The 72,089-nt window shown below is 42.7% G+C and overlaps 2 protein-coding genes and 1 long non-coding RNA gene across 3 annotated transcripts; 1 reads left to right on the forward strand and 2 right to left on the reverse strand.

Moving 5' to 3' along the window:
* Window positions 1–2,590: 2,590 nt before the first annotated feature.
* On the forward strand, window positions 2,591–33,528 carry si:ch211-57n23.4 (immunoglobulin superfamily DCC subclass member 3). The gene is made up of 14 exons (XM_042077008.1): window positions 2,591–2,701; window positions 12,259–12,570; window positions 14,616–14,760; window positions 15,081–15,211; window positions 15,599–15,736; window positions 15,931–16,089; window positions 23,137–23,302; window positions 23,829–24,079; window positions 24,531–24,695; window positions 25,205–25,393; window positions 26,513–26,629; window positions 27,071–27,200; window positions 27,675–27,798; window positions 28,467–33,528. The coding sequence occupies exons 1-14, from the start codon at window positions 2,656–2,658 to the stop codon at window positions 28,578–28,580; spliced, it is 2,187 nt and encodes a 728-aa protein (XP_041932942.1). The 5' UTR covers window positions 2,591–2,655; the 3' UTR covers window positions 28,581–33,528.
* A 1,860-nt stretch (window positions 33,529–35,388) lies between these two features.
* On the reverse strand, window positions 35,389–40,241 carry LOC121695856 (torsin-1B-like). Its single transcript, XM_042077009.1, has 6 exons — window positions 39,976–40,241; window positions 39,302–39,592; window positions 39,001–39,176; window positions 38,610–38,737; window positions 36,847–37,133; window positions 35,389–36,371 (listed from the first exon to the last, which is right to left on the reverse strand). Exons 2-5 carry the CDS (start codon window positions 39,557–39,559, stop codon window positions 36,889–36,891), a joined length of 807 nt encoding a protein of 268 aa, XP_041932943.1. The 5' UTR covers window positions 39,560–39,592; window positions 39,976–40,241; the 3' UTR covers window positions 35,389–36,371; window positions 36,847–36,888.
* A 29,147-nt stretch (window positions 40,242–69,388) lies between these two features.
* LOC121696341 lies at window positions 69,389–71,024 on the reverse strand. The gene is made up of 3 exons (XR_006026294.1): window positions 70,900–71,024; window positions 69,821–69,928; window positions 69,389–69,663 (listed from the first exon to the last, which is right to left on the reverse strand). It is a non-coding gene; the product is annotated as an uncharacterized LOC121696341 (long non-coding RNA).
* Between the last annotated feature and the right edge of the window lie 1,065 nt (window positions 71,025–72,089).

The raw sequence follows: 72,089 nt of genomic DNA on the forward strand, positions 1-72,089 counted from the left end.
GTTGTAACCTTTGGTTACAAGTCCGAAGCGCTAACCAGTAGGCCACGGCTGCCTCTCTAAAGTCGGTGTGTGCCTTGGCGTTTTCAGTATCAATAATAATTTATACACAGCATTTTAAAAATGATAACACAATGTCCTTTTGGCCTCTTCAACACACAGCGAGGTATCACTCTGTGCCAAACTGATGATGGTCAAGATGAGTGGTAGTAAACTTGAACTTGTGGCATTATTATGTCTTCAGCCTAAACTCGTGTGCCTTGTTTTGTAAATCAGGTTTATAGGCAAGGTATACATGTGTATACAAGGAATTTGGTCTCTGCATTTACCCATCCGTGAATTAGTGCAACACAGAGAGCACATAGTGAACACACAGTGAGGTGAAGCACACAATGAGCACACAGTGAGGTGAAGCCCACACTAACCCGCAGTGAGCTGCCTTGCTGCAGTGGCACTCGGAGAGCAGTAAACGCTGTATAGCTTTTATCATTCAGACACATAATTTTCCCTCAAATGTTTTTTGTAAGATAAATCTTGGTCCTTTAATTGTGTGAAGAAGGCAACACAATGTCCCCAATTCCATTTGTCATCTGTTTCTCTTCTTTCATGGCACTTGCACATGCTTTCGAAACACAAATGTGTGACACAAAGCATGAACACACCAGACTAAACTAAAACCAGAATAAAAATATTTGTATTGGTAAAGGCAGTTGGTCTTCCTCTTTCTGTTATTTACTCTCTTATTCCAACAAATTCCAGAGAGCATTTGCTTTATTTTGTGCACCCTGTAGATCTTGTTTACCAGTTCCCTGACAAAACACCCTATGAAACCTTTCTGACCGTTTGCGTGTGACTTTTCTATGCCCATTGAATGAGCAGCTTGTTGTTTTAGTCCTGTGCTTAACATAAACAGCCTTGTTTTTGTACACAGACCAAATTGGATTTCAGCCATATTGGTTCAAATTTGCCATGCCATTGCAGTCAAGTCTTTTTTAAAGAGGCCTCTGAAACCACAAGCATCCCATTAGGCCTTTGTTGTCCCCTGATGTCGCTATGCATATGTTAATGTTTGCTAATTGAGGGAGTTTGATGTGTTAAGAATGGCGTTTGGTTGTGGGAGGTCTATGCATATATTTCTGACCACACAGGATGAAAACACTTGATCTTGAACATCAAAGCCAGAGGGCAACTTATGAAATGGATTTTGTGTGTGTGGGAGAACATGAAATTATAGGTCCATCAAAAACAACATTCTTGGAATTGATTAAATAGTCTTTGTAAACCAGTGTCCAGTATGTGGGCCTATACTTTGTACATTTTGTATATTTGTTCCACTGGTTCAATAATTGAAAGTGACAATAGTAAATAGTAAGAGAAAGTAAATCAATATAACCCAATGACAGGCATGACAGCTTGTCAGAAAATTTTGAAGTATCACAAAATCTATGCTTGTGTGTAGTGCATCTGTCAAGTCAAGATCTGTCTGTCAAGATAGACATGGACAGGTGTCTGGAAGTGTGTTTTTCCTGAGAGACATAGACATTTCATAACTTAAAAGTGTGAGAAACGCCAAGAGCTGTGACAATAGCAAATCAGATATACCTTAAAAAATCTGAAATGAAATTGGCAGTCAGTTGTAAAACAGTGCTAGTCTGGATGCCAGCCAAACTGATGCACAGCCCGTTAGAGTTCATAGCACAGCAGGTCAAAGACCTTTCAAATTTGGGAAGCAGTTCTAGTGTGAAGGCCTAATCTAATGTTATTGGTCTGCATGCAATGCAGAGATCTGCAATTTAACTGCACTGCGTTTTGCATGTTAGTAAGTGGAATTGGAATTGGCCAAAATATATTGTATGTTTGAGCTACAGGTCTGCATGACTGCGATAATCTGAAAATTAATGGTTTGGGGCGTGTTGATTTAGGCCTACAAGTTTGTAGCCTACACTCCATTTCACTGTGGATTTAGAGTTGTTCCTCACCACAGTGAATGAAGGTTTGAGCCAGTTCTCCCGCGTTTTGTCGCGGGACAACTGTATCCTGAAATGACATATGGTTTACTGACCACTCGCTACACTTCGGGGTGGCTGCAGCTGTCCGCTGTGATTTTGTGTCATGCGTGTGAGTGACACCAAACCACTGGGAGCGAAGCGAAGCAATGGTCCCCCGGTCTCCGCTCAAATGAATATCAATCATGCCTGGGAGGCAAGTCGCACCTCCCCTTGGGTGTCCGTGGACTTGTGATTGGTTTGTCAGGGACCAACCTGCGAGTGCCGGCAAAAGCTGTTGTATCAGTGTCCATTCACTGACCAAGGGTGTCAGCAGGGACAACAATACGCGGCTGAATAACTAATGACCGCTATCCTTTCCGTAGGTCCTGAATAACCACAGCCAGTATTCTGAAAGTGGCTTTGAACGTGACAAGTAGCCTACCCTAGTAAAGGCTGGACAAGGAGTCCCTAACAGAAACAGTAGAAATGTTTTCATAAGTTTATATAGATCTATTTTCGAAAAGAAGAGAACGCAGGAGTTTCCTAAATCGTTTGGAATAGTTTACCTCCCTTATTGTTTTTATTTTGTGTCGACGTGCACTAGCGCAAGGAGGACACCTGCAAAGTGAAGACTGTCATTTCTCTGGAAAAGAGGAGCCAGTGCGTTAAAATGAAGCCTCGGATTCTAATAGTCTTTCTACTGTCCATCTGTTCCTGTAAGTGCTGTTGAATTTCTCCGTTATTTTATTTGATAAATTAGATTGTTGTTTGAAATTTGTGAAGTAGCCCAGTGTAGTGTAGGCTAGCAGCCCATATGCAGATGATGTTCAAGAAGCTTGATTTTACCCTGTTGAATTATCATTTTTATCCGCAGCCTATTATACAACACAAACAGTTCAGGGAAATGTTTCCTTAGTGGAACACAGGGACTTGTGTTCGTGATGTTTCTGTTTAGATAGCCTTTAATTGCAGGTCCGTACATGTTATGTTGTTTATTGTTCAGACAGAAGAATGACCTGCTATCATAGATTTACTATTTCATGGCCCCTGGTATGAAATCACAGTGTATCCATCCCATTCTAATATTGGCATGATGGCAAAGATAGTTACTGAAGAGGTACCCTGATGTATTGTTAAAACAATCATGTGGAGACCTTATTATAGTTTAATAACACGCGCCATAAAGTTTTACGCCATGGGAAAACTACGATTTACTGTGACATTGTAGAGGCTTTGTGGACTTACACTGTATGTCATTGCACTATTCTAAGGTTTAGATATTGTTAGGGGGGCTTAACATCGATGCTTTGAGGTAATGTTTTCTTTGTAGCAAGGCCTGACAACTAAGGAAATCGTTCATTTCTTGTTTGGCATGCCATATATTCACCTGGAACAGCTTGGATGTTGTGCTAACACGTTTTATTTCAGAACAAGGAAAACCGAACACATCAGGACCACAGTTAATGGCACAGGCCTATGTTGGATTGCTGAGAGAAGCATCCCTCTTTTACATTCGCAACCCTTTAATTAACACAAAACAAAATCTCATAAGGTTTAACTGGTAGAGGTAGACTTAAATTAATCTAGAGACAGGTGCATCGTCAGCATCCTTTTCTGATCTAAGCTGGCATGTCTTTTGTAATTAGTAATTTAAGGTAAACGAACTAATAGTACGAAAAACAAGGCCATGTTTCCACTTCTTGTCTGCAATTGTCCCGAAATGTTTATTCCTGCTGTGGTGCACAGGAATCTTTAAGCCTGAGACCGAATTAATTAGGCTATTTAGCATGTGTATGCAAATACGACATTGCGCAAGGCCTTTCCTCGTGTGTCTCCTTACAGCAACTTTAGTGTTGCATATTTGCCATAGTATTTACAGGTCCAATTATGGTAAATGCCAAAATATTAAAGACATTAAATATGACTACATTTGAGCCTACCCCACTTACTCACTAATAAAACATACTGGCCTGACAAACACAATAGCTGAATGTAGGCTAATTCAAGTTTCATGCAGTTTCAAACTGTGATTCTGTATGTTAGCCTTCTGATCCAAAGTCATGTGTAGCTCTTGCACTTTTGAAAAACAAGACTGATATTTTAATAGCTTGAAATCTCAAAAGTATTTTAGGGTCATGTAATCCTTTAGGATGAAGGTACACACCACCAGTATAGAACTTTTAAACTATGTGCATGTGCTTCATAAAAAGGCATAGCACTTTGGATTAGTTTTCATCCTTTACCACCTGGTCAAAAATAATCATTGTACTTAGACAAGTCTTAGTTTTAGTCTTAGTTTTTTGCTTTCGTAAACATTATCTTAACATCAGTCTGCAAGCTGGTCCTGGGTCTACATATGGGCCTTGCCTCGCAAATGAAATTCACATTCTCCCTTCCTCCAAAAAAATAAACAGGGTCGTGAAAAAGTATAACAGAAGGGAGTGGCCCTGGCAGTGGCCTTCCCACCACAGCAGACCGGAGATGGCCCCTCAGACCAGGCGCTGGTGACCTTTAGGGGAACAAGGGGGGGCCACATTGACCTTGCAGGGCATTAACCCTTAGAGTCCCCCTCCTGCTCACCACCATAGCAGTCCAAGGAAAGGGAGGGGAGGGAGGGACAGCACAACCAAAAAAAAATGAGTGCGGAGGAAACAATGGCCGGCAACGCACCCCCACCCTCTTTTACTGACCTGACCCTCACACCCTCATCTCCATAACACTGCCCGTGCCTTTCTGCTAGGCTGGCCAGATTGAAACCTTATTAAGGAGGCTGTGTGTGTGCGAGAGGGACACTGTGTGTGTGTGTGTGACCAAGTGTTTGTCAGGGGAACCCACCCCACCCTGCAGCTGGTTGCCCGTGACCGTGTCTACACACACACACACACACACACACACACACACACACACACACACACTTCCCCCCAGTCATGGCTCCAGGTCCCGTCCCACCCTGTCCACGCAGCGATAGGACACACCACTAAGCCTGACAAGACACCCCTCGGACTTAATCTAACCCAGCACAAAAGGGGCCTGAGCCTGGCTGGTGCGTGATCAAGTAGAGATGGGTGGGCGATGTCTCTATTCCAGCCTGGCTTATGGGCCATGGGGAGCAGAGTGCCCCTGCTGAAAGTACAATTATAGGGCCAAAGCGATGGCCTGAGCACAGCATGAATCTGTTGGGCCTAATCCAAATGAAACGGTTTTGGTTGGCTTGGAAGAATCCTGGGGGAAATTTAACTCGCCGCAAGGTGCAAGGTGTCATATAACTTCTACCAGGAATCATTTCCTTGGTTAAGGTTCTGAAAGCAGTAAGCATGAAATCCCCCTATATATCCAAACTGTCATTTTCACATGGTGACTTATACTGATGGACCATACGAGTCATACATAGTGGATCTTACATTTTGGGGGAGGCCTGGTTTCCTCTGATAAGACCACTTAACAGTTCAGTTTTAGTTCCATAACTGCCAAGCAAACAGGTCCACTTCTCGAAGACCAATCTGGTGTGACTGTGGGAGATGTTGTGAAACTGCCAGGCTATGGCTTTCTCTTGAAAGTAGCCATGACAATTTTGTCCTCCCTTGCAAATCCTCCATATCATGGGACTCATTTGACCACGCATAAAGAAGAGCACCTTCCCACTGTCTTGAGGAAGAAGCTGTTCAGATGTCTGTGACTGTGTCACAGAGCTTATCGATTTTACAGTGTTAGTTTATTATTTATTAGCTAATATTCTTTATTAAACCAAGTGTTTTACAGGCCAGAGAGATGCCTGAGGGGATTGTTTATATAGCAAGAACAGTCTCATCTTGAGGCCCACCCAGTTGGACTTAAACGTGATATTGTGGTTGTTCCTAGCAAATATAGAAATTATTGCCTCAGATCCATACTATGCCTAATTCCCTTATGATTCAGCTTGCTGAGAAGTAATAAAGCACACATTCAGGGATTCAGGCTTCGGGAAAAACAGTTGGTCACCAATCAGCAGCCTTAAGTCCTGAATGATACTCAGTGAGTGGCTACTGTGGACAGTGATGCACAGCGACATTCAAAGTCAGTGTGTATGTATCAAGCCCACCTGAAATATCACAGTTTGTGTGGGTTTTTATCAATACTACCCGGGAGAGCGGGTGATTGATCGAGCGGAGCTGTTTACTCAATCCCAACTCGATGGGCTTCCATGTCCGCCTGTGGCCCAAAGCATCCGTTATTTTAATTAAAACAAAAAACATGTTCCCATGGTGATTAAACCTTTAAGGTAACCTTTATGGTATTGGAGTAATTAAAGATAACAGCCATTAACGGCTTTATATCCTCACAGAGTGCAAATATAAAATCCTATAAGTGAGTAAATAATGGAAGCCCCAAAGATGAAAGCCAGCAGAACAAATGTCCACTAGAGCTGGGCTTAGTTATTACAGTACAATCAGATACTGCAGCACACATTAGAAGTAATTTAGCTGATCTGTCCACACATAATGCAACAGCTACATAAGCATGCTATAGCAGTACAGCTAAGACTGAAAACTGGGAGCCCATGTTACACTCTGTGGCACACACTTTTAAATATCCCAAAGGTGCCTGTGGTTGCTATATAAAGCAGAGGCCTGATACTCTTCACTTCAGTTCAGAGTATCATCAATTCAGTCACAGACAAATGAAAAGTTGGGGATTGAGTTCTTCCTAGTTTTCATTACGCTTTTTAAACATCATCATGATCCGTAATGTAATACAGTGTTTCTCAAACTTTTTCAGACCAAGGACCACTTAACCAATAAAAAAAACCTCACAGACCACCTCTAAAAAAAAAAAAAAAAAAAAGTAGACCTACTTCAACAGTATATTACACAACAGGCCTACTCACTGAACCACCTTGCTTATTGTCTTTGCACCTTGCTTATTGTGTCAGAGGATTCACACGATTTAAACTGGCATCACTTACATGGCAGTGTTGCAGAACTGTTTGGATTTACATACAAGTTGGTTCAATATTGCAAACAACTCATCTATATTATATTTTACCACGTCTGCTCACGGACCACTTGGGATAGCTTGCGGACCACAAGTGGTCCCCGGACCACACTTTGAGAAACACTGATGTAATATATATTGAGTACTGCTTGCTGTCCACACTCTCAGTCATAAATGGCTGGTTGGAAGTTTGGTGGCATGACATGACTTATGTGGTCCATATAGGATGTGGTGGCTCATTATGTGATTGCATTAATGGAATTCTGTGTCACCCCACTGGTCCTCATCCTTGTAATTAAAGACAGGAGTGGAAGCCATGTGGTGTCCTTCCCCATGCAATTGGAGATTATTGCATATTGATCCGACCCCAGGTTTGGCATGCCCTATAAAACCTGGCTGTTTGATCATCAGAAACAATCTAATCAAACCAATGCATATGGTCACTTTTGCTAAAGACCAAGAGGCTTTTTATGGCTGATAGCAATCTGTCCATAGTGGTCAATAGTTTAATTCCAAAAAGGCTTACATGGTATGATTAGATTAAATTAATGACCTAATAAACAACATCGTAACGTATCTTGCGATTATCAATTGCGCATTGAATTAGCATAGACCACCAACTTAAATGAACAAAACGCTGAAAAAAGCTTAAAGGAAGTGATAGCTTAATTAAGCCTCGTTAAAACCAATAGGCGGAGTCACAGAGGTAGCACGCGTTTGTTTCTCAGTCGGAAACGGTAGCATGTTTACAGACACAACTTTGAACGTGGCATATGCCCACTAATGACAATCAATTGTTAAACAAAAGACTTTCGGCGCCCCCTGCGGCATCTACCGCAGCGTGTTTGCATAAGCGCTCCTCGGATAAGAGAGAAGGAGGCGGCGGCAGTAGTAGGAGGAGGGTGAGTTTAACTCCCATTACGGAGACAAAAGGCGCAGCCGCAGGGCACTCGGATTCACACCCGCCCGGAGACTCCTCTTTTCCCATTCAGCTCGTTCCAGTCCCCACCCCCAAAGTTCACAGTCGCTCATTGTTAAGCAGGAGCGTTGTAATGGATATAATAATACGGAAGAGAAGAGGAATGAGACGAAATGACTTTTTAGATGTTTATAGATTTGAAACTTATACATTAATATAGAATTACAAATGTATATAATAATAAAATATGTAGGACCAATTGTTGGTTCTGATGGTTCAATGGCAGTATATATCATTGTTAAGCCAGCATTTATAGGTAATATCATCTCCAAAGCAGTGAGGTTACATTAACTATTTTGCACTGCTTGCTTATAGCTTGTAGTGCCTCCTTGTATTCTAACACTATCTTCAATCTGTATTTGTAGATGTTAAGCTTCTCTGGCACATTAGTGGGTGGGAACAGCTGAGTTGAAGATTCACATTCACATTCTCATCTTATCAGTGATCAGCCTTTTGCTTGCCATGAGGCAAATAAAGAAATTCTGGAACACACTCAATGAAGGGATTTGCTTATGTTTGCCTTATCCTGTGTTCTCCAGAAGTCTTTCAGTCTCACTAGGGGCTGGGGTGGATGAGAATGAGTTTTTGAGCATAACAATACCCTGAAGTTCAGGGCCAAGCTCAGTGGGGACAATGGCCCAGAATAAAGTGGTGGGGGGATGGAGAGGTGACAGTTTGGGTGACCAGGGCCAGGCTGCTCTTCCAAAGCCTTCCTCCACCCTTCGCCAATTCTCCCATGACCTCCAGAAGGTGCAGGGTCACAGACTTGAAGATGAGGCTGGGTGAAGGGGGCTCCTGCTGAGCTGGACAAGCCCATTCAAACCTCCCCACCTCTCAAAAAGAAAAAAGCTAATTTATGACCCCCCCTTCCCTTTTTTTTACTGATGCTGAATTCATCCCTGAACTTGAGCACTCAATCACACAACCATGCAGGACACATAGATTTGAATAGGCCATTAGCATCCACCACAGTCTCTAAACTAAGCCAGAGAATACATCTGGATATACTTCAAAAGGGTTCTTTAATCAGGTTGGGTAATCACTTAGACACACACAATAACACACACACACACACACACACACACACACACACACCAGATTAGCCATACTATGGATGCTACTTTTGATATATAAGGCGCTTGTCATCTAAACAACTCAGATTAAGAGGCAGTGAATGCTTGCAAGAAGATACAAATGGAGGCAGCTTATAGCAGAAGCCCTTTGTTGATACATCAAAAAGTAATGGATCATAAAAAGGCTCACTGAAGCACTCACTGTTGTCACAGACACTGAGCCATTGAGCAGCAAGGGACTAGAGAATCTACTCTGAGCAGCCGCAATACATGCAGTCTTAAAGGAAAATTCCGTTTTTCCGGTTCACTTTAAGGCCCTTTTCTGGTTTGTTTTGGATTAACTAACTTTTCTGACTAATTTTGAATGGCCTTTGACTTCTCAAGGTGGCCGGCAATGGGCATACTGTAGTAGGCTACTCAAACATGTCCTAAAACAACCCTTAACGTTTGTTTTCAAAACTGTGCAACTCACCGAGTGGTTAGTTAGTTACCCTGAGAAGTCAAAGGCGATTCAAAACGAGTCAGAAAAGTCGAGACAGGACCAATCGTCAAAATTTCGGTGTCCACCACTCTAGTTCATCCAAAACAAACCAGAAAAGGGCCTTAAAGTGCTAAAAACCGGAATTTCCCTTTGATAAAACCAACTAAAATCAATATTTTCCAAAGGGTAGATAGATTGGGATCTATATATACTGTATAAACATCCGTGGACATTGAGGTGTAAATGGTCAAGGGATCAACTGAAGATATTGGAAATCAGGGCCAAATGTCTATCTCAGTAGGAAGTGAAGCATTCATCATTGCACTTGAAGCCTGGAGTTTCAACAGAGTGGAATGAAGTCAGAATCATCAAACAAGCGCAGATATCTACCTTATAATGTTTGCGTGAATGAAGTCAGTTTTTCTTATTTAATTAGTAAGTAACTTTTCATTGGATTGGGAGGATGAGTGTTTTCCTAATCCTCCCACAAGCATCCTCAACCATATATTCTGTGCTCAAGGTCCCTAATATTAACCTTCCCAGGCCATGTGCCATGTGTTCAATATATGGGAGTCGTGGCTGCAGCTTGTGATGTAACCTTCCCTCTCCCACAAGGGACCACTGAATTACATTAACACCCATACGGTTTGCTGGTGGACCTGAGAAAGGGAACTTGAGGAGGACGGAAAGGGGGCTGGGTAGGCAGTGAAACCTAACTAACACTGCACAGCTGAGCCAGGGCTGCATCTGCTGGATGTGACCTCATTACTGGGGGGGAGCAAACAGAGAATAGCCCATATCCTTAGAGTGGACCAGTGTGAAGAGAGAGGGGGGGAAACACTGGGAGAGATGGAGAGGTGTTGTGACCAGTCAGAGAGGAGAGAAAAAGAGAGAGAACTGTGAAATGTATATAGTCTTTCCCATAATGACATTGTAGAAGGCGCTCATGTTACATAGACGGATCTAGGAGAGGGTGAACTCGGGGCACCTAAATTGGTCTTGTGAGTAACATAGAGGCTACTGATGGAAAGAGACTGAGAGCACCATGTGGGCTCACTGTCAGCTGGGTTTGTGATGATGGTGTCATGTGAGATGCTGTTGAAGTCAAACATGCAGTAGGTGTATGTATGGCACACACAGTGAGTGTAGCAGTCCTCTCATCAGAGACCGTAAGGGATATCATATCATGGAACTCATATGAGATGAAGGGCTGTGATGTGTGCAGTACGAATGAGTCAGCTGCTTGTTCAGTGGTAGACAGAGCAAGATCAGGAGTTCAGGTTCAGGCTTCACCGGGATATTCTCATAAACCTTTGTCCCAAGTGTGGCCAGAGTCAAGGGCAGGAGTCATGTATTGTAGTGGACTGGACAATCATGTGGGGGGGGTGGGGGGGTGCCTAGAGCAGGTGCAGTCCGCTGGCCAGATCCTGCTTTGCATCCATAGTGCAAGTTCAAGAGTACTCCATAAACAAAGGACTCTATCAGCACCTCAGGCAAATCTGTGTCCCCCACACAACCCACGGCAGCTGGGAGAAGGGGAACGGCTATCAGTCTGGGTCAAGATGGGGCAGAGAGGTCGTCCCCAAATCTGGGGGACACCCTCCCTCCACCCCACCCCCACATGCCGCTCATGAAAAGCGGGTAGATGGCCCGTGTCGGCGGGGTCGACATTGACACAGGACCAGGGTGAGGCGGTGGCATGGGAAAGTCACCCCAGCACCAGAGAGAATGGAGAGGAGAGGAGGCGGGGGGATGATTAAACAGGGACGGGAGGGGGGGGGGGGCGGGCAGATGGCCCCAGTTTTTGGGGAAGAGATGGTGAAGGACCCCAGTGGTTGATGGGACATTTTTTTTTTCAGGGGGGAGGTGGGTGTTGGGGAGAGTGGTGAGAAAGACAGCGGGATCTCAGTGTCGTCACAACTCCATTGTTATCGACGGCGGCCTGATTCAATGGAGGGTCCTTTGGCCTGACCCTCATAACCTTCTTCAGGCAGATCTCCAGCATTGTCCCGGCCTCTGTTAGGCTCAGTGGCTGCTCTGCATTCGGCCCCATTGTGGTCAGGTTCGGAGGGGTTAGTCAGGATGGGCTTGGGGGAGGTGGGCTAGTTTTTTTTTTTTTTTTTTTACTATGGATGTGGAACTAACATAGCCATCAATCTGTCCAAGGGGATTGAATGTCAAGTGCAGTTCGGACCTGAAAAAGTTTGCCCTGAGGGGTCGGCCTGAGTGGCGTAACTTTATTGTGGGCCATGTCCCTTCATCAGCATGCTGACAAAATGTTTTGAGAGAGTAAAGCAGTTCTATACAACAACAGATGCCCGGGCAGCAGCACTGAAGTAATACAAGAGCTATGGGTCTACAGACATCATTGAACATACATGTGTACTTTGTGTTTTAGTATGAAATAGTTGTATCATTCACTTACACCATTGTTAGAATCACCATCATCAACATGAGGATGGACCTTCATAATGATTATGGTGAAAAGGAAGATGAAGATGAAAATCATATCAACAATTATGATGATGCAGGTGGTGCTGGAGATAAAGATGATCTAGGGTCAAACTAATGACAAGAAGGATCATATGGATGATGATGATGATGATGAGCACATTTGTGAATATTATCATCATCACCTGTGTGACGTTCCATTATAGTCATGTCTGCAGAATAAGAAGTTCTATTACATCAGGTAAACCTATGTAAAACATACCCATCACTCTTTCCTAACCAATCCTCTTGTTTGTTTTTCTCCCTCTCCCTACACAGATCTGTGCAATGCTTCAGAGTTGGCCTTCCTATTAGAACCCAATGATGTCATCGCCGTGCGTGAAAAACCCCTGATGCTGAACTGCCAAGTCGAGGGCGAGGGCCCCATCACTGTGACGTGGCGCAAGAACGGCGTTCCGGTGCCCACGGGTCCTGGCGCCCGAGCCCTGCTCATGCCCAACGGAACCCTTCTCATCCCAAGCTTCCAGAAGAGGCGAGACGGGGACGCCACTGATGCTGGGGACTACCACTGTGCTGCCCAGAACCACTTCGGCATGCTGGTCAGCCGCAAGGCCCACGTGAAGCTGGCATGTAAGTGTGTGGAGTTTAGGGGAGCATGATAAGGGCTGTGTCATGATTAAGTATAGTACATGAGAAGGGCTAAAGGCCCATTCACACCAAGAACGATAACGATAACGAAAGCTATAAATAAATATCGTTCTCGTTAATATGAATGACGACATTCACACATAAACTATAACGATAACGACATGAAGAACAATATTGTTGGGGATCACTTTCAGAGCGATTTTCAGAACGATAAAAAGCTAATAGCCAATCAGAACCCCTTGAATTTTAACCGTCACATTCATTAACACAAGGAGAGACTTTGTTTATCGTTGTTCAGTGTGAACGCTTTTATCGTTAACGTTATGGTTATAGTTATCGTTATCGTTCTTGGTTGGTGTGAATAGGCCTTTAGTCATGATTAGGGGAGCATAAGAAGGGCTGAGTCATGGTTAAGTATAGTACATGCTCTGAGTCTTTCTCTCTCATTCTCATTGATACTTGCACACTCTTGCTCACACACACACACATACATAAACATATAATATCTAGTTCTCTCTAACTGTCACACTATCTCTCTATCTCTCACACGGTCTCTATAACAAACACACACACACACACACACACACACACACACACACACACACACACACACACTCACTCGCTCACTCACACACACACACACACACACACACACACACACACACACACACACACACACACACACACACACACACACACACACTCACTTACTCACTCACTCACTCACTCACAAATACATATATATATATATATACACACACAACATATCACAGTTTAATCATAGCCATAGAAAACAAATCACTGAAGAACACGTACACATCTCTTATCAGTATATAATGTCCTACCGACTGTAGGCTTTGCCTCCCTCTCACTTGGACACACTATTGTAACACAACTTGCCCTTTCGTACAAACCTGGGAAAACCGCTTTGATCCTCTCCACAGCACTGCACCACAGGGGGTCCAGCTTCCATCAAAACAAGCTTTAGAATCTGGTGTAACTGATGTTGCTCCACAGTGTCCACCCGGTGGAGATACATGGCAACCTTTAGAGGGATACGTTTATCTCTCTATTTCTAGAAATGGGAAAGGAAATAATCTGAATGTTCCTTAGTCACTATGGTAGCAAGCACATAAGACACATAGAAAGATGGACAGAGAGAGAGAGAGAGAAAAAGAGAAAGAGAGAGAGAGAGAGAGAGAGAAATTTCCTCCCCAGTTCCCCTGCTGCCCTTGTCCAGTAAAACCAGAGGGGTTTGTGGGTAATCAGGCAGAATTATGGCCGTCACAAGGTGTTGCTCCCTCAAGGCAAGAGGGGTTGCCATGGCGATGCACTCACATTGGGAGAGCCCAGAGCCCCCCCCCCCCCTCACACACACACACACACACACACACACACACAGAGCTCTGGGAGAGCCCTCTCCACTCACACCCATTTATTGATTAAAGGAATGACCAGCTCTTTGGACACAGTGTTCTCAGCTGGTTCACCCCGCTGCTCATTCGAACGTAAAAAAAAAGCAGTGCCCTCTTCAAACAAATCAAATGGAGACAGATGATTTTGAGTAACATGATGAGACACAATTGATTTAAGACGTTTGAAGATGCTTGACTGTTTACAAACATGAAATCAGTTCTGCAGTCTAGTTTCATAGTGGTGCCTTTGAACTTCCCTCTTGGCCTAATATAGTGCTCGTTGTTTCATCAGGGATTCATTACGGTTCCAAAACAAAGTCAGTACAATTCTAAATAAGAAAATGTGTGAAATGGCCTTTGCTAAAGACGCCTTAAGTAAGTGTCCATTTCTAAACCCCACAAAAGGTAAACTCCACAAAAGGTATACCATCCCTTAAATGTTTATAGTGATTCAGGAGTGAGTCATATGCTTTTCCTATCCTTGTAGGGTAGAGGGCTAGAAGGTTTCTGTATCCTTATAGGCTGTCATAGCCATGGACTCTCTCAGAGAAAGATCTCTCTCTCTCTCTCTGTGTCCAACTGTCTCATCCCCCTTCTGTCTCCTCTCCACAGCCCTGCCGAAGTTCCACACTCACCCGGAGTCCATGTCCGTGAACGAAGGTGGAGTGGCTCGCTTTCAGTGCCAAGTCAACGGGATCCCCGAGGCTAACATCACCTGGGAGAGAGACCGCGTGTCCGTCAACACCAAGGACAGCAGGTAAAGCCTGGTTTTCATGTAAACACACACTCCAATCACAAAATGTACACAAGGACATTCATTCACTCATTCATCCTACAGAAATGCGTGCACACACACACATGCAGAGACACAGTATATGAACACACACACATGAGGTTATTCATGGATGCATGCCTATTTGATTACGTGGTCTGGGAGCAGGGAACTGTCAACTGGCTTTACACATTTTTACATTTTTTTAAACACACACACACACAAACACACACACACACACACACACACACACACACACACACACACACACACACTCACTGTCATGTGTTTTTCTCTGTGTGCAGGTACACTCTGCTGCCCATGGGCATCCTGCAGATTACAGGAGTGCGACGTTCCGATGCCGGCCTCTTCCGCTGTGTGGCCACCAACAGCGCCAACACGCGCTATAGCCACGAGGCCCAGTTCAACGTCACAGGTAAGAGCCCGTCTCCTGCATGCAAGTTTCCAGAATCAGAATCTGAATCGGGTTTATTGCCAAGTAGGTTTTCACATACAAGGAATTTGCTTTGGTCTCAATGTGCATGACATTCAATAATTAAAATACATAAAATACAGACATAAAACACACAATAAATAGACAACATGTTAGGACGAGACAGACAACCACAAACAAACAAAAACAAAACAAAGCGCACAAAGACACCGAGTTTCCTGCATGACCTGGGACACGTGGTATTGCTGACTGAGTCAGTGTCTCATTAGATATGGTGCTGCTGTTAAAATATACTTTATGTATGTTTATGCTTGTCTGTATTTGTTTCAAGACACTAATAAAGTGGACTTTGTCTCTCTTTCTCTTCAGGTGGTCCTCCCCGTGTGTACAAAGAGCCAGTGATTCTGTCAGGTCCTCAGAATCTTACCATCAACGTCCACGAGACAGCCATCTTGGAATGCATTGCCACTGGCAACCCTCGGCCCATCGTGTCCTGGAGCAGGCTGGGTAAGACTAAGGAAAACAGGCCACATCCCATTCCCCTTCCTCTTAAATGATCATAGAACTTTACAGACCAACAGAACTTTCCTAACCATATTAATGTCTGTCTTGTCCTATGTCAATGCATGCATGCATGTGTGTGTGTGTGTGTGTGTGTGTGTGTGTGTGTGTGTGTGTGTGTGTGTGTGTGTGTTCTCTAGATGGTCGCTCTATTGGTGTGGAGGGCATCCAGGTGCTGGGTACGGGGAACCTGATGATCTCCGACGTTACTCTCCAACACTCTGGTGTGTACGTGTGCGCTGCTAACCGCCCCGGTACCAGGATGAGGCGTACGGCGTTGGGCCGACTGGTGGTGCAAGGTAAGGGACAGCCACTTCTACACCCACATCCACTACAAGTAAAGAGTGGAAACGCTCAGGGACGTGTTTCCCAAAACCATAGTTGCTAACTAAGTAAGCAACTTTGTTGGTTGTAATGCAATTTCCCATTGCCAACCAACCAAGTTGCTAACAGGTTAGCAACTATGGTTTTGGGAAACACACCCTGAGGAAGAGAAAACTCAGAAAAACACTCAGACACGCTCTCTGCTCCATCCATGTGTATAACCACATGTTTTGATTCAGTAATTATACTCTCCGATTCAGGAAATGATGATGATGATGATGATGATGATGATGAGCAACTGCATCTAATTTGCCAAAACACAGGGGATGACTTACACTTAAATTTGTAATTTCCACCTTTGTTTTAAAAAATCCTTTTAGAAATTCTCACAACACCTGTCACTTTGTGAAGACACAGCAGCGCATTGAAATGTGTTAACTCACAGCTCACTGAGCCAGACTGAACTTCTTCTGTCATCCATTACAGAAGAGTAATTCCTAGCTGTAATGCAGATTCAGGATGCTGTAAAAAAAAGTCTTCAGTGGCATCAGTGGAATGAGATGATCACAACATGGCCATTTCGTCCCCTTAGAATTATAAAGTTCTATCTACGTTCTGAGTAGTTCTGAGATATTGAGCTTCAAAGTCTTAGAATTTCTTAGAGTTTTACTGATAAACGGAACAAACCACTTTAGATATAATGCCCAAAAATGCAAACAACTACAAGAAACACTTCACTTCACCTTCACAATAAGAATATGAATATGCCAATAACTCAGTTTTGACAAAAATGCCAGATAGCACCTTATAATTCTAAGGGGACGATTTGTCTGACGCTGTTGAAATATTTTAGCAGTTGTGGTCAAACAACAAAACATAGTGACTATGAGTTGACCAATCTATTTTTCTTATTTTCTGATGGTAGTTGGTTCACAGCATCAAAATATAACCTCTCACCTGACCAGTCAGAGTGAGCTTTCTAGCAATGCTCTTTGCTCCCCCCTGTTGACTGAGAGAGGTCCCTGTCCCCTTTCTGTCCCTGTCCCCTTTGTTGACAGCTGGCAGTCCATGACACAGACAAACATGGCAGTAGACATGAGTGTGACTGTGTGTGTGTGTGTGTACTGTTTATGGTGTGAGGGGAGGGGAGAGGTCTGGTCAGCTGAGATGTAGAAGTGGGCCTTAATGAGAATGGGTGGGTGTTGGGCCTTTGGCCAACCAAGGAGAAATAAAATATCGGATTTGGACCTGTGTCCTGGATGGTGATTGGTCAGGGGGGCTTGAAAGAGAAAGTCAATACCCCCCCCCCCCCAATCACCCCCACCCCCAAACACCTTGGTGTGAGACCCCTGACTGCCTGTGTTTTCTAATTACCAGTGAGGGTGGCCTCCATCTGGTCAGGGTTGGGTGGGGTAGGGGGGTGGAGGTGGAGGGGGGGGTAGTTTTGATGATGTGGAGGTGTCCCCTATCCATCTGATGACATTGCACATCCATCATGCAGCAACCGTCCATACATGTATTTCTCTCATTTTTTATGTGTGTCATTAGCTCAGTTTGATTGGATATCTTGTGGGTTGTCTCATTTCTCAAGGGTCATGCCTTGTGTTTGGTGTTCAACATTATTTCTGTTGTAGAGCCAGAATAGCATGATTATTGAATGTTAGCAGAATGAGTTTGCATTTGGGAAAGATGGTTGGCTGTGGCTCTGTTAAAGGTTGGATTGCCATGTCCTGACAAACAGTTCAGACAAAAAGTACAGTGTTTTGTAAATGAGTCAATGATATTACACAATCTTTAAGCGCCTGATTAAAATCCTCTCAACAGTTCAGTTTAGTTCGGTTCCTCATCTGAAACAAGCACACACTCTATCAGTGATAGAGGGTCAAGGTTTTAGAGCCTAGGGCACTTTAATGGTCCTGTGTTTCTGTTTTTCTGTTCGATCATTAAATTTGGCACCCAGCTGGGTTTTCCTCCACCCTCTTCCCCCTGTGTGGGGCTTTTGACCTGATCAATCAATACCTTACCCTATCTGTCTTTCACAAGTGGATTGACTCTGAACACTTTTGGGGAGCCAATCTTTAATGTATTCATTAATTTATTGATTGACTTATTTTGGGGGGTAGTGAGAGAAACAAAGAAAAAAAATACTGGTCGATTGTTGAGGGCACGAAGTCATTTGGTTTAGTTTTGCATCCAATATCTTTCATCACAGACAATATGATAGAATTACCACGCATCAGCTTTGACCCATCCCAAAAATCTCACACACATTTCATCTTCACAGCTCAGTTAGCCCTGCATCAGCAAAGCTGATATCAGCATCTTGCTCCTTTGCTTGAAAACTTCCTTGCACGTGTGCTTTTGCCAGTCAGTGTTAACGAATAGCCCTCCACAGTACACTTTAAGAAATGGCTGCTGTAGTTGCATGACACTGCATGCTGTGACCTCATGTGTCATATGGTTCAAACTGTAGCACTGCACATGCTCCATATTGTTATTACATGGGCCTGTGGGAATCCATCCGATTTCAGAGTATCACTTTGCAGTGTGAAGTATGACAAACCTAAAGCCAAGTTCAAAACTAAGTCCAGTGGACGTTGTTCTGTCATCTGTCTCATGTCCACTGTGAGGTTAGCAGAGGCCAGACTGCGGGCCTTGTTGGGTGCTGATGGCCTTGGTTTGTGTCGGTCATCTTGTGTCGGGCCTGTATTATTGTAGTGTGTGTGCATAATGCATGTGCTACCAGAGGTCTAGAGAGGTCCACTGTTTCTCACAACCTTGCACTTCACCCTTAGACAGGCACACACATACATATGCATCTTCCCTCTGGCCTTGAACTAGGCAGGACATGGTCACTTTTTGTCACCAGCTTTGTTTCGCCGGCCGGTGCAGAGAACAGATGCAGACTTGGTCAGAAGACAATAGAGGCGAGAGGAGAGGGTGACGGAAGAGAATAGAGTTGGTCTGTGTGTGTGTGTGTGTGTGTGTATGTGTGTGTGTGTGTGGGGGGGGGGGGGGGGGGGGTGGTGGTGGCTGAGGGTCACGGTGGGGGAGTGAAGGATGACCCATGACCCCTGGCTCCTCACCTTTGACACCTGCCCCAGTGGGCTGCCGGGGATGCCGGTCGAAGAGGGGCTGGAGAGAGGGCGGAGCCCGATTGACGGACAGGGATATGAGAGAGAGCGAAAGGGGAGGAGTCTGACTTAATTGATGGGTCTCCAGTGAGAGAGATGACAGAGCCCCACCCCTGAACTCCACACACACACACACACACACACACACACACACACACTCTCCCCTCCACCCGCCAACCCTATCCCCGTATTCCTCTCATACCCCCAGGACTCCGTTTGTTGTTTCCACAACGTCAGAAAGGGGGAGGGGGGGGCAGTTGTTCTCATCACAGCTGGTGGTCAGCCAATGTTGTGTTGGGTGGGTCGAGGGCCATTGTGTGTGCTGCCTGCACTTTACTGAAAGGACCCCCCCCCCCCCCCCCCCCCGCCACCTCCTTTCTCTCTGTCTTCACAGACTCCCCTTATTTCAATGTTCTTTTTTTCCGCTGTGAAACATTTTCATATGAAAAATGTGAGGAGGGATATATCATGCTACCAGGCCTTTAAGATGCAGATCACACAGCTGTCACAGCAGCACAGATAGGGGGTTCACACATCACAAGCAGCTGGGGCAAAAAAAAAGCATTTTTGACTAAATGTGTCAGAATTCATCAAATAGCTGTCAGGGACTGCTTCACAGAAATTATTCATGGGTGTCAAAAAATATAGCAGAGATGTCAGTGAGTGAGTCTGACAACCTGAAGTACCACTATTAAACACATGTGTGTGTGTGTCATACCCTAGTCCTTGACATGCAGCTCACATGTTTTGCATATAACATCAAAGCAGTTTTTTAAATGTTGCGAAGACATGCAGATACAGATCTAAGCTTTCACTCACAGAAGGCCATACATACATACATACATACACCATACATCAATACTTTATTTGCCTGTTTAACACAGCGAAGCCCTGCACAAATGTCTAAAATGCAATCGTGGTGACCTGTCCTATCACACTCAAGGTCAGATCTAAGACCCTGTCCAAAGAATAACTGATCAATACACTGGTATGGCCTGGCTGATGTATGGACAGCAGGCCTGACAGTTTGATCCGGGGATGCAGTTAGACAGGCAATCAGTTGAGGGACTGGACAAGACAGCAATCCCCACTGGAGCTTTCTCTCTCCCACACACACACACACACACACACACATACACACATACACACACACACACACACACACACACACACACACACACACACATACACACAAACACTTTCTCTCTCTCTTTCTCTCTCCCTCACACACTCACACAAACACACACATACCCTTTTTGTCTCTCACATACATACACACACACACACACACACACACACACTCACACACACACTCATACAGCACACACACACTCATACAACACACACACACACTCTCTCTCTCTCTCTCCCTCTCTCTCACAAACACACACACACTCTCTCTCTTTCTCTCTGTCTCTGTGGATGCTTCTCTTTTTGTCCTGATTGTGTTTCCTTATTTCTTATAAAAAAGAAAAGGCTTCTTCTAATGGCAGGCATTGGCATGGGCTGTAACAGGAGAGGTATTGCATGCAGCTGAACTCTCTGTGAACCAAACATGGATGTGCTTTATGGCGTGATGCAGTGATTCTATTTTTAGCCTCCCCTCAATCAGAAGAAACCTAATCCAGAGGCGAGAATGCATGTGGCATGTGCATACATCGCACATGAGGGATTATCATGTTTGCCATATCGCTCTGGTCTGTAAACAGACACAAATCCTCTGTGTCCTGTTGTTCCACAATAAGGACAAACATGGTCTATGGCTTACATGGAGTGTGGTGCTATGGTTTGCATGTACATAATTGAAAATATGATCATTTATTTCCATTAGTTCTCATATTCTCTCCTTTGTCCTCTGTTATTAGAAAAGGGACAAAGAGAGCACAGCTTCATTCTGAACAGCTGATAACTTATTATTTCTCTCTATGGCTCTTACACTGGCATCCTGATTAGTGTGATCTTCTGAATGCTAGGTGTGACTGGTGAGATAGTGAATAGCAAATACTAGCGGACTAGCATTTATGTTTTGAGTAGTGGAGATTGATAACACCACACACACACACACACACACACACACACACACACACACACACACACACACACACACACATTCACACACACACACACACACACACACACACACACACACACACACTTTGAGTTTCAGATGTCCATTCAAAGGTTTGGGGAGCTGAGGTGACCCCCAGTTTAATTCAGTCTGACAATGGCCTCCTATGCCTGGCCCCTCCCTACTCCTCCTCCTCCTCATCCTAACCCTAAACCCTAAACCCAGCCAGCTCTGGCTCACAGGAGCAGCTCCCACTCATTTACATGTTCAAGTGCATTCTCACTCTAACAGACCCCTCTATAGGCACACATAAGCCAATAACAACATGTGTGCACTATCTATGTGCTATACCAGCCTTGGCCTGTTGTGGCTAACTATTTTGGGGGAAATCTTTGAGACATAGTCCAACAACATTATTGACATTATCATCGTCAACAACATCAAGATCAACAGCTGCAGTAATGATTTGATTTAGTGTTTTAATGTGTCATTCCTTCATTTCCAATGAGAACACAAATCTCCATGTTGTCTGAATGTGACCACATTTTTAACAGCTCAGCACTTGTAAATGACAAATACACCCTGCAGTGTCTTCTCATTTTGTTGGCCCTATTAAACCCAATCTAGCACACAATCAACCCCAACCACCAAACACAAGACACAGGAACCGTCCCTAAAGCCATCTCTCTAATGACCTTCCTCAATTATGGATCGGGACGATCCATATTTTGTGTCGTGTCCTCAAAGAAATTGGGCCTTGTGGACTGGGGGACCGTGAAGCCGGGCCTAAAGATCTTTGCCTGCATTGATTAATGAACCCCTATTGAAATTGGCCGTTCTTCATACGACCCTTGACCTCTCCCCACATGTCCCACCACCGCCACACCAATCCATCCCTTCCAAAAACCCCCCATCTTCCCAGGGTTCAGGGATATGAGAGGTATGGGGGTGCTTGCGGTTGGTGGTGGTTCGGGATCGTGTCAATAGATCTATGAGATGCGAGGGGATCGGGGAACAAGGGGGGGACAGAGGGGGCTCTACATATATGCACGGCCATTGTGCGGCTGTTGATGGAGTGTCATGCGGAACGTTGAGCCGGCATCTGTCCCCGCTCTGGCTGAGGCGAGGCGAGGAGAGGGGAGGGGAAGGGGATAGAGGAGGTTGGAGGATGGGTCACTGGAGGAGACAGACTGGGCTTATTAAGGGACCAGGGGTGAAGTTCAAGCTGCAAGAGATAAAAGATGATTTTGGGGTGTTTTCTGGCGAGAGATGAAGGGCCTCAGGTTTTGCTTTCAGTGAATGGAAGAGACATTATTTGTAGTTTGGCTCCAAAATGACCCTTTGTAATGCCACTTCTACTCCAAGTGATACTGATTTGAAAAGCTACTAAACAGTACCAGTGAAACCAGTGGACTCCACTACTGTTCTTTTAGTGTTTCATTTCAGTTTCAAAAGGACATTTTAATCCTAGATTGTTTTTGCATGCAACATTCTATGCATATCAAATATATCTATAGAATTGCATTAATTGCATACAGTTGATTAGATCTTTACACATACAAAGGGGCTCATTTTAAAGTCACACATGTTAGAGGGAGCAATGAATAAAGTTGTAACCTTGCATCAGTGGTCACTCTGAAATCCATCTGCCATGGTCCATATTGTCATGTTGATGCTGTCCATGGTCATTACCATTGCAGTAATGCTATCTATGCTCTACAGTGCCACCTATGGTGCAAAATAGATATTGCAACAGCAGCTTGCCTTCAATGGTGTTGGCTAATTCAAATTTCTTTCATTTTCCCCCTTTCTTTCCTCAGCTCCTCCTGAGTTTCTGCAGTGGCCGCAGTCTGTGTCTAAACCACTAGGTGGCAGCGCTGTGTTCTCCTGTGTGGCCCAGGGTGTCCCTGAGCCTCACCTTATTTGGCTGAAGAATGGCAAGATTCTGACTCCTGGTGACAATGTCAAACTCACCAACAACAACAGGTGAAGAGCTGATACTGTTTATGACCTTCATACTCCAAAAGCCAAGCTTATTCACAGAGGAATTTAGTGATATGTATAGTTATATGACCATATGAAAATACTCAACTTGATTAGACGCACATTTACCATCTGTTTTGGGGAACAAGCAGTTGTTAAAATATTCTTGGCGAGATAGCATTTTCTTTGCTTGGATCACTGGAGGTATATACCTACAGTAAGGGATATTGTAGGTAACAGTGACATTCTTCTCTTTAAAACAATACCTACATTTGACCACAGGGTGGCAGTCTATGACAGCTCTATTTCTCTCAGTTTCTCTCAAAGCCGGATGGATATCTGTTGAAGTCATTTGAAACATATGGAGCATTAAATGTATTTATTGCATCATAAAAAGTATATCGTAAATCATAGGACACTTGTACATTATATGTATCCCCATTTCCCGGGTGCAAGAGGAAACACAAAGTTTAAACACATTGTTTTTAGCCCTTTTCCTTTTTAAAACACATTTCTTCTGTTGCTTCAGCACCCTTGCCTTGACTCGCATCACCTCTGAGGATGAGGCGATCTACCAGTGCATTGCCGAGAACAGCGCCGGCACCAACCAGGCGAGCGCACGGCTGGCGATCTCTCTGGCCAAGGAGCTGCCCGACGCCCCGGCCGGCCTCAAGGCCACTGCGCTCTCCAGCGCCTCGCTGCAGGTGTCCTGGACGCAGCCGCCCGCTGAGGTCACAGATGGAATCATCGGATATGTGCTGCACATCCGTAAGATCTGTGGTAAGTGTTGCTATGATCAAAAGCCATTGGTCCACAAAGCAATATGGCAGTATGCAGTAAAATAGCCTCCATGTAAGAATTTGATTCTGTTATTGATGATGATATAATAATAGGTTATTAGATGTTGGAAAAATAGTTTTTTAAGCCCATCTTGCAGATACAGTATATTCCAGAGTAATACTACAATGTCTGGTTTCTAAACTGGGTCTACTGTTGTAGCGTTAGTGTGCACCTCTCAAAAGGTTGTTAGTTCATAATAATAATAATAATAATAATAATAATAATAATAATAATAATAAGCTTTATTAGTATAGCAACTTTCATACACAGAATGCAGCTCAATGTGCTTTACATCTGAAACAACATCATGACATCATGAGTCATTGCCATGCCTACAGCTGTTAATGTACATGCAGCAGTGTGACATGTATGATGTGGGATCCATTTTCAGAGCCAGACAGCAAGGAGCTCCAGGAGGCTATCAGCAAGACCACCTTCCAGCATGACCTGACAGACCTGGACCCTGCCACCACCTACTCCATCTACCTGAAGGCCTACTCTGCTCTGGGGGCCAGCTCAGCGTCCAGCACTGTGGTGGCTACAACACTAGGGGGAGGTAGGGAGCCGTGCACTACCCTTTCTACAGCACCACATTAGATGGAGATGAACTCAATCAAAGACTATGGATAATGCATCCTCAGCACTTAAAGCAATATTCCAAAGTCCAAAGTCCACATTTCACAGACTAATTGTATTTAATTTATTGTTGACTAATTGCATGCAGTGATTAAGAATTATTGTTCTATTATGACCCCTTTAGCATTTAATGTTATAATATGTATGTAATATTTGTGCGCCTATTCTGCTAGCAGTTTTATTGTAATGACAGTCTACTCTCATTTCTTTAGTGAGCTAATATCGTCTTCTCCTTATCTGCATGCTTTGTTAAATACCCATTCTAGCAGTGTGCTTGCGGTTTTTGTCATGATGAAAGAAATTTATTATGAAGATGAGAGAATTAACGATCCATCCCATTTGATCCCTCTCCCATTTGATCCACCCCCCTCGCTCTCTCTCTCTTTCTCTCCCTCTCTTTGTCCCCCTCTCTCTGTGTGTAATTTACAGTGCCCAATACGCCAACCTTCTTCACGAAGGTGCTGAACTCCACTGCGGTGCAGGTGCTGTGGGAGCTGCCCAGTAAGACTGGCAAGGCCGAGGGCTTCCGACTGTCCTACCGCAGGGTCCCCCATGGAGAGTTTCAGGGGCCTCTGCAGATGCCTTGCCACGCCAATGCCCACACCATCACCCATCTAGGTGAGAGCGGGCATGCTGTTAATTTGTGGTGTGGTAATTGAGTCTGTGTATGACTGATTCAATTAAATTGATCTGAATAGGCTATTACATTCTCAATGTTATAATAAAATACTATTAGCTTTTGCCCATTTATTATACACATATAATTTTGAATACCTTACCTTTTGTAGTGCTTCTCATTCACTGACAGAGGAAGGAAAGGAAGGAAACATGCTGTGTCATGTTGCATATGGTTCTTTTATGTGATAATGATGACAAGATGGCAGTTCATTATTGCATTTACAGCCCAGGTTTATGCAGACATCTTGAATATAGCAGGACAAGGGTATTTGAGTGATGGGTGAGGAGCAGAGGATTCTCTGCTTGTGTGGCCTGGAGACTGGGAGCTTTTGTTTGTTTGCACTGTGCTGCTGCTCAATAATCCTGTCTTTCGGCCTCTGTCAGATGCCAGGGTGTGACTGGCATGGAGAGCTGATCATAATGTCTCCCTCATCCTCCTCTCTTAAATCTATTGTGTCTTATTCACTTTTGAATATCCCAACAAATATCAGTCTGTTTTCATTTGCATTCATATGTGTACTGTCTTCCATTTAACTGTTAAAGCTCATTTAAGCTTTAGAATGCCAATACAAATTGCTTGGATTACTGTCCATGGCATTCAGTTAAAAAAGCAGAACATGAGCAGATGCTATGTAGCTGAGCCAGCTAGGAAGGATAAACATCTAAATTAGCATTCAGAGAGATGCTTTGAAGTAAGTTTTGAACAGTGACAGAGTAAGTTTCAAAGAGTCAGAGAAAGAAGGAGAGAGAACGAGAGAAAGAAAGAGAAGGAAAGTACACTGATGGAGATGCTTGTGTGGGAAGAGCCAGATACGAGCACAAAGGGAGAGGGGAAGGTAGATGGACTCTAGAGGTGAGACATGACAGCAACAAAAAAAATATATAATTCAAACTTTGTTCAGTGTCATCCAAACGAATCAATAGTCCCCTGTCCACTGCGCTTTGTCCCACAGGCTCAATATCTCCTCACTTCATACCTGGCCGTACGTGATGTGAATCTATTATGGAGGACCGCAGAGCTCTCATGGAATAACTCCTCTTTTCGTGCGTCTCTTGCAGAGCGAGGTGCTGTGTACGAGGTGAAGCTGGCGGCCTACAACGGCAACGGGGAGAGCGACTGTTCCAAGAGGCTGGTGTCTCTGGCAGAGGATGGGACCAGTGCCAAGACTAGCAGTGGTGAGAGTCTGCCTGGGGTTGGAGACAGCAGAGAGTCGCAACGCATGAAATTGGGTGTGAGGGAGTGATTTAGTGCAGAGGAGGCGCCATCCACAGCTGGAGTCACAAGAGTTGTAAAAATAGATACGTTGCATGGCATTGCATGTGTGTGTATGTGTGTGTGTGTGTGTGTGTGTGTCTGTGTGTGTGTGCATGAGAGCATATGTCTCTGTGGGTGTTCGTGCATGCATATAATCACGCTCACCGTAATTTCTTTCTTATGACAGGGGAGGTCATTTAATTTGTCCTATCCTGTACTTAGTGATTCATTCCTCAGTGTGACTCTGCACCACACAGTGTCAGTGAATGATCATCTCGTGTGTGTGTGTGTGTGTGTGTGTGTGTGTGTGTGTGTGTGTGTGTGTGTGTGTGTGTGTGTGTGTGTGTGTGTGTTTGGTGCAGAAGGAGAGACCCAGTGCAACTGCAGACAGGGCATGGAAGGCTCCATGGGTGGCATTGTGGTGGGCATTCACATTGGCATGGCCTGCATCATCTTCTGTGTGCTCTTCCTCATGTTTGGATACCGGCGCAGGTAAGAGGCATCTCTGACTCAAAATCACTCTTTCTTTAAAATGTATTTACTTATTTATTCGATAGTATTAGATACCATATGCATAGACAAACTGAGAACAACTGTCTGTTGCTGTATTATAGTGTTTATAGCTATAGCTATGCTGCTAATTTGCGGCACCTGTCCATAGAAAGGGTTTTTGTGAAAATAGACATCACTGCACTTTCTTAGTCACTCTGAACCATCCTGGCATAAACTCATCCAATTTTGTTTACCCAATTATGATTTAACAATGCAATTCAAACATATGACTTATGCAGAGCATGGTTATGAAATTGAAGCAATGAGTCATACTATAAACAAGACAGAGGGAATTTTCAGTATAAAAATAAATATTTTTTTTGAGTCATTTTCAGTACAGTTTGTAGAACCCTTGCAGTGGGTATGATTTTCCAATTGTGAGAGCATGGATCCTGTCTCCAGTTTCTTCTGTAGGAAGGGGACCCAGGACAGTTGGTCAGTGCCACGGGGGGGCGATGGTGGACACCACACTCAGAATAACGGGGTACCCAAACCAGGGGTGACCCAACCGGCTGAAGCCATTGAGTTAGTGCCTCAGGTAAATATAGGCAGACATACACACACACACACACATACACACACACACACACACACACACCTAAACCCAGATACACATGGAGCCTGTAAGTATGAGCAATCCTTCAAAAGACTGCCCTGATTTGATCATCTGATCTGATCAAACATGACTACTAGAAGGTTTTTTAGTTCCTATAGTTCAGATCACAAATCACACAGGTTACTTGAGTTTATAGGGAATCAAATGCAACTTTTAAAACGACACTTACGTACACTTTTGAATTTATTGCACGTTTGTGAAATAGAGTAACTGGAGGAGCCTGTTGCACATAGCACACCAGAGTCTTTCTATATAGATTTGACCTTTACGGCTCTTACTCATGCCTTTAATCAATGAAGCCCTGACAGTTTCTCCATCTCAGCCTGATGGCCTCCAAGCCTTCCATGTGCCCCTAAATGACATGTTACCTCAGACCAATTTAATAACTAGTGACACTGGTGATTGATCACTACAGGACCAGCGGCAGAAATCAGTGTATGGCAAAACAGCTAATGTTGAGATTGAGAGCTAAGTCTGAACAAGCTGATTGGCACTTGAGAGCAGGAAGCGATTGATCGACTCTGATTGATGTGTTGCTGATTGAAAAACCCTCTTCATGTCTCTGACCACATCTCTTCTGATCTCCGCAGGGTCGTGACCCCACGAGCCAAGGAGGTGCTCCAGCAACTCGCCCAGGGCAGTGTCACGTTCTCATCGAGCAGCACCCATCTAACCTGCCTGGCGCAGGCACGGGCACTGGCTAGCACTAACCCCATACCCTCATCCCTTAAAACGGTTTGCCCCCCCTCCCCTCCCTTCACCTATGGTTCCTCCACATGGCCTGCCCACCAAAGCCCTATACCCCCCCCCCCCCCCTTAAAGTCTGTCAATGTTAGCCACGTCTAACTGTCCGTAACCAAAAACTGCTGCTAAAGTAGAGGGGATTGATATGACCCCTGCCACAGGCTGAGTTTAATGATGACTTTGAGGTCTTCTTCTCTAAGCTTCATTAGACTCCCATCACACAAAAAAACTAAAACATTGGTGTCTACGCCCCTCTCCCTATGAGCAACCTTTCCCTAGTTCCTCTCTTTAAACCAAAGCTTTACAAAGCCTTTATGATCTGCCTGCCATGTGTGCTTTTGTCCATGTATGTTAGCGCTGAATGTTCGCCTTAGGAGATATTAACATGACCGTGACACGTGTGATGCTCGGTTACTAAAAAAATTATTTCCCATATGCTGTGCTATGAAGAAGAGGACAGCACAGTGCCGTTCAATACTGAGAAAAGCTATGTAATATTACCATAGGACTTTCTGCTTTAACCAAAACTTTCCCTTCAATGCAATGGTGTCCTGTGATAATATTATGTACCACTCTTGCACTACGATGGTTAAACCCTAGTTGGAGCCAAATATTCAGACATACTAGGGAGTTAGAAAATGTATAGATTTCAGAAGTTGGGGACAGGTGCTTGTTTGACTGTCTCCTCATGTGTTTGGCCTTAGCTCTGCAATACCAACAGATACACAATGCGGCCTTTGACTGTAGCCTTGCGAAAAGTGTGAGTCTGATAGAGTTGATTGTTGCTTTTCACCGTGTTAGCCTCGAGGCAGGCCAACTCGGAGGAACCGTAGAGGCAACCGTTTGCTCCTAAAAGCCCCTTAAAAAAAGAGTCCTTTCCCCCACACCTTTCCTGCCTTCTGGCTCGAGTCCTTCCCCAAAGTTCCATACAATACCTCCAAAGATAGCTACCTCAGAATGTCCGAGCCATAGTTGAGAGCAATGTTTGCCTGCTGCTGTTTGAGCAAGCCTACCTCAGCCAAAAAGAAAACCCTGAAAATAACCCTTCCTTTCTCTTCACGCCAAGCTCCCTATGCCCTCCCTTCCCAAATTCCCCCGTGCCCCCTCCTCTCCTACCTACCCTCCTACCCCCCTACTCAGAGTGCCACAGCCAGTGTTCCGTGCCAGCCAGTGCCGATGCCCATGCTCAGTAGCCCATCAGGTTGACTGCCATGGAGAGTGGGACCCTGGGCTCAGAATGTCCACAGCAGCCGTCCATCACCCCTGTTGACCTCCTCCTCCTCCGATATTCTTCTGCCTTATCCAAATATGTGCCATGGATGGATGTCTCTCTCACGCAGAATATTTTTTTTCTCACGTTTGTTGTCTGACTGCCAGTTTTTTTGTCTTTAGGCTACCAAAAAATGAAGGCATAAGTCTGAGAAGGCACTGTGCTTTTCTTTCTTTTTTTAAAAAAAAGCCCATAGACTGCTGGCACAACAGATTCTGCCCAAAAAAGTGATGCCTATGCCATGTCTAGTGCTGGCATGGACGGATACCTCCTCTCCTCTGCTTTAACGTCTTCCACGGGAGGATTTTTCTATGGAAAGTATGGACCTATACGAGTGTTTCCATGACTTGATATTTTTGCCTTATGGGGATGCTCTTGGCCTTTCTGTGGAATCCTTCAGGAGATCTTCTGATACCAAAAATACCCTGCAACTTTTGAAGAGCCCATCCTACTGAGGTATACCGGGTGGCTTTTGTTGTCTACACCCAACAGGTGATCTTTCTGAGCCGAGTCCCAAAAAAAAGGTCTGCTCTCCAGATGCCAAATCGGTTGCCGTGGGAATGACTGGGCGCGTGCTGATGGCTGACCGTGTTTCAGGGTTACCTGGGAGACTGATATTTGTACGTACCTCACTGTGACTCCTGCCACGGACGTGCACGGACATGGCTAGCTTCCAATACTTGACAGCCTGTCCAAAAAAATACGTTTTTTATATGAAAACCAAGCTGAATGGTATCCAAAGATGTAAAATGTTAAGATGGTTTTCGTTCTGTTTCTTTTTCCTAGCATTCTTTTGAGATGTACTTAATGTCATTCTCATTTCAGTTTCTCATAGTTCCTGTTTTAAGGGGTAGCCACCATGAGAAATGCTTTTCCTGAACCAAAGCCAATTGTTACATGCAGATTTCTAGGGATTTGCTGACTAACAGTTGAATAACACAGGTTAGTGATTAACCACGGCTCACCTCTTTTGATTTGGAACTGTCACATTTGCTTTGAATTTACGATTTAACTTTAAAAAGATTAACCAAAATGAAAATGGGATATATTTTCAAGGAGATTTTCTATGTGAATAATGAAATATATGACAGTGGAATTATTGGCAAAAAACTTAGATGAAATAATAATGTGACCAAATACCTTCTACATATTTTGACATTCATAGTCTTTATCTTTTGTACCACTTTCTCTTGACCAAAGCACAGAGTGAGGTGAGAATGTATAGGTGTGTGTGTGCTCTGTGATTGGCTGACAGTTGGTTTGTCCTTGGGACAGTGGAAGCTTGACGGAACCTTACAGAAGCAAAACCATTTGTGCAAAGAAACATTTCATCATAGTCAGACGACTAGATGAGCCAAAGAATATTATGTTCAAGAGTATCAGAAAAGCCTCCTGTGCTTTATCTGGTTTAACTTTCCTTTTCCCTCTGTTGTAAGAGATTGGTCATACGATCTAAAGCTCTTTGCCAAGATGATGGTCTTGGCACCAAAGAATTGTACTGTGAAGGGGCTTTCATGGTCTAGGCCAACCAAAAGCAGAACCAAAAGAGGTGTTCCTTGAAAAGCTCCACTGTCCGCAAGGTCAACCTACAGAACCGAGATGAGTGTTAAAGGTTTAACCAAAAAGCTACAGTTGAAACGAGTCAAAGACGTGACTCCAGTCTGAGATTATTGAGATAGAAACAGTGTGAGGTGGCTGTGATATACCAAAAGACAGAGCGAGAGAGAGAAAAGAAGGACGTTTGTAACATGGGAAATTGTTTGGATTTGTTTTTATCTCCCCTTCCCACTAGTGTGAATCTTAGTAGTGGTAAACCTTAGCTTGCTCATTATTCAGAAATTACAAAACTTTGTTTGCTGGATATGTTTGCAGAACGTGTCTCTTATGTTTTCTCCTTTTACCCAGCATAATGTTATGTTCTTCCTGCTATGTGCAGGCAATGTTGCCAAAATGAAGATGTTCATTTTTTTAAACGTTATGATTATTATTATTATAATTAATGTTATTATTGTTGTTGTTTTCTGTTGTTTTATGTTCACACTCTTGTTTATGGCCTGGCATCTTATTTTGAAGCAGTATTAGAATAATGTGCAAATGTTCAATAGGAAAGTTAAACTCATGGTGGGTCTTGCGTAAGATGATATATGGTTCAAAACGTCAACAAATCCTGACTTCCATCCTTTTAGTTGAGCATGTTAACTGAATGTTACAGTAAACTGTAATCTTTTGTCTTTAGAAACATCTACCTCCTGTACCTTCACAGGAATATTGTTTCATTCATTCTCTAGCCTAGATTGCAATCCCTTATTGAGCCCAATACATTGACTTAGAGAAAGGAAAGGGAGAACATCCATTATAGAGTAGCCTGCACAGTAGCACAGTACCAAGGACATCCATGTTCTATACAGGCTTCAGTATATTGAGCCATATTCTTCTGACGTCTTGACCCATCAGGTAGAAAAAAAGAAAGAAAAAAATGATAGAGAATTAGAAACTAAAGGCTTGAACCAATGACAGAGCAACAGCAATGCTTTAATACCTGCTTTAAATATTTAGTTCTCAAACATACCCAATCTGTGTATGTCTGTGTGTCCCATGAACCTGAAAAGCTTTAAACCTTTCTTTGAGGCAGGGATACGCACCTGTGTCTCAGACCAAAAAATTGTGAAAGATGGGATACGTAGGCATTGTGTGTTTTTGTGGATCAAAATGAGCTGACAGAAGAGACCAAGCAGCTGCCATTATTTCACCAGGTGTTTGTTTTTTTTATTTTATTTTATCTATTATATTTATACACTATCATTGCACATGTACTGTTTATCTCAGATAGTTCAACTGTTTTGAATTTTTAGGGAGCCAATACTGATATAGTTCAAATGTCGACTTCAAAAAAATAGTTGTTTAAGCTGTTTAAGTTTAATATATTTGGTTAAAATTAACAGAAATCACCACCATCAATTTTTTCAGCCTTGCCAAGTCAAGATGCAGAGGCAGAGGAGCTGCCACTTTACGGCATCTATTAAAAACAGCTATGGCATTTTCCTGTGTCAGGCTGTGCATCATTCTCTGTAGAGCTCGGACATTAAGTTGCCAAGTATAACTGCCATATTAATGTGATATTTGCAGCTCATTTGCTGCCAGACGTTAATTGAGATGCTGGTCATCGCTCGAAAAGGAGAGGAAGGTGAAATGCTGTGGATGCTCTTTCTGGAAATTCTACTTGCCAAAAGCCTGATCAATCGAGTAAATCTCTGCCCTTCTCCAAGACCCTCTCCACATTCTCCACTGCATATTAAATGCTTTCTGGCTTTATCATTTAATTAAGAGGGAGAGGTGATTTGCCATATTTTCCCCCACACACACATCAGTTAATAAGCAACTGTGACTAAATGTCTAAATTGAATGGGCAGTACATTCAAATTTATTTTTTACTATCTGAATTATTTATTTTTCTTCCAAGGCCATACATGGCACACACAGAAATACCGCCAGGAGTTTCATCATTAAGTCTGGTCAAGTAAAAATGTCTTTAATTTCAGTTGGCTGCTTGGTCTCCGATGGCAACAGCTTGCGTTTTAAAGGGCTGAACACATGTCTGTATCTTCACTTTCTGTGTTTTTTATATTCTCCAGATTCCATGGCGCCTAAAACCAAATAAAAAAACAATTAACTAGAGAGACTGTGTGCGATGTGTTTGTGTGTGGATCTATTATGGCTGTGTTGCATCCTTCCAGACAGTAAATTAGTTAAATGAATTGCTTAAATAGTTAATTCAGTAAGAAGAAAATTGAGATTGCATGTGCAATTACAATTCAAAATATCCATTATCCAATATGGACTTTTAACATCTCAACAAACCTGGGAACAAGAACATCTTAGCATTTTGAGAGGTAGCATATTAGGTCATTCATCATGTAAAATGCCATTTCTTTCAATCAATTGGACATTACATCATTTTAGATGTTGCTGTTTGCCAACAAAGCTCCTGTTGAGTATAGACCAAACTGTTGAGAGCAGCCCATGTTATGGGCTGGAACCAGGATTAAAAGGATTTGACAAGAAGAGGTAAACAATCAGAGTTTATTTGTGACCTGATGACATCCTGAACGGGCACAAGGAGAGTCAAGGTAAGAGCCAAATCGGCATTTTTCCAACCCACTAATCCATCACGTATCTGTCTGGAGGACAGGAAATATATATTTCTTCTCCAAGCATGTTGACATTGGACCGGCACCATACATTCTAACTATGTCATGTAGACAGTTAGCAGAGCTGATAGAAAATGCGTGTGTGTGTTGGCAAAACATCCGTGAAAAAGGATCCAAGCTCTGAAGAGACACTGATGCTGAAACAGTTCAATTGCTCTTCCCCTCCTTTCTTGTGGGACTTGAAACTATGGAAAAGCAGATTGACTACGGTGGCAGGTACTCGCTGTACGCTGGACCCCACCAATAACATATTGGGTGAAATTATGCCTACTTTTGGTCCTAACTTGAATGAAATGAATCACACACTTCATTTATGCGAGGCCTCTTCGTATTCCCCTCAAGGAACTCCTTGGTGAGTCAGCATAGGCATTCACATCACATATTAATGTAGAGGCCACGGGACCTCATAACATCAGACTGCATTAAAGGTGCTCTAAGCGACGTTGGGTAACGTCACTTCTGTTGACGTTCAAACAAAACAGAGAGCTAGCTCGCCCATCTCTCCCCCTCCCTCCTGTGCAACTGAAACTGTCCTGAATGCGCATCTCGTCATGAATGGCTGGAAAGGTTTGTTATGTTTCATGGTCCAGGCTGCACCAGGCTGTTTTTGTTGCCATTTTTGGAGCCTGGGCTGTCAACAGAGACTGCGTTTTTGTTACAGTGTATTCAGGGGACAGGCACCTAGCGTGAATTGTGAGGAAATGTTTGCTCCATGTGACAAAAATGTTTTATCTCAGAAACCGTGTGACATGAAGACCTTCAACTGGGCTCAACCCTGACGGTATGATGTGCAAGGGATATCATGATTTGGTGGAGAGGCCGTTAGTGAGTCCTGGGCAGGATCATGTCTCTATTTGAGTTTATAAAGACACACCACTCCATCTCGCGAAGAGAAGGAATGGTTTCAGAGTTTATCACAGTGACTGTCCTGTGCAAATGAGCCTGTCTGATGGATGAATGCAGACTGGGCACTGTTGGAATGTCTGATGGATCTGGACACCCTGTGTCCATTTTCACGGTAATTGGACCAGCTCATTCTCTTTTCATCAGACGCTGGCCAGTCTCGACAAGCTTGACACTAGTTTGTGCCCACCTCATTATATGGACATATCAATGCCTCTCTGATGCCATGGGTGTGCGCATACATGAAGTGTATTATAGGTCGGCCTACACAGGTCTGCATAAAAGCATATATTATACAAATCCTGTAATGATTGCTTTACTTTCACTTTACTTCACTTTTACGTTAGTAAAGGACATATTACATCAATAATCACAGAAACATCAAGCTTTAGTAAATTCACATGTTAAGCATTTATTACTATGCATTTTTTCATTTTTAGCAAATGTAACACTACAGTAATCAGTAATCCTATCATCCATACAATATTGCACTTCAATAAAAAAATAAAATAAAATAATGAAATAAAAATAAAAGTTACATATTGAAACACCAAAGGTGAACAAATTCATTTTCAGGATATGTTGACCCTATTTCTCAAAAGTAAACTTACTGCAGTCATAAATATCAAGAATGTGTTTTTTTCTCTTCATTGAGAAATAGTGTTAGGAAAATATACAATTTGCAAATGGAACTTAGCATGGGAAAAAACAAGAGTTATCTAATCATTATTGTATGCCATCATTAAACTAAGTGAGGTATCTGTAACTGTGGTGGGAGACATTTGATGAATTGTCCAATAGCACCAACTGTAACATATTCAACATCATGAAGTTAAAAGTAGGATACACAGAGAGAAGGCCTGAGGAGCCTGTTCTAACCCACATTAAAAAGTAACATGGCTCTGTATGGTTTGTAAAAACTAGAATCACATAAGGAGTTACTGATGTCCAGAAATGGAGGTATTGAATTTGATGATGATGCCCAGTTTGTCTGGATATATCATCATAAGCTATTTTTGACAAAATACAGCTTTCTTCAGCAACATTGTTTTGATTATTTTTAAATGACCTTTATGAACTTTTCATCTAAAAATACAGCACTACTTACCTAGCTAGAGGGTATGCAAAAACCATACAAACACCATCAATTGCCCAGTTGTTGTGGAACAAAGCCTACTAATATGCTAAATACCACCTTTTGCAATACCAATATTGTAACCAAAACACTGCCGATGTGTTCTGAGGCTTTTCTTACATTTTCATGGAGTGAGACCACAGAAGCACAGTACACAGTGCATAACCTTGTAAAACGCTGACTCTGATGTTTAAAAATGAATGGCAGCTGGTCACTTTGCCTCTGTCTTCTGTAGTTCAGTGTTTTTCAACCTTTTTTGTGCCACGGCACACTTTTGACACTTAAAATGTCGGCATGCTAGGACGGCACACTAACATCCTGTGTGAAGAAAAAATAAACATACCATAGCCTAAAATTTCAAATAATGCACAGATATGGCCTTATTATGGCTTCTATGCAAGACCTGCTCAATAAAACAAGCGCCCTCTGTTTCATTTGTAGGTGACTATATCTAATTTAATTGTTGTTATGAACTGGATATGTGATGATTCTGTGAATATTGGATATGGGGCCCCCGTTGTACAATGCCTGCATACCACAAATAGTGCAATCATACAATCAATGAGAGCATGTGGTTATAAATTCTTTGATGCAACAGTTGCTTTTCTGGACCAGTGAGTGACATTTGGGTAATTTTCTGCGGCACACCTGATGATCTCTCACGGCAAACTAGTGTGCCCCGGCACAGTGGTTGAAAAACACTGCTGTAGTTGATGTGACCAAGGGGATAGAATGAACACCTCCCAGAAGTGTTACAAGTAAAAATCCAATCGCTTGGAGACCATCTTGCAGCCCTGATTAGAAAAGATGCGCTCTTCGTCTGGGAAGAAGGAATATTCTTTGGCCATTTTCTCCGCCACATCCTGGTCTGGCTTCATGCCTCTGGCGGCCATCTCAGCAAGACCACACTGAACCAGGTGCTTGTGCTCCAAAGGCAGGAAAGGCACATAGAAGTCCACCAGTTTCTCACTAATCAAACTAGACCGCCACAGACCATCTATAGCACACAGGACAACATGACGGAGAGAAAAGTCAATATAGATCCTTCATCACAACACAGTGATAAAAACAGACAATGCAGGGGACAAAAACAGGGCAGTATCAAAGACCTGGCCATGGCACTGACATTGTCAGAAAGGGTTCAACTGAGTAAACTGTATTACATTGGAATGGAATGGGTGGGGCGATGATCTTATGAGCGTGTATGCCATGACGTAAGTGTAAACAGCTTATCTACTTACAGTACAAATGATATATTGTTGTGGTTTACATTGCACGTGCAAACAGCAGCACTGCGCTATGAAACACATCATTTTCTTTTTTCTTTTTTCTTTTTTTGCCCACCACCACCCCCCCTCTTCGGAGGACAACTTTATTTTTATTTAAGTAACATATTTTTCAAAGTGCAAACACAATTGTCCTACCTCACCACGTGAATTGAAACATAAAAACACATGAAACGCAATAAGGTAACGTAGACAAGTGAGACAGATAGACAGACAGACAAACAAACACATCATTTTCAATGGCTTGCACGTGCAAGAACTGGTCAGCCACTGCGCCGAGCAAAGTGTGCGTGCCGCGGTCAAAGTTCAACCATGTTAAACTGCAGGAACGTCTGTCTTTGTGTCAGAGTGTGCGTGTGTGTGTGTGTGTGTGTGGGCCACATATCTGTTAGTAAGTGCAGTGCAGTGCGGGACAGTCTTCAAACTTTGAATAAACAAACGACAATTCCGACTGCAAGGTCCTGAATTTCAGGACAATTGAGAATGCTACACATGGAAGCATAATCAGCATAATCAGACCAGTTTTTGAGTCACATCATTGCAAATATTATATGATGATGCATCATTTCACTGATTCATCATTGTCTTCTCTATTATTAAGTTATTCAATAGGCTAAACATATTTTAGCCTATTCAAAACAGCTGTTAGGCTTATGTCATTTTGATCTGTAATAAATGTCACATGTAGCCATGCTTAAATTCTGCTTATTGCACATTTATTATAATATAATATTCAATAATAAGCATTATTGAATGCTTATAGCTGGAATTCTGTTTTTCCCTATCATCCTATTTTGTTTAAAGCAGGCCTACCTGCGGGCATGTAATTGGGCTACAGGTTTTCTACAGGAATAGCATGTTTCCATTGGCACTGCACTAGTAACTCAAATGTGAGTGAGTGTGTATTAATTGCCTTTCATTTTCACACACGTTTGAAAGAGGACTGATACTCTACTATGACTTCCGCAACACACTGCAACTCCTTCTCTTACCCTGACATGCACAACAACCTCAGAGTTCTGCGTGAGTGTGTGTACATGAAGAAACCGATACCATAGTGAAATAGCAGGTGCAGGTGAGTTACTATTTCAGCTATGTTCTATGACATCGTTTTAGGAACACAAAAGTATCAAAAAAAATAATAATATGAAAATATAAGAAATCCAGCTAAATAAAGTGTGACTCACTCTTTTCGTTGTTGAAGACTGAGAGAGTAAGATCTTTCTCCAAATCCATCAGGTTAATCTCCTCTCTTTTCCGACCTGTCTTCCAGAAGTCCAGGGCCTTTTTGGCAATCTCCATCCCCCCTGAATTGCTGCGCACACATAGATCATACACACATAGATATTTACACACATAGATATATAGATACAAGATGTACTGTAAGTACTTGCATGCAGACAATATTGAAAAGTCAGAACTGATATGTTCTCAAAAAACATAATATCGTAAAACTCTCGTTAAATGATTTTCTTACAACACTGTTGACGTTGTTTGAAATCATTGATCTTCCACAAGACAACTTTGTGTGGAGTACTGTGGGTGAAACCATGCCAGGCAAAAAGGAATGTCACACACCTGAGGAAAATGAAGATGGCTTGACCATATGAAACCCCATCAATAGTCCCGTGGTAGTCCAGGTATGGCTTGATGCTGTCGATCAGGTCTGTTTGCATTTTGTCCATCTCATCAAAAATGAACATGGAGCTTGGACACTCTGAAACGTTCCCCTTCACCCACTGCTTTAGCTGATCCTATCAAAAAGAAAATTTCCATCACTTTGCTTTGGTAAATACATTTGGACATGAATGTCATGTATGTTAGGACAGCTGAATGCCAAGTGTTAGGACAGTTGGAAAGGTAAGGCTGACTGCCTTACTTTGTAAGTTTCCAGATGTGCCTTGTGGGGAAAATGTTCTGTGGTTATGAACAGGTGTACAAATTTACTCCGCATTCCATTGTGGTAGATGCTCTCAGCGATCAAGCGGCTCACAAAACTCTTCCCAGTGCCTGTTAAGCCGTGCAGAGAGAGGACCAGAGGTGTCTCGGAGTTTGGGTTTTCCATGTGTCTAGTCACCGTTTTCAGGATTATGGGAGATGCCAAATGCTGGCCAAATAGTTTGCTGCTTAAAGCCATCTCCAGACCTGCGTGAATAAAGTCAACATCATACTACAGCTCACTTCCAAGTCCTCCTTTTTTTACAGAGCCATGAAGTCAAGATGGTATGGTTCAGTTAACTGATAAGAGAACAAACAGATGTGAGGAGGCTGATGCAATTACTGGCACCTCACATGAAGTTCACTAAAACAGGTATTAAAATCATATTTTGGTGATTTATCGTTAACTCACAATGAAAACAATGGTACAACCTTGAAGGGAAGCAAATGTATTCTGAGAAAAAGGAATACAATGAAAGTGTGTTGACCTTTATAAGTTTTTAGTCAAGTTAAGCCTGCCAGGTTTAGCCTAGAAATCTAGACGCGCCCCTAGCGGAAGCAAATTACATTTAATGTGGGTCTGGCTCGTCAGGTTGGCAATTGTAAGAAACACACGCTTACTTGTCTTGTTGTAAGAGATCCATCTTGGTCCGCAGCATTCACGTGGAGTATAAAATGGTAAGCCGGTAAGCGAGCTTGATAACTGGCAAGTGTAGCTTTTTGGAAAGTTAATGGGTTTTACCTTAGCTATCATTATTGCATTTAAAAACAACCATAACGCTGATCTTAATTTCATTATGTATTAATAGGCCACTCGATAGCGTCTGTGGACAGGCTTCGCGTGAAATGCATAAGTTTGTTTCACTTTCGACTTGGTTGAAGTTGTTCGTCAGGCCATTTCCGCAAATCTAGGCTATGAGTGCGGAAATGGCCTGACGAGCCAGTTCAACCAAGTCGAAGTGAAACAAACGAGTCTAATTATTGTGTTCATACGCCAATAACGTGGGCTAACATTACCCTACTTGTAGTAGGCTGAGACAGAGAATTGAGAAAGAATAAGTAGCTTACCCACTGCTGTGTGTGTGCCCAGACATTTATTGTATTAGGCTATAATTGCAGGCTAATGCAACATAATTAATAGCAAATCGACCACTTTCCTCCGAAGATCCAACAGCGTTTTGCCATTTTCTTTTATGCATAATTGAAGAATACCACAGAAGCACTACGGCTGCGTGACGGTGAGATTCAAGACAGGCATCCCATGGATGTAGGCCAGTCCCGGTCTGACATTACTTTTTGCAGGTTGGGATGTCTGCAAAGAACATATAAGACTTTTAGCAGACAGACACTATTTTGGCACAGTCTGTCTGTCATCATGAGCTCAAATCATGAGCTACATTTTGTCTGTAAAATCATGTATTTTGATAAAGTATTTTTTCAGCAACGTTGTTTTGATAGCCTACTTTCTAAAGCAGCATTATGAAGTTTTGGTTTAAAACTACAGAGTTAACTACCTAGAAGGTATGAAAAAAACGATATAAAAACCTATTGACAGCCCAGTTGCTGCGGAACAAAGCTTACTATGCTAAATGGCACCTTGTAGTTACCAAAACACTGGCAATGTGTTCTGAGGCTTTTCTTACATTTCCATAGGTTGAAACCACAGAAATACACTGTATAGCTTGAACAGCTACAGTGGGAACAGGCTTGTTTATCTTATGACATTGCCATGTATCCTTAAGATGATTTCTAAAATTATGCCATGTTGCTAAGGAAAATATATCTTAAAAATAAGTCAATTGTTGCATAGTTTTGATTTAAGGTGAGCATGTTGTGCGCCCACCTGTGGACACATGTTTCCATGTATAGTCAAAAAGTTTTGAGACTGTGCCTATAAAAAGCTCAAATATATCTGATCTAACTTTGGCCTTGTTTAAAAAAGTATTATTTGCCCATTGACAGGGATGTCAAACTGGGGGGAGGGGGGGAGTACTAGGATATATTTGATATATTTTCTTTTTCCTGAAATTTTCATTTCTAAATTAAATACCATAATGAATGTAAGATGAAATTTAAGATTCATTTGTAAAGTGTATTTACTGAACAACTTGGTTGATTGACTGACTGAATTTTGTATATAAAAATTAGTGAAGACTGTCTAAGGTAAGGTCACATTCACCCCTTGCTAAAGTGCAAAATGTTTTAGTCCGCCTGCAGAATGATAGGTATGCAGTTTGTGTTGTTGTAAAATTGATGAAGATGTTTGCTTAAGTTGCTTGTGTTTTGTCTCTTTGTAAGTGTTTTCGATTTGCATGTGTTGTCATAAATAGCAGGTTGTTTGCACCTGTCGGCCACTGTGCTGAGTTGCTCTGATGAAAATGGCCCTTGTAAGTCACTTTGGATAGAGGTGTCTGCTAAATGAAAAAATGTAAATGTGGTAAGGCTATATGTATTGTTTTCTGTACAGATTTGTTAATAGTGTGGAAACATTTCAGTGGACTAGACCAGCCTATTTCCACACAAATAGGAAGGCGGTTGTTCTATGTCTACCTTCATTTGAATTTGTGCATGCGGTCACATAGTCTCATGTAGTCACGTAACTGTAAGTTAGTTGAGTTAGAGGAATAGTGACAAGATATACAGTCTTTTTCACACGTGCACACACACACACACACAAATAGGAAGGCTGTGGTTCTATGACTGCTTTCATTTTGTGCATACTGTCACATAGACTGTGCATGTACTGTAGTCACGTAGGCCTTGCTCTGACAGCTAGTTTCATATCCCTCCTGTCAAGGATTTTCAGCTTTGGGTGTGTTTTCATTTTACCATCAGTAAATGTCATGCGTGAGTTGAGTTTAACAGGTGTCGTGTGTGTGTGTGTGTGTGTGTGTGTGTGTGTGTCCACTGGCCAAAAGCCCAGCACAGTGAGTGGCTTGCAAGAGTCATTGTCTGTATAAAGAAAGAGCTGTCATTCTAGTGGAAATGCATTCGGCAATCATCACACATAGAACATATAGTTTCAATTCTGTAGTTCAGACCATACCAGTTATGTCAGGGGCTATGTCAGATATGTGTTGCCAGATATGTGATGCTCACATATGTTGATTTAGAAGGTAAGGTCATGCACAATTACCAGCTAGCTACAGATGTATATACTGTACTTGACTGACAGAAGTATTATTCTAATTGTACAACTGGATTGAATTGAAGAGGTTCGAAATCAGTGTCTCTCTTATTTTCTGCATTAACATTTAATTGCTGATGGAGCTTTTTTTATTGCTAATTCTCTTTTCATCAGACGCTAGCCAGTCTCCACAAGATCGGCAATTGTGTGTGCCATGCCCACTTCATTACATGGCCATATTGTTGCCTCTCTGATGTCATGAGTTTTGCACAATACTGAACTTATTAGTTTTACAAATACTGCTCTCTATTAGCTCCACCAGCAATGTCATGTCGCATTGCTCAGCATTTGCATATATCACCAAGGGGTTAGAATGAACACCTCCTTGAAGTGTTACAACAAGTAATTATCCAAACGTCTGGGGATCATCTTGCAGCCCTGCAGAGAAAAGATGTACTCTTCGTTGGGAAAGAAGATATAGTCATTGGCCATTCTCTCCGCCACATCCTGGTCTGGCCTCAAGCCTTTGGCGGCCATCTCAGCAAAAATACACTGAACCAGGTGCTTATGCTCCAGAGGCAGGAAAGGCACATAGAAGTCCACCAGATACTCACTCATCATACTAGAACGCCACAGACCACCTATAGCACACAGGGCAATATGACGAAGAGAAAAGTCAACAGATCCTCCATCACAACAGTGAGAAACAGACCATGCAGAAGACAAAAACGGGTAAGTAAAGGACACAAAGACCTGGTCATGGCACTGAGATATAAGTCAGACAGTTCAACTGAGCAAACATGTAATACTTTGGAATGGACATTTTCAATTCACTCCAGGGGTGCCATGCAAGTCAAAATGTTTTGGGGTACAGTAAAATAAGAACGTGTCACTAAAATAACTTAGAGAGACGACAATAGGCCTATAAGCCAGACAGCATGGCCAGCATAACATAGCTCAGCATAATGAAATGTTATGAAACCCCCTTTTTAGAGTCAGTCCCCACTCCCCATGCATTCTCTTTAGAATAGATGGTTTTGTAAGAAAATGGGTGAATTTTAGCTGTTTAGCTAATTGCCCTTAAACAGCTTCTACATGAAACTTGCCGTGGGTAAAGGCAGAATGTTTGTGTCACCTATACCTATTGCAGTGTTTTCATTAGCCCTTCATACCTAAAACCCCAAATAAGAAAAAGTTGGGACATTGTAATTTTATTTGTAAATAAAAACAGAATGTGATAATATACAAGTCTCGTAAAACCCATATTTAGCAGCAAAAAGGACAAAGACAACATATGAAATGTTGAAAAGGGAAATTTGGACTATTTCATGGTAAATATATGTTCATTTTGAATTTGATGCCAGTAACATGTTTCAAAAAAGTTGGGACAGGGAATATTTACCACTGTGCTGCTTTACCACGGCAAAACTCGTAGGAACTGATGAGACCAGTTGCTAGAGTTTTGAGAATGAAATGTTGTCCCATGCTGCCCGATTTAGGATTTCAGTTGCTCAACAGTATGGGGTATTCTTAGTCATGTTTTTCATTCCATGATACACCTAATTTGACAAGTGTGGACTGCAGACAGAGCATTTGAGCACCTGGACTCTTCCTGTATGGAGAAACTGTTTAAATATGTGCAGAATTCATTTTGGCAGTATTTTCTGAAATAACCAGATGTGCAAGATGCCCATGCTGTAGGCATTAATGCACCTCCACAGCGTCATAGATGTTGGGTTCCACAGGACCTTTTTCCATGTTACCTTAGTCCATTTTAAACAAACTCAGGCCATAGGCTCAGGCCCAAATAAGATGGTAGTACTTTCTGTATCATGTTTCAATACAATTTTGGCAGTTGCATGGTTAAACATTTTTGAATTGAGTATCAAACTGTGCACACAGCCAATGGTTATCAGAGGTTTTCCTGAGCCCATACAATGATTTTCTTTACAGAAACAGGTCGGGTTTTGAAGCAGCGCCATCTGAGGTGCAAAAGACCATGGCCATCTAATATTGTTTTTCAGTTCTATCTCTTGTTTGCAAAGATTTTTCTGGATTCTCTGAATGTTTTAATTATATCCTGTAGACAATGAACTTTCCAAATACTTCACAATTTTATGTTTACTGTACATTGTTTCATCATTTGTGCACACAAGTTTACACGGAGTGATGAATACCCCTACATCTTTACTTTCTAAAAGACCCTGCCTCTCTGGGATGCCCATTTTTTTAAGCCCAATTGTGTTGCTAGTTACCCTGAATAGTTGTGGAATATTTCTTTATTTGTTTTCTTTATCATTACACAATTTTTCCAGCATTTTGTTACCCCCATCCCAACTTTTTTTGAAACATGTTGCTGGGATCAAATTCAAAATTAACATTTATTTTCCATAGTCATATTTTTCATTTTCAACATTTTAGATGTTGTCTGTGTCCTCTTTGCAACTAAATATGAGTTTCAGAGATTTGCAGATTATTACATTTCTGTTTTTACAGAATGTAACACAACGTCCCAACTTTTTCTGATTTGGGGTTGTACAAGTCTAAAGGGCTAAACAAACGAATAGATTGAGGGATGGCTAACATTAGCTGGTGAATTAAATGCCTTTCCCCCAGACAAGAAATATTGTTTTCTGATTTGCTGGTAAGGTGGCTATTAATTCTGTATTTCGGGACACCTATGAAGTACATCTGGTAAAAAGGTTTAATCACGGTTCCATATCTGTGACTCACTCTTTTCATTGTCGAAGATTGAGAGAGTAAGATCCTTCTCCAAATCCATCAGATTGATCTCTTCTCTCTTACGACCCATTTTCCAGAAGTCCTGGCAATACCCATCCCCCCTGAATTGCTGTATACACACATAGATACAAGATATGCGAGTTGCACAAATCACACATATTTAAGCCAAAAAAGTCTTAAATGATTATGGAGGAAGCTCCTGGAACTCTGCATTAATGGTTCCAGGCTTGGCTGGACAGCCAATGCATATCCTTGCAAAGCAATTACCGTGCCTATCAGTAAAACAAGACTGATAAGTCAGAACTGATATGTTCTCAGAAAAAAACAAAAACATAGCAAATCTCAAGTTACAGTAATCAATGTTCTTAATCTCCTAACAAAGTCTTTAGGCAGTTATCAGGCAGCTATTTTCCTATTCAAGTCAATGGGGAGGCATACAGGAAGGGGTGGGATATACAGTATGTGTAGACAACTGCCATATTGCCATTAAGAATGAATCCCATGCATATCTTCTTTGAGTGCTGTGTCTCCTCATTAGAAAGTCTCTGTGTAGAGTACAAATCTACTGTGGGAGAAACCATACTAGGTATAGAGGAAGTTTAACACAACTTAAGAAAATGAAGATGGCCTGACGATAAGACACCCCACATCAATATTCTCTTGGTAGTCCAGGTATGGCATGATGCTGTCAATCAGGTCTGCTGGCATTTTGTCCATCTCATCAAAAATGAACATGGAGTTTGGACACTCTGTAATGGCCCCTTTCACCCTTTGCTGTAGCTGATCCTATCAAAAATAACATTGCCATCATTTTGTTTTGGTAAATACATTTGGACATGAATGTCAGAAATACTGAGAGCACTCAAAAAGAATGTTAGGACAGATGCAAAGGTAAGTCAAAAGTAAGGCAAACTTGCTTGACTGCCTTACTTTGTAAGTTTTCAGATATTCCTTGTAGGGAAAATCTAATGTGGCTGTAAACAGGTGCACAAATTTACTCTGCATTCCATTGTTTATTCGTTATGTTTGGTTTTTGTTTTGCTTCTCGTCCTTTTGTTTGTGTAACTTTTATGTTTATTTAGTTGGGAGGTGGCTCTGAGGGGGGTTCTAAGCATACGTGTGGTCTTGTGTAGGCTATTGTTATCGCTTTGCTGCGCCTTTTCTGTGTAACAGGTGAACCTTTCTTTATGCTTGCATGTGTAACCTGCGTTGTGTTGAAACTGCGCGATTCAGCCCTGCACACGCCCGGACTCGAACCCGCGAACAGCAGCACCTCGGATCGGGAGGCGAGCTGCACAGTCCCGCCCACAGCCGATGCCGAAGGTAAAAATTCAATGCAATTTTTCCATTGACAATTGCGGTATAAGCCATAAAAACTTAAAGGAGAATTCCGGTGTGATATTGACCTAAAGTGTATTGAAACATGATACCGAGTGTGAACGTATGTCTCATAGCCCATCTCGGCTTGTCCCCTGCACTCCAAAATCTGGCGCTAGTTAGCCGATGCTACCAACATCTTTTTCAATAGTGGTGCTTCGGCATCGGGCTAGCCATGCAAATAAATCACTGTTTTACACCCATTTACGAGGCTCAATGTATCTCCACACTTCATTGGTAGACTTCCGAGGGCCCTGACATTTAAAACGAGACATTGAGAACTTTGAAAAAGCACTGGTAGTTTACTTACAAGACGATTTATACAGACAGTATCTTCACGAAGTTTAGCGTTTGCAGCCATCTTGAATTTAGTCACGATAAGTCGAGCAACGAGTAAGAATGAACAGCTATGATAAGGGATCAGATTCCAAAAATAATTCAGTGGAAATGCATGGATTCCAGTTTCTTCCAGTAGCAGCAACTGGAATCCATGCATTTCCACTGAATTATTTTTGGAATCTGATCCCTTATCATAGCTGTTCATTCTTACTCGTTGCTCGACTTATCGTGACTAAATTCAAGATGGCTGCAAACGCTAAACTTCGTGAAGATACTGTCTGTATAAATCGTCTTGTAAGTAAACTACCAGTGCTTTTTCAAAGTTCTCAATGTCTCGTTTTAAATGTCAGGGCCCTCGGAAGTCTACCAATGAAGTGTGGAGATACATTGAGCCTCGTAAATGGGTGTAAAACAGTGATTTATTTGCATGGCTAGCCCGATGCCGAAGCACCACTATTGAAAAAGATGTTGGTAGCATCGGCTAACTAGCGCCAGATTTTGGAGTGCAGGGGACAAGCCGAGATGGGCTATGAGACATACGTTCACACTCGGTATCATGTTTCGATACACTTTAGGTCAATATCACACCGGAATTCTCCTTTAACTGCACGTGGTAGACTTAAAACCAGCTACGGCTGTACTAAGTGATTGTATATGCTCCTATAGACACCAAGAGTTCATGGGGCACTAACCTTGTTTTGAGATAAATGCCTTTTATTCGCAATCTCTTAGATAAGTACTTCATTACCCACAATCCTGAACAATCCCACAATCCCACAGTGATGCCTCTGATTGGTGGAAAGGCCGTTATGGTCATAGTTTGAAACTTTCTCAGCGAAAAATATTGACACTTGTATCAACAAGGATTGGGGTTTATACATCACACGAACTTAGTCAGGGCCAATACACTATCAAATAGACCACTGTAAATGTTAGTTTAAACACTTAAACTTTTCAGGTAGCCGACAGACTCCTTGATGACGACACGAATCAGGATTTTGATGCAAGGCAAGCACCATGGGCTAAAACTGGCTCTGTGTTTTCATCTATAGAATCCCAAGGCCCTTCAAGTAAAGGATCAAGATGTTCAAGCCTGTCCTCCACAAGAAAACAAGCCGCAACTCAAGCCACCTTTAAAATCTTGGAAGAAATGGAACATGAAGAACAAGAGCTTGAAAGGCTTGAAGCACAGGAAGAAGCTAGCACTACAAGAGGCAGAAAATGCTGAAAGACTAAAGTTGCTAGAAGAGAAGCAAAGACAGTTAGAACGTTTGGAAACAACTAAAAGGATGAATGCGGCAAGGGCAAAACTACAAGTTTATGAACAAGACGCAGGCTCTGATGAAGAGATATCCGAGCTTCTCCACAATCATGAACTGTTGCAGCATCCACCCAAACCAAAGGCTCTTCTAGTGCATCATATGCCTTCACAGCCTGCCATAAGACACACCACAAGCCATGAACCTGCTAGGCCCACTTATCAAGACAATGGCACAATAATACTTGCCGAAGCAATAGCAGAGTCCATAAATGCAAGCCGTCTTCCAGTGCCAGAGCCACCTGCATTTAATGGAGACCCAATAAGATACAAGGACTGGAAGATGTCGTTTCAAACACTGATAGGCCGGAAGAACATTCCTGTAAATTAAAATATTTACTACCTCCGCAAATATGTCACAGGACCTGCAAAGAAAGCCATTGAAAGTTATTTCCTCTTGGGCACTGACAAAGCTTATGAGTCAGCATGGGAAATATTGAAAGAAAGATATGGCAGTCCCTTTGTGATCGCTAAAGCTTTCCAGGATAAACTAAATTCATGGCCAAAGATAGGACCCAAAGACAGTGTTGAACTAAGAGAATTCTCAGACTTCCTTCGAGGCTGTCAAGCAGCAATGTCTCATATTAGGAGTCTCGAAGTCCTGAATGACTTCAGTGAAAACCAAAAAATGCTTAGCAAGCTTCCTGACTGGATAACCGCCAGATGGAACAGAAAGGTCATTGAACTTGAAGAAGCTACTAGAGCCTTTCCAAGCTTCAATCAGTTTGTTGAGTTTATAACTAGAGAAGCCAAGATAGCTTGTAATCCCATAACCTCTCTTCGTGCTCTTAAAGCAACACCAAAGAACTTTTCCTCTGTCGTACGCACTATTTGTTTATCCAGCACTGGCTTTGGAAATAACAATGTCCACAGACAAGGTAGAATATGTGGCATGATTTTATGAAAGTACGATGTATTGCGACATCAGATGCAAGTCACATTTGTAGTTTCTTATGTGTCATTCCATCGAACTACAGTTCCGCTACCCGATCTGGCAAACTTACATAGTGCGGTTATAGCCGATAGAGGGCTGCGAAGCGAATGCAGAAGTGCCGTTCACCCTATTACGAGTTGATGAACCACTGAAACGATTTTGGAAACATTATTTTAAGGTAGAAGAAACTCTTTGGAGTTGATTTAAGTCTGGTGAAGGTGAAAAGGTGAAGCCATCCAAGTTTCGAAGTGTTGGTGCAAAGGTGCTGGCAAGTGGATCTGAAGAGAAAGCAGACACTAAAGTACAAAAGGTTGATGCTAAAGTGTGTGTTTTGTGAGAAGTCAAATCATGTTATTCACACATGCCGAAAGTTCATGGAGAAGTCTGTCACCGAACGAATTAAGTATGTGCAAACAAAGAAATTGTGTTTTGGATGTTTGAAGCCAGGACATCACTCAAAGAACTGTGAAAGGAGAAGTGTTTGTAACGTGTGCAAAGGGAAACATCCCACATGTTTACATGAAGACCGCACCAAGGCGGATCCAAAGAAAGGGAATGAAGTTGATGGACAAAGAGAGAGTGCAAAACACCTAAAGGAGAAAGAAAGGTCAAAGGAATGGACAGAGTCTAAAGACAGTAATGAAATGTCAAACATAGCTACGTCTAATCAAGTAACACAAAACAGGAATAGCACATATGCATCCAAAATAGTGCCAGTGTGGCTGTCAACAACAAGTAACCCAGAGATTGAAGTTCTTGTATATGCTCTTCTGGACAGTCAGAGCGATAGCACCTTTATCCTACAAGAAAAGGCAGAGACTCTTGATACACAAAGAGAGCCTGTACAATTAAAGCTTTCCACCCTTTCATCTAAACAAACTGTTATTCCAAGTCACAAACTAACTGGGTTGCAGGTCAGAGGCTTTTATTCCTCCAAGATAATCCCTCTTCCAGTGACCTATTCCCGAGAGTTTATTCCTGCTAGTCTAAGTCACATTCCTACATCTAAAACAGCAAGAGCATGTTCTCACCTAGAGCACCTTGGTGAAGAAATTGCTCCTTTAATTGACTGTGACATCGGTTTGCTAATAGGGTACAACTGTTCTCAAGCCCTGTTGCCCAGAGAAATTGTATCAGGCAAGGATGACGAGCCATTTGCAGTAAGAACTGACCTTGGTTGGAGCATTGTCAGTTGCGTCAATCCCTGTGTTGATTATGGTGATGCCATTGGAAGCAGCCATAGAATTGTTGTGAGACAGGTTGCACCTTTTCTACAGTCACCTGTTAACCTAACAAGTCAAGTTCAGTACATATGTAGAACACAAGTCAAGGAACTCATCGCTCCTACAGATGTGCTGAAGGCGCTTGAGTCAGATTTTAGTGAAAGGAATGTGGAAGATGCTCACTTCTCTCAGGAAGACCTTCGCTTCATCTAAATAATGGAGGAGGGTATAAAGATACAGGCAGATGGAGGCTGTGAAATGCCCCTGCCATTTAAAGAAAACAAGCCATGTCTGCCAAACAACAGGAAGTGTGCAGATCCCCGACTCAATTGTCTGAAAAGAAGATTTGAGAAGGACAAGCAATACCACAAGGACTATGCTGCATTCATGAGTGACACCATAGCCTGTGGCGATGCCGAGAAGGTTCCAGAACATGAAGTCCACCAGAGCGCTTGCTGGTACATTCCTCACCACGGGGTCTATCACCCTCAGAAACCAGGGAAGATCCGTGTGGTGTTTGATTGTTCAGCAAGGTTCAAAGGTGTACATTAAACGACCATCTACTCACAGGACCAGAGTTAACGAATACCTTAGTAGGTGTCCTCTGTCGCTTTCGTAAGGGTCCTGTAGCTGTGATGTGCGATATTGAGCGCATGTTTCACCAATTCCGTGTAAGAACAGATGATCAAGACTACTTAAGATTCCTGTGGTGGGACAACGGAGACGTTAAGTCAGAGCCATCAGTTTACCGGATGAAAGTGCACCTATTCGGTGCAGCCTCGTCACCTGGCTGTGCAAACTATGGCCTCAAGCACATTGCTGCACAAGGACAAGGTTGATTCAGTGAAACATCTATCCGCTTCATTGAAAGGAATTTTTATGTGGATGATGGCCTGATAAGTGTCTCAACGAATGAAGAAGCCATACAGTTAGTCAGTGAAGCTAGACAGCTCTGTAACTCTGGAAAGCTACGCATTCACAAGTTCATTTCCAACTGCCAAGAAGTGTTTGCGTCCATTCCAAAAGAAGAGTGTGCTGACGCTTCAAGAAATCCAGACTTAGCTTTGGGAGAACCACAGATTGAGAGAGCCCTAGGTGTTAAATGGTGCATCACGTCGGATCACTTCAGCTTCAGAGTAGTGGTGAATGAAAGGCCACTTTCAAGGAGAGGAGTCTTGTCGACAGTAGCATCCATCTTTGACCCATTAGGCTTTGTTGCACCCTTTATTCTGGTTGGGAAGCAAATCCTACAGCAGATGTGCCGTGACAAGGTTGGATGGGATGATCCTTTACCAGATGATCTAAGACCACAATGGGAGTCCTGGCTTTTTGACTTGAAGAACCTAGCAGATGTCAAGATTCAGCGATGTTTTCTCCCAGCAGAGTTCAAGGAAGTCAAAAGGCATGAGCTCCATTACTTCTTTAGTGATGGGTAAGGCCAGAGTGGCCCCCACTAAAGTTACAACTGTGCCAAGACTTGAGCTGTCAGCAGCCGTTGTTGCCGTGCGTACAAGTGACATGCTCAGGAAGGAGTTTGAAATAGACGCTCAAGAAGTCTTCTGGACAGACTCAAAGGTTGTCTTGGGTTACGTCAACAATGATACGAGAAGATTTCACGTATTTGTGGCAAACCGCATCCAGCGGATTAAAGACAGTACCAGACCAGATCAGTGGAGACATGTGAGCACTGAAGACAATCCTGCCGATCATGCGTCCAGAGGCCGGAAGGCAAAGGAGCTCATTGACTCCAACTGGTTTTCTGGTCCAGATTTTCTCTGGCATGAAGAACTTCCCAGTGGTGATATCAAGGTGGGAGAGATTACGACTGATGACCCAGAGCTTCGGAAGGCCCATGTACTTAAGACCCAGGCCAAAGAAGAAAGATCAGTGCTTGATCGTCTCCAAAAGTTCTCCGACTGGGGAAAAGCTGTGAACGCTATAGCTAGGCTTAAGCGGTGGGCCAAGGAAATCAAAGGTTTGAAGTCAAAAACCTGTGAAGCAACTAGTCTGGAAGAGAGGAAGGAGGCAGAACTTACCATCATCCAGCTGGTCCAAGAATCCTCCTTCTCTGAAGAGATGCAAAGCCTAAAATGCAAGGAAGAAATTATTAGGGAATACAAGACAGGTTAAGCCCATGCACAGGTTAAGCCCATTCTTAGATGTACATGGTATCCTCAGGGTGGGTGGACACTAGGAGCGCGCTGCATTGCACCCAGAAGTAAAGCATCCAGTGATCCTGCCAAGAGAAAGTCATATATCAACCTTATTGATTAAACACTATCACGAAAGAGCACAACATCAAGGACGAGGTATAACCATGAATGAATTGAGATCAAATGGTGTCTGGATTATAGGTTGTAGCAGTGCTGTCTCTTCGTATATCTACAAGTGTTGTAAATGTAGAAAATTCAGGAGATGTGCTGAAATACAAAGAATGTCTGACCTACCTCCAGAACGCTTGGAAGCAACACCTCCCTTTGCCTATTGTGGCATGGATTGCTTCGGCCCATTCTATGTCAAAGATGGGAGGAAGGAGGTAAAGCGCTATGGTCTTTTACTTACCTGTATGTGCTCCCGTGCTGTGCACTTAGAGATGCTGGATGATTTAAGTACTGACGCCTTCATCAATGCTCTCTGTGCCTTCATAGCCATTCGAGGTCCAGTTCGCCAACTTAGGTCCGATCAAGGGACTAACTTTGTAGGCGCGAGGCATGAGTTCGCAGAAGCATTGAAGGACATGAATCAGGAGTGTTTAAAAGACTTGGGTTGTGAGTTTGTTATGAATACTCCAGCAGCAAGCCATATGGGGGGGAGCCTGGGAAAGACAAATCAGGACAGTGCGGAGTGTGTTGACGTCCATTCTGGATCAGTTATCACCAAGACTTGACAGTTCTTCCTTACGAACGTACCTTTATGAAGCCTCGTAAATGGGTGTAAAACAGTGATTTATTTGCATGGCTAGCCCGATGCCGAAGCAGCACTATTGAAAAAGCTGTTGGTAGCATCGGCTAACTAGCGCCAGATTTTGGAGTGCAGGGGACAAGCCGAGATGGGCTATGAGACATACGTTCACACTCGGTATCATGTTTCAATACACTTTAGGTCAATATCACACCGGAATTCTCCTTTAACATTCATTCTAATATGCAATTGAAATCACAAGTGATTTGGTGGGAGTGTAGCTGCAGTAGAGGGCAGCTGAATAAATAGATAGGCTAAGAAATATAAATACAAATAAATTAGTTCATGAATACATAAATCAATAAATAGTTAAGAAGTAAGAACAATTTAATGTTAAAATATATACATATTATTTGTGTGTTCATTTCATTGGAGTTTTAAATCTAAGCTTGGAGTGCGTTCTGACTCATGCCGGAACCAAAGTTCTGAAGCTAGAGACAGTGTCAGGGCTTTTGTTTTGAAGGGATTGGTACCGTTTGGACCACGCCGTTTGAGAGCGTCTACAGTATGCAAGAAAGTTGGTGTATTTCATACAGTACATGGAAATTACTATTTGTGTTTAATGAAGATGTGAAGACCCGTTGGTTTATTTCTCTCAAGTAAAAGCGGCCAATGAGGTACAGTTGCTTTCTTGCTGTTATTTTGTGTTAATAGATGTTAATGCTAGCTTGACAAAGTTGTGTTCGTCTGTGTAATCGCAGAGCCCGTCTACGGAGAGCCTCCCCACTCTCTATTAATCCCATACAAACCGAATTTGGCTGCAGTTCACCAGAGTTCACCTAGATGGCGATCGCGGGCGAGTCCAAAATACATGGGGTCCTATGGAGCTATATGGCTAAATTTATTGTTTTCACCTATTTAACAACTGAAACCCTCAGATTTTATTTTATTTTTCGCAAAATGGATATGGATTATCAATCAAAAGTGAAATAATCCGGAAGTCATGTCCTTTCGCTTTCTTACAGGTTGGGTCGTTGTTGCCCATAACACGCTAGCATTGATGCTATACTATGCTATGATAATGCTAATGAATGACGTCATTGACACGTTTGAAAGGCTTTTTAGAACAATTTAGTGACTTTAAAAAATATAATACTCAACCAAGTGTATTGTCTTTGCCTCCCCTTTCGAATACAATATTCAAATTACTTGAAAAAAAATTATATCCCGAGAAAAGTGGATTTTGAGGGGTACAGCTCTATAGACCTCCATTCATTCTGGACTCGCCCGCAAGCGCCCCTAGATGCAGTACCACACCGGAAGAGTTCCGAGAGTGAAGGTTCTCCCCTTATTAGACATTCTCTGGTAATCGTAAGGTTATTTACGCTATGTATGTGGTCTCTATGAGAATGTAATTTATGTTTTCATGTATTTCTGTTTCTGTATGTTTAGTTCTCACGGCACGCCTTTGCACATACGTGTGAATAAATGCCAGTAAATAGTAAAGAACGACTTGGTTTCGTGATTTCGACTTGAGAGGAGTAACAAGAACCACTGTTGAAGAGTTACAGAAAAAACTCGTCTTGGGGTCACCAAGTCTCAAAAGTGACCTCAGCGCTAATGGCATAACAGGTAAAAAGCCTTTCCTGTTATTTAATTACAAATGTAAATGTTTATGCTACAGTGACTGTCTGGAATCATGGTTTATTGTCAGAAAATTGAGCTCTTTGGCAAGAAACACAGGTGGAATTAGCATAGAATAACCCCAGAATCAAAAAATATTTGTGGAGGGTCTGTGATATTGTGGGGCTGTATTTACTCCAAAAAGGCCCTGGGAACTAAAAGCTAAACTTAAAGTGCATGTATATGAATGTGTCATGAATGCATGTATGTAAACATGTAAGAAATGTGAAATAAACTAATTATTTAACTAAGGACAGTAACACAAGAATGGAAAAGTGAATGAACGAATCATACCCTGGATGCAAGGTTTAATAAAAGTGGAACGCATGGCGAAATATTGACTTTATTGGGTGTAAGATAAGAATAAGCCTTCCATCGCACTTTCCGCCGGACATACGATATGGCCCTTCATCTTCAGTAAAAACAATACATTTTGTATGAGAGACATTACGAATCTTCAGCAGCACACAGGAGAGTTAACAGTAATCTGCTTTCTGGTCAGCTTCATATTTCACGCGCGACTCCACTGACATGACAGACAAGTCAGCGCCTCCCAACTGCTTTGAGTCTCTGTGATTGTCCTTGGCCAACTGACACATCCAAAGACCCCAGGCCTGGGAGAGCATTGCAGGGTGACTCAACAGAGGGCTCGCCAATCCTCCTTTCCTCCTTCTGAGGTGACTGAAGGACGGCCTGATCAGGTTATTGGGTCTTGATGGATGATGGGACGTATATGAGGGTCATCAGGGTGGCTGCGATTTACCATCCGAAGCCCTCCCACCACCCTCTTCCGCGTTCTGAGGGCTTGATTGCAATTACGGGGCTGTTTCGTGAGCCATTAGTGTCGTTGGGTATTAATGTGGGATGGGTGTGGAGACTGTTAATGTGGCTTTGAAAGGGGGAGGTGACGGAGACCTGGTGCATGTCTCTGTTTGTTCATTCAGCGTGTATGTACGCAGCAGTCCCAGGGGTACCGTGTGTCTTAGCCCACACACCACATAGAGAGCAAACATCTTCAATTGTTTTGGAGATGGTGTGATCGGTCAAGCTCGGTCAAGCTCACATACACATACACAGCACACAACCACATACATGTGCACACACACACACACACACACAGCACACCCCCACATACATGTGCACACTCACACACACATTTAAATTCTTTATTTGGATTAGAAGATAAGCATATATCATGGCATAATCCAAATGTGATAGAAAGGTGTACAACAGCAGCCAATATCCAGTCCATTATGCACATTAGGGGTAAAGGTGGCACCTACAGTACGCCTCCATATGTAGAGGCTAATTACTGCAGATACAGAGCAATATCTTGTCAGTTTCTTGGCCTTGTTCTTATGTAGTCCGCAGATCTGCAGGCCTCTTACACTAATCTTGTGCACATGGCCTAAACTACCAAAAATGAGGGCAATGATTTTACAGGAGTAGCCAGAGTTATTGACATTGTACCATGGTTGATATTTTAACAGTTTTGAAGCATAGCAGATGTCCATGTAAGCATCGAAAGAGCAACCAATTTCTATTATTGTAACAGCTTTGGTGTGTTCATTAATTACAACTATGTCAGGTGTATTTGGTAAGCTATTTATGGCAGTTTCCAATGTAGCGTACTGTTCGTGTGGGGGGGAGAACCAGTCTGTCTTGATCTTTTCGTTGTGATGAATTGCAGTAAAGGTGGCATTGTCGCGGAGCTCCTTCACTGACAGTGCAACGATACAGTCGTGGCGCGCGATGTACAGTCCTACACTTATACAATTTCACAAGGTGTACAGACAGACAAGCACATATAAAGCTGAGCTATTTGCCACACAGCCTTTGCTATGCCCTGAGAAGAGAAGACACATGAGCATACCTAAGTGTCAAGGATTATACTATGTGGCACACTACGTGAGTTGTTACCATGGAAACAGTGCCATGTAAGTCCCTATCGTCCCAATCTGTGCAACATAGCCCCTTCTAAGGAGACAGTCCTTTGGCCACGCTACCAGTCAATGAAAGGTGACACAGAGACGAGTAAAGGGATAGGTAGAATTTGAGCTGGATGAGATGAGAGCTGGATGCTATACTATGAGATGAGAGATGGATGCTATACTATACTGCTATAGCTTCCATATTGTATTCTTGTGTATACATTTCAATATACATCCATTCCCAATGGTTTCAGCCTAAGCAAAGGGGTGTGTTTGAGTTATAGAGGTGTCAAAACTCATTATCTAGTAGATTTCATATTTCTATTACTGTTGCTCTGAGATGCTCTGTTGCTCCAGTAGGCAATTAGTGTTGCTCTGCTCACTAGCGCCTTCAGTGTGTGTATCTACTGTACCCGCTGTTTGGAAGTCAAAACTAGAGTGTGATGAAAGAGTGTCTGTTGCCGCATTGCTGCAGTCAGGACCACACATGCACAGGCACACACACACACACACACACACACACACACACACCAGTGACTGCAGCATTGATCTGCTCAACAGCTGGAGTTACATTCTCCAGTGCTGGATGCCTTGCTCTCAACAAGGGAGCCAACTATGTATTTTTGCCCTACAGCAGGCATAGAATAGATAGCTGTTATGTCAGTGCACACACACACACACACACACACACAGACATACATGCACATTCATACACACACACACACACACACACTTTCATGTGCATACATACACAAACATGCATACACACATAAACATGTACATTTTACAAGTACTGATAAAATGGTAGTGTTGCAAAAACAAACTCAAACTAATTGAGAATGTCACACACACACACACACACTGCCTATTCAAGGAACACACACTCACATTTTTTGTAACAGTTTGCACTTAAACCTAATTAAAGCAATTGCCTTGTTGTTTAAGCCTCTTGCTGCTCTCACAGGGAAATGATGGTGCCTGGAGCGACTCAATTGAAATGTTTTAATCAGGGACGCCGCACATAGCGATTGGCAGCGCTAATTGTGAATGAGACTGCAGACAAAACCAGAGTGGTGTAGACATACGTCAGCCTGGCTGGCTTTTCTGTGTTTCTCTGCCGATCATCACCAGGCTGTTAACATCAGCTGGCTGCCTGGAATTCTCCATTATTATCTGGTGCCGTTTCCAGGGGTAGATAATTGTTGGTTGTCACTGTGAAGAGTCATTTCCTGTCAATGTAATTTTCTTGTTTAACTAGTATGAGTGTAATGTCCTGTAACACATACCAGTACAGGATGCATATGCATATTAAGCCTATTCATATGAATAGATATGTGTATATACAAATGTGGATGTGCAGTTCATCTGTTCATAGCAGGTCGAATGTGACCTCTGAAAGTCTTTCTCTTGAGCTCTAGTCCTTTGTTTCTGTTTTGCCTGTTTGTGTGCCTTTGTGTGCTATTGATGGAGAATACCTTTAGGACGTCTGTCTCAACCATGTCTGCATCTTCTTTAACCTTGCCCACGGCAGGCACCTATTCTCAGTTATTCTGTCAGTCTTGTGATGTACTGAACATAGTTTATCCTCTCTCTCTCTCTCTCTCTCTCTCTCTTTTTCTCTCCCTCACCTTCTCTAAGATGTCTTTATACTGTACTTACACTCACAGACTTTATATGTCTCGAGTGTGCCTACAGGTTATTCTGTTACTTTACATTACATGTACATTAGCATTGCAATGTACCTGATAGCAGCTGGCATGAATCAATCATATATCTTACTGTGGATCCGGATTTTTCGCCACATCGTGACATCATCATATGTTAACTCTAATGGAGGCCGCGGCCGCCTGTTGTTTGCCACACAGGTTTGCTATAAACAAACAAATGATCCATATATTATGTGAACTTTACCGTCTCTGACACTGCTATACATCCCTCAGTTTAATCTTCATTCAGTGTCGGGGTGGGTGAATCCCATCATTCCTTGTGCTAACTCAGACATGAGGCATAATGGCTTGAGACTAATGAGTGTGTGATTGGTTTGCGTCACAGTGGTAGAGGAAGTAAAAGTGAGTGTGTGTGTGTGTGTGTGGGGGGGGGGGGGGGGGCTGGGGGTTAATGTGAGCTCTGGCCTTGGCTGGTTCGTGCTGCCCAACCCTTAGTACCTCTCCACAGAAGACGTCAATGGGGAATAAAGTGAAGTGAAAAAGCCATTGTGGTCCAAGGATTTCGTTTTCCCAGGCTTTCCCCAGAGATGGCAAATGAGTTGCTCAATAGATTGTTTGGGGTATTGAATTGTGGAGGGTATTGAATCTGTCATAGGAACCTGTGGGGCCGTGAGAAATAGTTATATTGTTGAGGACATCGTCTCAGCATGTCCTTCAATTTTATCAGGTCTCCACAATAAATATTTGAAGAACTGTGCACCTCCTTAAGGGGAAGTGATATGAAAGACCAAGGTGATTGGTCACATTTTATTTCTGTTTTCATTTTTATTTACCAATTGAACAGACCAGCAGAGGTGGTAAGGGCCAGTAATGACTCTAAGGTGCATGACAATTACCGAAATAAAGTAGACAGGTGCAGATGGCTATAATTTTGATGAATTCATTACAGACTACACTTGTTATTGTGATTATAAAGCAAGGGTTATAGAGATAAAAACATATGTTGCCATAATGAGAGAAAGATTAAACTTCTTCAAATTAGTCTAATTTTGTTGTTAATTTGCTTGTTAAATGCCCTGTCAAGTGGAGACAATCAAATACACAGAGTAGCTTGCCCAGATAATACAAACTCAGGAGGGAGCTTCACCCAAAAGATTCTCTGCACTTTATCTATTGTAACAACCTGAGCTTGAGTCACCCTTGACGACAGAAGAGAGAACACTCACTGTTGTCTGAGCCTGTCCTTGCTTTAAGCACAGTCTCCTTCTCAGTGGGTTATTGGTCCAGACGCACACTCAGACACTCGTCCCTTCTTCCCAAGCAAATGTTCTAGAGCGCTCCGTGAGGGAAATTTGGAAATTTGGTGCATTTATCCCAATCCGTGAATTAGTGAAACACACTCAGCACACAGTGAGGTGAAGCACACACACTAATCCCGGTGCAGTGAGCTGCCTGCAACAACAGCGACGCTCAGGGAGCAGTGAGGGGTTAGGTGCCTTCGTCAAGGGCACTTCTGCCATGCCTACTGGTCGGGGTTCGAACCGGCAACCGAAGCGCTAACCAGTAGGCCACGGCTGCCCATGTCTTATTGATTAGTAAGGAGAACACATTACTTCCTTAGATGCAACATATTAGCATGTGCTCATCAGGGCTCATGTTAGAAAGAATATATACAAGTTGACGCAACCTGCTATGCATTAAGGTTGGGCCCAGATAAGATGGTGCAGAATTGAATACTTCGATAAAAATGTCACAAGATTAATTACTGTCTCGTTCCCACATTAGCAGATCATTTGTGTGATCCGTAAGGGATTCAATTATAAAATCTTCACCGTGTCAGCGTGTTGAAATTAAAGTTGCCAATAAAGCCAGTAGCCCATACCATAATTTGTGTGTTTAAACCAATAAGACTTGGCAATAGTCACCTCCAAGACTGCAATACATGACATCATAACATTGATTCTTGCCGTTAAATGCATCAGTGTGTGACACTACATTGTATTTAATCCATAAATGTGCATAGATCCACCAGTCCAACTAATGCTGCTTTCGAGATGTCTTGTAAATCATCGTACACCCACCCGTACAACATGTACCAATGAGTGGCTTTAGGAACGCCTTTCTCTCGAGCCACGAGGGGCATTAGCAGGAGGCTAGTCATTGTTATTGTTTTGTGCTACATGTAGCCTCTAGCTAAACGGCTGGAAAACAAATTGTTACATTGTATTGCAGGCACAGCAAGACCATGCAATGCATGAATTGGTGACCGGATTGAAGCAGCAATGTAATCTAGTGTGTAAGAGCATTACATCAACTTTAACATGACCAACACAGTACAAATGCAAAAAAATACATGTCATCTCATCTCAACTATGGGCGCAGCCATGTTTGTTGTAAGGTCGTACGTCCACCTCGGGGTACCCTCAAGTACTCCGAGGTAAAGTGGGCGTGCCTGCCCAAAATGCCACAAGAAAGCTGGGTAATTTACACTTTCCAACTCGGGCGGCGGATTTACGAGACATTTACGAGACATCTCGAAAGCAGCATAAGCCTGGTATCTCTGAGTATAGTGGCTGCAGTGACTTACCCTGTCATTGGTGCAATAATCTGGAATATTGAATTTTAAAAATAATTTTGTCTGCAGGAGATTTGCCGTGTAGCCAGGAGCTGTGGCCTCATATCCACACATACAGGCCCGAGGACTGCATCCTAACCTTTTCCCAGTCTTTGGGATGGGACTGACATTTAGCAGTGTAATGAAGGCAGTGACCGCAGCAGCCTGTGTGACCAGAACACAGCCTCTGTCAATGGGGGAGTGCTGAACTGGCCTTTCTGCTGTATTTGGTGCCAATGGGAGAGGGAATGTCCAGTGAACCTGTTAGTGAAGGTGGCACATAGCCAGTAGCTTTTCTGTGGGCGTGAGGGCAGACCTTGTTGTACAGTGATGCAGCTGACAAAGCATGGCTGGCTGGGTCATTTGTGTGCGTGTGCGTGTGTGCGTGTGTGCGTGTGCGCGCGTGCGTGCGTGCGTGCGTGTGTGCATGTGCGCGTGTGCGTGCGTGTGTGTGTGCGCGTGCGTGCGTGTGTGTGTGTGTGTGCATGTATTTTCCATTCCCAGCTGTCACAGACCCCTGTATATTCTTTACCTTCCCTTTACAAGATGTCCATCAGTCCTGTATCCCCTACCCTCCTTCTCTCCTGTCTCCTCTCTCTTCTCTCGCCTCTTTAGGTACAGGACGGGGAAGCCTGGATAATGAGCAGCAGGTGTGTTAATTAACGCCATGTTTGCACTGGGATTTGGCAGGCAGCCGCTGCCACTTCTGTCAATAGGAGCCATTACTGAGACCTGCCTCTGTATGCTCACTCATCCCTTTCTTTTTTCTTTCCTCTCTCCTTCCCTCGTTCCCTCCATCCTTTTCCTCTCTGCCTTCCCAAGATGCCTTGTGTCCCTCTGGCTCGGTCTCCTGCAGCTGCCAGTGGGTTTTTTTTTCCATACCTTCTCTTTCTCTCTGAACATACCCTTTTTTCTCACTTTCATCCCTTGCTTACTTCTCTCCTTTTCATCATCATCTTCCTGACTTCCTTGCACTGAACCTTTCCTTGCACCACCTCATGCCCAGATTGCCTCTTTCTCCTCTCTCTCTCTTTCTCCTCTCTCTCTCTCTCTCTCTCTCTCTCTCTCTCTCTCAAAGTAAATACACTTTGCAGTTCCACACATTTTCTACTTATGGGTGCAGGCAGCTGGAAAAGCATCTCTACTGAAATGGTAATTCCGCCGATGAACCTGATTAGTTTGCAAAGAACCACAGCATTGCTGGAGTTTACTCAGTCAAAGTGATGTGTGGACAAGCACATTCATTACTCTTTCCCCTATATGGGTGATCTTGCAGAGGTACTTCATAGGCATCATAATCCTGGGGTGCAGAACTCATATATCATTCATGCCAACCTGTGATACGTCGCCGTATAACATCACATAGTATAACTAAGCATTCAAATATTGCAGCGCTCTGCACCTCCCATGTACTGTAACGTGTTTTGTGTGCAAATGAGGGTGTTACTGCCACAGGTCTATCCCTCGTTGGCTGCCGGCTCTAGGGATGTGTGTAGGGTGATTGTTTCACCCCTGGGGAGCCATGCATAACACTAATTATTTATCAGCGGACAACACATTTTTCTTATTAAGGCCACTGAGACAGTGGCAGTGAAGGAGAGGGAGGGGGGTGGAGGACTTGGGTCTGTGGAGGGAGCTGAATCTGCTGTTGTCAGCAGGATGAAATGGGAAGCAAAGGGCCTATGGTGACAGGGGCATGCTGTAGATTCATGCATGAACATTTTCAGCTGTACACACACACACACACACACACACACACACACACACACACATGACCAAAAACATACAAGTACTCTCAGTCAAATTCTATCTCTCTCTCCCTCTCTCTCACCTCTCTCTCACACACACACACACACACACACACACACACACACACACATCATGGAAGAAAAATAAATGTTTGCCTTTGTGATGCTGCATGTACTTGATTGGCATTGAACATAATTCAAAGATGTGTGTTGAATGCTGACAGAGGTCTTTTCTACATTCCCCTGCTCTGTGTGCAGTACAGAGAACTGAAAAACTGTGCACTTTGGGTATATCCTGTCCTTGGGGAAGGGGGGTGTGAAATCATGAATCCCAGTAACAGGCAGGTTAGTTAGAGGTGTGCGGTGGTAAGCCACATTCTGGGAAATTTTCCAAAGGGCCAACAGGCAATCCAGTTAATCTTCCAACTCGGAGCAACCACATTTCTTACCACAAGATTATGACTTTGTACCTTTAAAATGAGTCAGCCGAGCGTGTTGGGCTCTCTTGTGTCAGCAGCATCACACCACAGTGGAAAAGAAATGAGCTTTGCTATAGTGAACTGCATACACTGGCATACACTATTTCATAACAATAGGCTACATCCAGGTACTTCTTAAGAAAAGCATATTCCTGGCATTTAGTTGAGCTGAAACCCTTATAGTTAAGACAGCGCAAGTGTCTAATTCTCACAAAGGTCCATCTGTACCAATAACATTTGGATACCATTCCTTGTTTGCTGTAAAGGCAAAGCATATTATTCAGTAATAATATGTATCACTAATTAACTTGGCATGCCACTGCATATTCACATCTGTTTGTTATGGTGGACATTTCCAGGAACTGTTGATGTTCATTCATCACATTAAATAATAAACATGTTTGCAATTCCAATTAGTGGGTAATGCAGACTGTCGGGCGAATATGAGGGGCTATTTGTGGATCCAATCATTTTCAGATGAGTTGGGTGGCCTTTCACAAAAGAGTAGCAGAAATATACCTGTTCCTGGTAGATTATTTCATCATGTGCAATACATATTTGGGTTTTAAAACGCTGTCATCCCAAGGTTGAAGGGAAGCAAATTTATTTTGTGAAAAAGGAAAATCTCGTAAAAAAATACCTGCTTGAAAGACCTTCTTAAGCCTCCCTTTGCCAATAAAACATTCTCCTATGACACCCCATAAAGTTAGAAAATACAAAGCAAGGCATTTACTGTAAGACCATTTATCTTTACAAACTCTCCCCAAATCGTCCAGATTCTTAGGTCCACACTTGTGCATTCTCTCTTTGACTCACCCCACTGTTTTTTTTATGGAGTTTAGATGGAGTTTAGACTGAGATGGCAATGCTTGATTTTGTGTTCAGCAAACCATATTTGTCTTGATCTGGACGTTTGTTTTGGTTCATTGACCTGATGAATGGTCCAATCATGACCCACTTAGTCATGACCCATTTTAGTGTCTTGGCAGAGATTGACAGATTTCCTTTAAAAATGTTTGAAACTTTGAAAAGGGTTTCTTGGTGTTCATGATACCGTGCACCTTAATTAGGTTCCCAAGGCCTTTGGGAATAAAAACAGCCCCACAATAGCACAGCCCCTCCACCATAATTCTCATTAGGTATGGGGTTCTTTTCAGTATAGTCATTCTTCTATGTACGCCAAACACACCTAAAGTATTTCTAGCCAAAGAGCGCAATTTTCATTTCATCTGACAATAGACCACACTTCCAAACAAAGTCACTGTACCATTCAGTAACTCCTGCCGTTTACATTGGTAATTAAATGACTGGACAGGCTTTTATCTGACATGCCCTCTAAATAATCTATTAGCAGTGAGGTCACTTTTAAAGATTTTTTGGAGGACTTGGTGACCCAAGATGATACCTTTTTCTGTAACTTTCCAACAGTGGTTCTTATGGATTTTTTTACCTATCTTGTACGTGAGGCAAGATAACCATGGGTCTTAATCCAAGCATGTTTGTCACATTTCCAGTTGATTAGACAAAGTATCTAGTTTTTATAGACATTCCCTGACTCACAAATGTCAACACACTTTCATTTTATTTAAATGTGTCTTGTCTTTCCGATGTTGAAAAATGACTAGAGGATTTAGCTTCTGTGTCACTTTATTATGACCGCCGCGCAGCGAAGCACAATATAGGTATATCAAAGATATAAAAACATGGTTATGTTTTGTTCTACCCCGGGTGGAGGTATAACTAAGGACTTTTTGGGGCTTTGTTTCCTGTACTAAGGGTGTTTGTGGAAAAGTTGACATTTTAAAAGTGATTAGGGAAAACTTGTGGACATTGTAAAGGTGTTTGTGCACATCACTCCTCAGAGTCACTAAAATAAGCTACTCCTCAGACAATTTTAGTATTCATTAAAAAATAATACAAAATGTAAAAAGCTGCACACAGAGCAACAGCTGACATCTCCCTGTCCCAGAACAAGGTTTGTCTCGCCACATATTATTATTCACTGGAAAACCTATTAGTGACGGCTGTATCCATTAATCATACACAGGTAACCACATTCACAAGGTGTTTCGCACGCACACAGCCGCCAGCCTCTGCTAATTGATGTAATGAGCTGTGTCATGGGAGGCTGACAGAAATTAAACTGTAATTCAATATTTTGTGGTGTGTGTGTGTGTGTGTGTGTGTGTGTGTGTGTGTGTGTGTGTATGAGTTTATGCATGATTTTGTGGTTATATTTGTGTGTTTTTTTTTCACATGTCCTACAAATACTATCCCCCATATCACCAGTTCCAGTCTATTAGGCAAGAGATAAACCAAAGGCTTTCACTTGGCCATGAGAATAAGGACAAAGGGGATCTGATTGCCCTATTTAATAAAAAATAAAAAAGAGGCATAGTGTAAAATAAACAAAAAGAGAGACACAGTCAAACTCAAAAGCAGGCTGTAATTGGGCGGACATGTGATTGTATGCAACGGAAGGTCAAGAGAGTAGTCAGATGAAGAAAAACGCATCTGTTGGCCGCCAGTTCAAAAGACTCCCCTACACACATGGAAGTATCTCTCCACAAGAATTATCTCTGACCTTGTCAACCTGCCAGTCTCAATACTATTTCTCTCTCTCACACACACAAACACACTTGCACGTCATTGTAAAACCAGCGTGAGCGTGGCTACGGCACTGCTCTGACGGATGTAGACCCGTTATGTTTTGAACCCCAGTGGCGTCAGCAGCCAGGCAAAGGCTGTGCGGGGTATCAATCACCTTCAGCGGGTTGAGCAGGAAACCTCTCGTTACCGTGACTTTACCTGCTCTCACACACTCCACTCACTCCACCCACACGGGTAATTGGCAAGAAGGCTTAAGATTGGACATGGTCCAGAATGAAAGGAGGAAGGAGGGTTAGGGTGTGAGTGTGTGTGTGTGTGTGTGTGCAGGAGGGGGGGATGTAACGAGAAGGAATTAATGGAATAGGAAGTGGGGGTCTGAACAGAGGAAAAGGCTGAGAACGGGGGAGCTGGCATTTGCTCCGTATCATAGCTAAACCTAATCGGCTTGACACACCAGGAGGTGGCACTTTCCTGAGGAATGGCTCTATTCAGAGATCCTCAGCCTGACAGCTGTGCTGAGACTCTAAAGACCTATAGGTTATTTTTCTAATCATGTGCATTGATGAATGAGGCTCAAGTCATCTGTGCGTCTGGCCCATTCCATGTGAAGTAAGTAGGCTAAATGTCAAAATGAAATGTCACGTTCGATCTTGAAAAACACATTTGTTTGGTTCCTTTAAGGTGGAATCATAGTTGTGAACGCATAAAACCTCCTGTATGGCCCGTCGTGACAACCCTATTTATATTTTGAAAAGAAATGTTTTCTTAGAATTGTTGTTTAGAGCAGTGCCCAGGTGGAGAGCTCAGAGAGGGAGGTTATGCAAAGGTATGCCTTTATTACAGCATGGGTCTCCCTGGTTACAGACTTCTCATGAATGATTAATTGTATTGAGCCACATGTACACTTTAGCATAGCGTTGCTAGCATAACTAGCATTCTAGCCCCAGTAGCTACTGCCAAAGCACAAGATTGAACTCCATGGGGGCGTGTGGAGGCATGTTTGTATTACCGGTACCAGCATGGGCCATTTTATTAATGCTGTAGGCCTGCTATTACCTTGTGACTAGTGTTCTTGAGTAAAACAGACTGTGAAAGACCTGTGGAGAAGAGACTCTTTGAATCAGAGTTGAATCAGAGTAAGAGCAGTTCTTCTCATGACTTTGTGAAACCCATGAGATGTGCTTGCCCCATTTGCTATCAGTTTGGTCCATGTTAAGCATTGGTTAATAAATCATAACATTTGCTATTTGAATAGCTGTATAGGCCTACACTGTGTACACTGTTTCTATTGACTGCACAATGCTGTAATTGTGACCATTCATCATGAAGAAATTGCAGTCATTTGTCAAGCTAAAGACTATTAGCCAGTCAAAAAGTAGTTTATGTAAGGCATTTCACAAGATCAAGTAAACATAGTTGTGACAGAGTTTTGGAATGGTAAATGTTTAAAACAAAAGCATATTTTTACTTTTGACACAAACCTGCCCCCTAAAAAAGATTGCCTGTCCCCTTTTTCTTGAAAAATGAAATCAATACCTCAATAGTCACACAAGTCTCAAAGAAAGTGAGTTTGTGTGAGTAATGTCAACTCTCCTTAGCCTTTGAGTTCATTACTTAACTGTTGGGAATATATTACATTAGAGGGTAGAAGAGCACTAAGGTCTATCGCTCTGGGATGTTGCAGTCCTTCCTTTCCTGAAAGCAAACTTATATTTCTCTGTTAGGATCAGGGGTATAGACCCTTTCAACAAGGTAAACAAAAACAATGCTTGAACATTCTATTTGGTTCCCAATCTACCTTCTGCATTAAGATAACATATGGAATGTTAAAACGGAAGTCTTGTGGGGCCAACTATGATGCTGATAATGGAACTCTCTTGAAAGGGTCTATAGTGGTTAAATAAGTAAGGGATAATGGACGACACGGTGGTCTGTTCACAGAAGTTAATGCACGGTCGAGGTTGTAAAACGGCCCCGACGCGAACCTCGTAGTGCATTAACTTCTGTGAACAGAGCAACAGACCACCGTGGAGTCCATTATCCCGCTTATTCCACTGTTGCCACTTGCGTTGTGTTCATTTCCTGTTACAATTTAAACGTTTTAATCGCTAAAACTGTCTTGTTTGTAGAACTAATTTCTTCCGACACATATCAACTATTTCTCAACTCACAAGACAAACTGCCGTTACTAGTTCTAAATAGATGGTTACGGCCAAAGGCCACTCGTTAGTTCTATCTCTCCCGTTGTCAAGCGGGCGTATCCCAAGATTCTGATGAACTTTAGATTTGAAACATCGCTTTTACTTAGCCTGCTGTCATCCATCTAGCTAAAAGCCACCTCCGTCATATGCTACAATGTTGCAATGTTCTGAACGTCTGCATTTTACAGCTCGGATGCAACGTGACAGTTCATTTAAACTTCACAACGAGTTCGGCGAATTAATATACAAGTGTGATACGGCCAAAAAATTGGATCTACTTCATAGGTGTGCAGATAACATACGGTTAATGGTCGTTCTAAATTACGTAGGACAATGGGAAATTCAACCAAGCAGTGGGATAAGAGGTGGGTAAACTATGAATTCTGTGATCACGGTAAGGTGAACTGCTCCAGGCGGTATCGGATTTTTTAAAAAGGCATTAAGAACCATTGATGATGGTGGAGGTTATTATGCAATGTTTATAACAATACTAGTGGTATGAAATGCTTCCTAGAGTGTTGATGAGTGTACATATTGTGAATTTGGATAATACAGTGTGATTTTTAAATGTTAAAAGTTGCAATTGGTGAATAAACTCTTTTGAGAGGTGGATAAACTCTAATAAGAGGTGGATAAACTCTATTTCTGAAATTTCAGAGGTTACTTGTGTTTAGCCTCTACTACAACCCTGGTTAGGATGGAAAGGTTTCCCCACGACAGAGAGGATAGAAGAGAGATGGAAGAGGAAAATAAAGGAATATGAACTCTTCAGTAGCTCTGAAAGATGCAGCGTGTCCTTCAGAAGAACCCACATTCAACCATTTCAAAGTTTGTCTCTGTGGTACTATCACTGACATAAAACTCTTTTTCACTGCTTTGTTCCGAGTGCTTTCATAAAAGATATTATGAGCTAAAAGAATGGAGAGTGAGGGGAGCATCGACAAAACCGTGGGCAGACTGACGACCTTGTCTTCAGGTATTCGGCTACACAGCAATCTGAAGACAAAGCACATTTGGGGTCATATGTTACTCATTTGCATGGGAAAAATCAGATCATATCTGAAAAAGTCAATAGTTGCCCTGGCCAGGTGCAAGATAAAAAGATAAGAAACTGATTTTACTGGCAGGCAGATCTGTTAATAATGTGCCACACACACACACACACACACACACACACAAACACATTAATGGAACATTTTCTCTCATCAGACTATTACTATTTAGACATTCTACATCTTAGGCACAAATGCCACATCTGTGAAAGGCTGTAAAGGTGACTTTCTTCCCTTCTGCAGCTGTGAGGGGTGCACCAGCGCATATGCTAACCGGCTCATAATCAGGTTGCCACGCCAGAGTTGCCATGGAGCTTAGAGCACATCCCAGCTGCTTTTAGCTTCCTCGTCTGTCATCTGCAGAGTGTCATCACAGTGTCGAATAGAGTGTCATGTTGGGATTTCCTGATTAGGATTTTATGCTTATATCTCTCAATCAGTCTGCCTTATCAATCAGTCAATATCTAACATGCCGACCTTACTAAAAATAGTCTGCTATCTCAAACAGCCATACTTGATTGCGGTCTTCATGTCATCTGATGCCAATAAATATCAATAACATGTTGCTTGTGGTCCAAGAAAATGTCCTTGGCTCTGGCATCTCAGTAGCTGACTTTCCAAACTAGAAGAAATGGGGGAAAAAAAGTAATTTGTTGTGGTTGAAAACGACCATGTTGAAAGGAGGCCTCTTTCTAGGCGAAGTGCAGGAGTTTTTGCAGTCTCCCCTGAGCACTAACACAAATAATGAGGAGGGAGAAAAGAAAGAGTCTCTAATTGAGACTAAAGATGCTTGGCTCTGCTCGGATGGCGCAGATAACAAAGGCAGCAGATAAACGGGCCACTCAGCACCTTGGAGACCATTTAACCACAGAATTTCATTCTGTGAAGTCTCTCTGAGCTGGAGTATTGCATTCGCATTCGCGACCAAACATTGCCTCTAGAGTGAGGCTGACTGGTCTGCTCTTTGCTTGACATCTGTTTGACATTTACCACACTAGTACATGATCTCACATACCCAATAGCAACAGTACTGATCAAAGACAGTGCAGTTCGCCTCAATGGTGAAATAATGTCTAATACTGTCTAACTTCAAGTCTCACATCACATAGCAAACATGTGTTATGACTTTGTACAGAAGAGTCTTCACAATAGAAACCTCATTCGAACACATCCGATTGTTCTGTGATGGATCCCATGAAAAATCCATGCAGCTATCATTCAATCAATGCATACATCAATGAGCTATGATATGGAGATTTTCTGTGTGTGCTCTTCCTGTCAATTTGTACTGTAGAGAATGAGTGAGTGAGTGAGATGGTGAGTGAATAATGACAGAGAGAGAGAGAGTTTATTCTGTGTTCACATGCCTCATTGTTGTATGTCTATTTCCTTTTTTTGTGATTCTACTGTGTTATCTGTAACACTGGCTTTGGCAACACTTCACCCAAACAGTCATGCTGATAAAGCTCCTTTGAATTTGAGAGAGAGAGAGTGAGTCAGGAAGATGTCAGGAAGAGAGAGAGATGTCAGGAACACAGACACATGTTCAACCTAGGTAGCACCGTCCTACAGCACACAATGCAGTATACTTACCTCGGTCTGTTCATTACTGCATCATGCAGGAAGCTTCAGCATGGCAGTTAATGCACTAAAAGAAAAAGCCTGCAGAGCCCTATATGCTATAAAATCCGAATTTTACAATATAAATATACCAGTCAGTATCTGGTGCAAACTATTTGACAGGTAAGGGATAATGTATTGTCCGCCGGTAATTATCAGAAAATAAGTCCCGACAGGGAGAACAGAACCCAGACGCTCAGCGGAGGGGTTCTGTTCGACCTGAAGGGACTTATACACTAGGCCTACTCCACATTTTTTTTTCTTAGGGGTTTGCTTCGACCTGAAGGGACTTATTTTCTGATAATTACCGGCGGACAATACATTATCCCGCTTATTACACGGCTACTTGCCAAAACGAGAAAAGAAACCTAACACAAAATCTTTAAAAATGATTTTGCTACCGTTTTGTGTCTTCCGCTGACAAAATAAATTGTTCGCCACACAGATAGAACTTGACAGTTTCAGGTGTTGCGTGGCAACGTCTTACTAGCTTACTTTCTCTTTCAATGAAATTCCATTGCAATAAGCGAACGGAATTCTTGCAGATGGATATGAAAGACGTTAATCAACACGTTGCCACTGACAGCGGTGATTATATACTTTGCCGGTGATTTATATAGATTTAACATAGGCCCGAACGTTGGGAAGGCCCATTCATGTGAATGGAACTTTCTGCAGCACTCTGAAGAGCCGTGTAATAATACAGTTTATTCCACTGCTTGGTTGAATTTCCCATTGTCCTACGTAATTTAGAACGACCATTAACCGTATGTTATCTGCACACCTATGAAGTAGATCCAATTTTTTGGCCGTATCACACTTGTATATTAATTCGCCGAACTCGTTGTGAAGTTTAAATGAACTGTCACGTTGCATCCGAGCTGTAAAATGCAGACGTTCAGAACATTGCAACATTGTAGCATATGACGGAGGTGGCTTTTAGCTAGATGGATGACAGCAGGCTAAGTAAAAGCGATGTTTCAAAGCTAAAGTTCATCAGAATCTTGGGATACGCCCGCTTGACAACGGGAGAGATAGAACTAACGACTGGCCTTTGGCCGTAGAAACCATCCATTTAGAACTAGTAACGGCAGTTTGCATCCTACAGAAGCCCTACATGCCGAATTCTGCCAAACTGTATTGAAAGTTCAAACTAAAACAAT

The sequence above is a fragment of the Alosa sapidissima genome, chromosome 21 (genome assembly GCF_018492685.1).
Source record: "Alosa sapidissima isolate fAloSap1 chromosome 21, fAloSap1.pri, whole genome shotgun sequence".
Classification (NCBI taxonomy): domain Eukaryota; kingdom Metazoa; phylum Chordata; class Actinopteri; order Clupeiformes; family Clupeidae; genus Alosa; species Alosa sapidissima.

Excerpts from the sequence above, each read along its gene's own strand:
- si:ch211-57n23.4 (XM_042077008.1), top strand. The coding sequence starts at position 2,656 with ATGAAGCCTCGGATTCTAATAGTCTTTCTACTGTCCATCTGTTCCT. Across the intron at positions 2,702-12,258 it reads TCTACTGTCCATCTGTTCCT|ATCTGTGCAATGCTTCAGAG; the intron begins GTAAGTGCTGTT and ends CTCCCTACACAG. Across the intron at positions 27,799-28,466 it reads CCATTGAGTTAGTGCCTCAG|GGTCGTGACCCCACGAGCCA; the intron begins GTAAATATAGGC and ends TGATCTCCGCAG.
- LOC121695856 (XM_042077009.1), bottom strand. The coding sequence starts at position 39,559 with ATGGCTTTAAGCAGCAAACTATTTGGCCAGCATTTGGCATCTCCCATA. Across the intron at positions 39,177-39,301 it reads CACATCTGGAAACTTACAAA|GATCAGCTAAAGCAGTGGGT; the intron begins GTAAGGCAGTCA and ends TCTTTTTGATAG. Across the intron at positions 38,738-39,000 it reads GCCATCTTCATTTTCCTCAG|CAATTCAGGGGGGATGGAGA; the intron begins GTGTGTGACATT and ends ATGTGTGCGCAG.